The following is a 72,089-nucleotide window of genomic DNA, read 5'->3' as shown; positions in this document are numbered from 1 at the left end:
GAGACCGGCATCACTTCGGGCTTTCCTCCCACATTAAGCTGGCACGCCGCGTTATAACTGGAATACTGTAAAAAGCGGCGTTAAACCCAACTCACTCACTCATTCCAGAAGTCGAATCGTATATACCTTGATATAAAACGCCAACGCCAGAGAATAATCTGTCTGGATTATCCGCCGAAACAGATTCCATTGGGTGGAAAAGGTACAATAGTGGTGACACACAGGGCGTTGGCGGAAAGGACAACCATGCCCTGCTCTACAGGTAGAATCCACCACTCACACAATTTGCATGAAAGGTAAAGTGTTAGTTGAAACAGCAGTACTCATGTCCTAGGATGGCGCCACGTAAACAACCGAGAATTGACAAACCAATCAAGTGATTGTGGACCAGAGAATCTAGCGGCACGATAACGCGATTACCGATTGTATTGAAATTAGAAAAGAATTTGTTAATTCTGAATTACGTCCGTAGAGATTCTGCTGATTACAAGTAAAGGGGCATTAATAACACTAATAAAGTGCCCTGCAAAAGAAAGTATACACTTGAAAATTGGATTTAACCAAACAATTACAAACGTAATGAAATCGTTACAAGATTGAAAACACTGCAAACACAAGTTCCGAAATACAACTGTGATACCCCGATCAAATGCATCACCATTGAATAACTATTTCTTGTTTGTTTCATTATTAGGTTTTAGCCACCGTCAAACATAAGGGTATACTTTCTTTTGCCCGGCAGTTTACAGGTCAGGATGATCGTGACATATACCAGTAAATGAACATCTTCCCGAGGCAAGTGAGTTAACTGACTATAAAAGTCCAGTTTCCACCCTTGCCGAACTAGGCTGGTATTATGGAGTTACATTTTGGCTGGACTCACGAGTCTTTGCATAGTCCAAATCACAATCACGCAACGAAATCGAAATCCGGTTCGTAAACTGTCATGCAGATTTCGGTCGATTGCAGGATTTACAAAGCATGTGCACCGCCAAACCGGTGTCAACAGACATTTTGCAACATTTTCCATGTTGTTAATCAAGGTGCTCACGTGATTTGATGCACTTTGCGATGTAAGACCCGTTTTATCACAATATACATCTTGATTATCGATCAGATCGTCCTGACCGGGCGCCTCATTTTGTGTGAAGCAAACGCAAGTGATACGAGAGGTGGAGTCTGATTGGTCCAAAGGAGAGGCTTAGAAGGGACATAACTGGTAATAGCCACTGATGGCGCTACGATCGAGCCCAGTAATTTCAGCCTAGTTCGGCAATGGTGGAAACTGGACTTTTAAAGTCAGTTAACTCTCTTGCCTCGGGAAGATTGGCTAATGAATAACTGGTGAAGATAAACACAGTAACACAGTCAACACGTTTACATGTAACATAACACAAACGAAGAGACGCGAGAAATCTGAATCACTTATCGTGTTTCATGGGATTCTGAATGGTCTTATTTAACAGTTTGTTCAAACAATTAGAAATGAAATTTTACGAAAGCCTATTGGGGTCAAAATTGAAATATGGAAAAGACACGAAAAGAAATTCGTTATAACGGAAAAATGATTCGTATTACGGAAAAAAGATTTGTTATTACGAAAATAAATTCGTTATTACGTAAAAAGATTCGCTATTACGAATATAATGTTTTTTTTCATTAAGGGAAAAAAGATTCGTTATTACGGAAATAATTTCCTTATTATGGAATACGGAAAAAGATTCGTTATTACGAAAAACAGATTCGTTATCACGAAATTATTTCGGTAAGAACGAATCTTTTATCCGTTATAACGAATTTATTTTCATAATAACGAATCTTTTTCCGTTATTACGAAATTATTTCCGTGATAACGAATCTTTATTTCCGTTATAACGAATTTCTTTTCGTGTCTTTTACATTTTTCAATTTTGACTCCAATAGGCTTTCGTAGAATTTCACTATGGACGCGTGGTATCGTTGATTTAAAAAAATACTATAACTAAGAATGTTTGTGCCTAACTGAAAGTGAGTGAGTGAGTTTACTAGCAATATTACGGCGGGGGACACCAGAAATTGGCTTCACACATTGTACCCATGTGGGGAATCGAACCCGGAGGATGCCAGATACTTGGTGGGCGAGATGGTAATGGTCTAATACGCCGCAATTTTTCGCTGTGCAGATTTGCGTCCCCTGGACATGCCAGAAACCTGGGCTGGAATCTCGGTTCTCCACGATTATGTTTCTAGGTTTGTCAGCACCATGCATACCCGTGTTCGTGGCTTTCACCAAAGTGAACGTCTGAAACCTGCATCACTTTGGGCTTGGCTCCCACATTATACATGTATCTGGAATACTGTTCAAAGCAGCGTTAAACCCGACTCACTCACTCGCTCATTTGTTCGACAGCAGCTATATTCGAAAATAAACAAATCATGCATCCCTCGTCTTGAACATCCTCTCCTCTGGAACAACTGGACTAGAAAAGCTCAAACTTCCAAATTTTGTTCCCTCTATGATGGCACTTGAATGTGTTAAAGAGGGTCGATTGCGATTTTCAATATGGCCATTACGAGGTCATATTTGTTGAAAATGTAATAATTATTAAATTTGGTACACGTCTAGTTATAAGAGGACTCAACATATATATTCTGTTTTTGCAGTATTTTCAGTTTTATTCAGCGTTAATAAATAGTCTGTAAAATAACAGAATTGAAATCCATTTTCCTGGTTTTTAGTGTGGGAGGACCAAGTGATTACAACGAAAACCCCTTTGGTAGATGTGTGTGTGTGTAACGCGAGATAAACCCGGTCAATACAGCCATGCCAGTGTGTCCCAGCTGTATACGGAATACTTCACTGCCATGTCTACCCACAAGCCACGAGAAGCAATGAAGAAACTTGAAGCACTGAAAATGTCAATGTTTTAGGAGTGGAATATTTAACATCAAATAGGATCACTTTCAACCTTAACTCGTTGAAGACGATGGAGCAAAATGTTGTGTGTTTGTGGATCGTTCTAAATTGCAGAAAATGCATATTTGAATTAAAACTTCGTGGGGATTCCGTGTCGGAATGGATCCTCAGTTCCTAATGCTTGTTCCCCAGTGTAAAATTGATCCCCGGTGCCTTGTGCTTGTCTCCCCGAAGAGATTCCAAGGCAAACCAGATCCCCAGTGTCCCATGCTTGTCTCCCTGTAGGGATTCCGTGTCAGAATGGATGCCCACTGCCTCATGCTTGTCTCCTTGTCTGATTGGATCCCCTGTGCCTCATGCTTGTGTCCTGTCCAGAATAAATTACCTGTGCCTCATGCATGTCTCCTTGTCTAATTGGATCCCTTGTGCCTCATGCCTGTGTCCTGTCCAGAATAAATTACCTGTGCCTCATGCTTGTCTCCGTGTCCAGAATAGATCCCAGTGCCTCATGCTTGTCTCCATGTCCAGAATAGATCCCCTGTGCCTCATACTTGTCTCCATGTCCAGTATGGATTCCAAGTGCCTCATGTTTGTGTCCTGTCCAGAATAGATCCTCAGTGCCTTATGCTTGTGTCCTGTCCAGAATAGATCCACAGTGCCTTATGATTGTGCCCTGTCCAGAATAGACCCTTAGTACCTCATGTTTGTGTCCTGTCAAGAATAGATCCCCGGTGCCTCATGTTTGTGTCCTGCCCATAATGGATCCCCTGTGCCTCATGCTAGTGTCCTGTCCAGAATAGATCCACAGTGCCTTATGATTGTCTCCATGTCCAGAATAGACCCTTAGTGCCTCATGTTTGTGTCCTGTCAGGAATGGATCCCCAGTGCCTCATGTTTGTGTCCTGCCCAGAATGGATCCCCTGTGCCTCATGCTAGTGTCCTGTCCAGAATAGATCCACAGTGCCTTATGATTGTGTCCTGTCCAGAATAGACCCTTAGTGCCTCATGTTTGTGTCCTGTCAAGAATGGATCCCCAGTGCCTCATGTTTGTGTCCTGCCCATAATGGATCCCCTGTGCCTCATGCCTGTCTCCATGTCCAGAATGGATCCCCAGTGCCTCATGTTTGTGTCCTGTCCAGAATGGATCCACAGTGCCTTATGCTTGTGTCCTGTCCAGAATAGACCCTTAGTACCTCATGTTTGTGTCCTGTCAAGAATGGATCCCCAGTGCATCATGCTTGTCTCCATGTCCAGAATGGATCCCCAGTGCCTCATGCCTGTCTCCATGTCCAGAATGGATCCCAGTGCCTCATGCTTGTCTCCATGTCCAGAATGGATCCCCAGTGCCTCATGCTTGTCTCCATGTCCAGAATGGATCCCCAGTGCCTCATGCTTGTGTGTCTGTCCAGAATGGATCCCATGTGCCTCATGCTTGTCTCCATGTCCAGAATAGATCCCATGTGCCTCATGCTTGTGTGTCTGTCCAGAATGGATCCCCAGTGCCTCATGCTTGTCTCCATGTCCAGAATGGATCCCCAGTGCCTCATGCCTGTCTCCATGTCCAGAATGGATCCCCAGTGCCTCATGCTTGTCTCCATGTCCAGAATGGATCCCATGTGCCTCATGCTTGTGTGTCTGTCCAGAATGGATCCCCAGTGCCTCATGCTTGTCTCCATGTCCAGAATGGATCCCCTGTGCCTCATGCTTGTCTCCATGTCCAGAATGGATCCCCAGTGCCTCATGCTTGTGTCCATGTTCAGAATGGATCCCCTGTGCCTCATGCTTGTGTGTCTGTCAAGAATGGATCCCCAGTGCCTCATGCTTGTCTCCATGTCCAGAATGGATCCCATGTGCCTCATGCTTGTGTGTCTGTCCAGAATGGATCCCCAGTGCCTCATGCTTGTCTCCATGTCCAGAATGGATCCCCTGTGCCTCATGCTTGTCTCCATGTCCAGAATGGATCCCCAGTGCCTCATGCTTGTGTCCATGTTCAGAATGGATCCCCTGTGCCTCATGCTTGTGTGTCTGTCAAGAATGGATCCCCAGTGCCTCATGCTTGTCTCCTTGTCGAGAATGGATCCCCAGTGCCTCATGCTTGTCTCCTTGTCGAGAATGGATCCCCAGTGCCTCATGCTTGTGGCCTCTCCACAATGAATCCCAAGTGCTTCACGATAGCCGAATGTAATGGCGTTTGTATGGCAAGGCTCCATTTCTTTTTAATGTCACCTTGCTCCGACAGTGATGGACGTTGATCATACTATTAACAATTAGCTTGCCTGGCCCAGCTGTCGGTGGATTATTGCTGACTCTGGCGTACAAGGCGAACATTGTAACACTGGGAAGATTTTAACTTCATTTCATGGTTTTATGTAAAACACCCAAGCAACATCTTGTAGTGCCATTTGTGGCAGCAGAAACTGTTCAAGGGCGTTACTAAGTACTCTGCATTGATTAATCTGCGTTGAGTTCTACAGCACCATCGTGAAGCATTTTGAATCGTAACTCTTTGAAAGTTAACCAAATTTTTATGTTGCCATGTTGATTTTGGAATGGAACCACGCAGAATAAAGTCATTGTCGGTAATTGTCTGTATGTCTAAACCTCACAATAAAGCTGGAAATAGTCCATTGCATGTTTTAGATTTAGAAGCACCGATAAAGCCCTGAAGAAAGTTGAAAAACTCCGTGATGATTAGCTTTGTTAAGCACACGTGGTCACGTGCATGCAGTGGGGTATTGTCAGGAATACAGTACTCGTGCTTCTGGCTATTTAGCTGTGTAACCTTTAGCAAGCATATTGTCTCAAAACTATGCAAATAAAATTACACGCACGTGGCTTTTTTCAAGCAATACCTAATGAAGCCAAAAGTGCATTTCCGTGATTCAAAAGGTTAAGTTAATTGGCTAGACGCGACCGGAAGCGATTGCAACAATAACCAGGTCTTAGCTCTTCAGACCAGATGACACGCTACAGTGTGTTTTCGCTGTTGTAATATATGAAGTAACAAACGCACAGGGCTTTATAAGTCTTATCACGCTGCACTGCGTGTCTTTTATTGTGGTAAAGGCCAATGTATGACCTAAAATGATTGGATAGGATTATCGAGCGCTGTCCTTTGCTTTAAGGTAAAAAACAAACAGGATTAACCAAGTTTACGTGTCATAGAATAATTATAACTCTTTGTGATGATTTGTGTTTTCACCCTGGTGGTGATGTTGTTTATTAGCGTAAAGGGGCCACCGGCCCATGGACACAATGATATGAAGTAAATTAAATACAGAAATAAGATATTGCTACGAATACTTCTATCCTTAAAATATTTATTTATTTTTTTAGCTAAGAATATATGCTTTGAAAGATACTTTAGTGAGGGGTGGGGGTGGGGGGCTGGGGGGCTTGGGGTGGGTGACGTACAACATAGTAACTGTCTGAATTTATCATGGCTGGGGAATTCACAATACTACATCATATTATAATCTCTCGCTTTCACAGATATGGTTATTGAGCGTGTTCATACAATCAGCACAACCATAATAACAAAAATAATAAGTGCATTTATATTGAGCCAGATTCCGTTCACCAAGTGGATGCTCATAGCGTTACACAATTATTACCCCGGTCAATGGATCAGTGAGCGCTCGATTTTCATTCTCAGCTCCCTGGGAATTATAAAACACCAATCTTTTCAAGAAATGTATAGGTAAAGTACTGTTTGGTATTATGTTTGTGTCGAAGTAAACACATTTCCTCAGTATCTAGGATTATTGTTAAGGGTTTCAGACAATTTGTTTTTTTTTATGGCGATTCCAAAAAAACGAAAACTCAATTGTCATTGGCATTATTAGTTGTTCCCACGAGTTAAATTTGGTTGAATAGAGAATCTCACCCGAGTGTCTTTTGATATCAAATATATCAACGAGACACAAGGGAGAGATTGTATTTATCATCCAACTTCATTCTTCCAACTTTTACAGTTTGTTGACAGTAATAAGCAGTGTCTTAGTGCAAAAAGTACTGCTAACAGCTACAGCAGCAGAGCCATTAGTGATGTTATTTGATTGTGACGATGGTAATCACCCAAGCGATATCTCATGTGGGAGCCAGTTTTGGATGATGAATTAGAAATTTTGAATCAGCAAGAATGTAAACATTTTGGGGGGCTTAGAATAAATCCGGACTTCGGATTGATGTGCAATACAAGGAATAGACATGTGATGATAGTAGGGGGCAATAGAGGCAAGCGAGCATTCCATTTCCCCAGGAGTTGAACCATCTTGCAGTCACCATCAGCTGAACATATGAATGACCGTCTGCTCTTTCTTCCAGTCACTATCAGCTGAACATATGAGTGACCATCTGCTCCTTCTTGCAGTCACCATCAGCTGAACATATGAGTGACCTTCTGCTCCTTCTTGCACTCACCATCAGCTGAACATATGAGTGACCGTCTGCTCGATCTTGCAGTCACCATCAGCTGAACATATGAGTGACCGTCTGCTCTTTCTTGCAGTCACCATCAGCTGAACATATGAATGACCGTCTGCTCTTTCTTGCAGTCACCATCAGCTGAACATATGAGTGACCGTCTGCTCCTTCTTGCATTCACCATCAGCTGAACATATGAATGACCGTCTGCTCCTTCTTGTAGTCACTATCAGCTGAACATATGAATGACCGTCTGCTCTTTTCTTGCAGTCACCATCAGCTGAACATATGAGTGACCGTCTGCTCTTTTCTTGCAGTCACTATCAGCTGAACATATGAGTGACCATCTGCTCTTTCTTGCAGTCACCATCAGCTGAACATATGAGTGACCGTCTGCTCCTTCTTGCATTCACCATCAGCTGAACATATGAATGACCGTCTGCTCCTTCTTGCAGTCACTATCAGCTGAACATATGAATGACCGTCTGCTCTTTTCTTGCAGTCACCATCAGCTGAACATATGAGTGACCATCTGCTCTTTTCTTGCAGTCACCATCAGCTGAACATATGAGTGACCATCTGCTCTTTCTTGCAGTTATCATCAGCTGAACATATGAGTGACCTTCTGCTCCTTCTTGCACTCACCATCAGCTGAACATATGAGTGACCGTCTGCTCCTTCTTGCAGTCACCATCAGCTGAACATATGAGTGACCTTCTGCTCTTTCTTGCAGTTATCATCAGCTGAACATATGAATGACCGTCTGCCCTCTTGCAGTCACCATCAGCTGAACATATGAGTGACCATCTGCTCTTTTCTTGCAGTCACCATCAGCTGAACATATGAGTGACCGTCTGCTCTTTCTTGCAGTCACCATCAGCTGAACATATGAGTGACCGTCTGCTCTTTCTTGCAGTCACCATCAGCTGAACATATGAATGACCGTCTGCTCCTTCTTGCAGTCATCATCAGCTGAACATATGAATGACCGTCTGCTCTTTCTTGCAGTCACCATCAGCTGAACATATGAATGACCGTCTGCTTTTTCTTGCAGTCACCATCAGCTGAACATATGAATGACCGTCTGCTCTTTCTTGCAGTCACCATCAGCTGAACATATGAGTGACCGTCTGCTCTTTCTTGCAGTCACCATCAGCTGAACATATGCTTGACCATCTGCTCCTTCTTGCAGTCACTATCAGCTGAACATATGAGTGACCGTCTGCTCTTTCTTGCAGTCACCATCAGCTGAACATATGAGTGACCATCTGCTCCTTTTTGCAGTCATCATAAGCTGAACATATGAGTGACCGTCTGCTCCTTCTTGCAGTCACCATCAGCTGAACATATGAGTGACCTTCTGCTCCTTTTTGCAGTCATCATAAGCTGAACATATGAGTGACCGTCTGCTCTTTCTTGCAGTCACCATCAGCTGAACATATGAGTGACCATCTGCTCCTTTTTGCAGTCATCATAAGATGAACATATGAGTGACCGTCTGCTCCGTCTTGCAGTCACCAGCAGCTGAACATATGAGTGACCATCTGCTCCTTTTTGCAGTCATCATAAGCTGAACATATGAGTGACCGTCTGCTCCTTCTTGCAGTCACCATCAGCTGAACATATGAGTGACCATCTGCTCCTTTTTGCAGTCATCATAAGCTGAACATATGAGTGACCGTCTGCTCCTTCTTGCAGTCACCGGGGCCACGGGCGGCCAAGTTGTCTAATGCGCCATGATTCGCTGTGCAGAGTCGCGTCCCTTGGGCAGGCCAGAAAACTGGCACAACGTAGCTGACTGAGGGGGGCATGGGTGGCCCAGTCGTTTAAGGCGCCGCGATTCGCTGTCCCTTTGACACGCAAGAGACCTGTGATTGTGGGTTCGAATCCCGATTCGCCCCGATTATGTTTCTAGGTTTGCCAGCACCATACCCGTGCTCGTGGGTTTCACCGAAGTGGTAAACGTCTGAGACCTGCATCACTTCGGGCTTTCCTCCCACATTAAGCTGACACGCCGCGATATAATTGGAATACTGTTAAAAGCGGCGTTTAACCAAACCCACCCACTCACTCACTCTTGCAGTCACCATTAGCTGAACATATGAGTGACCGTCTGCTCTTTCTTGCAGTCACCATCAGCTGAACATATGAATGACCGTCTGCTCCTTCTTGCAGTCACCATCAGCTGAACATATGCTTGAGCATCTGCTCTTTCTTGCAGTTACCATTAGCTCCAACGAGTTATTGCTGTATGTCTATGTCGTTTCGTCCAACCTCTTGATTTCTACCACTATTGATGTCTGTCTTCAAAGGAACAAGCTAATTCCACCTTGAAACTTCCCCTACTTGCCCCACTTGCCGCTTGACTGACCTACAGTTGTAAGTGAACCATTACATGAGCACTTCAAAGACTCGACGTCGGATACAAATCTGAATCAATGTGTGAGTGTGTGAGTTGATCAGGTGTCCAGGGTTATGATCCGGCAAGTCTAGTTTCCAGATCAAGTCGATCAATAACACAACTAATCGTCATATTAATACTCTGTAAATGAACAATCTGCCTGTATGCGTCGAGGAAGATGTGCTCCAGAGCTTCTATTGCGCAGTGCGCTGATAACACAGATTATGGGTATGTGTGGTATTTCTTAAAACACTATCGGTCATCGAACTTTTGAACTGTTCCTGAACTTGCGTAGCCTACAACAATTCTCTAGTGCAAATTTCTCTGGATATGAATTCTATTGTTTCAGTGTAATATTTCCATTTAAAATGTTCATGCATATTCAGCACAGGTTATTAACGAGTCAGTGTTATGGTAGGGTGACATGGGGAGCTTTATCTCTTCTGTTCTATTCATGAAGGAGAAGTAGGCATCCCAAAAGCATATAGGATGCCTCTTCGCTTGCTGTAAAGCTCTACTCAACTTAAGTGAAGTGAATCATTTCCAAAACGAACACATTGCCAGTGAAAGGTTTCTGTAGAGAAAGGTTCACTTTCCTCCGCCAGTAATGAGTGAGTGAGTGAGTATGGTTTTACGCCGCTTTTAGCAATATTCCAACAATATCACGGCGGGGGACACCAGAAATGGGCTTCACACATTGTAACCATGTCGGGAATTGAACCCGGGTCTTCGGCGTGACGAGCGAACGCTTTAACTACTAGGCTACCCGACATCAAGAAGATGTCACGTTCCCCCACTCCCCGTTGAGTTCTAGTACAGGCTATGGACATGTTGATACCCGCATTAAAGAACACAAGACGTCATCAACAGCCAAAGCTGACAGAAAATCAGCTCTCTCAGACCACCAGCAAAAATCACTAGCCATCAGATCAGTTTGACAAAGTCCAAATCCTCTCAACAAAACATCAGGACTTCACCAAAACAAAACTCTCAGAAGCTTTTGAAATCTGCTGTCACAAACCTTTTATCAACAGAGATCAAGGGTATTATATCTCCTATTAAGATCTAATTAAGCAATAGACTATTTTCATCAGGATTCAATCAGCTTGTCACCGTATAATCCATTTAATCCTTAACTTCACTGTTTATCTGGCTTCATTACCCTTGTGGGTCATTACCTGTGTGCTATTTGTTATTCTTACTGACAGGTACATTTGGCTTTACACAATTATCTACTTGTTATCAAATATCTGTGAGTGAGTGTGAGTGAGTTGGGTTTAACGCCGCTTTTAACAGTATTACAGTTTAGCGCGGCGTGTCAGCTTAATGTGGGAGGAAAGCCCGAAGTGATGCAGGTCACAGACGTTTACCACGTCGGTGAAACCCACGAGCACGGGTATGGTGCTGACAAACCTAGAAACATAATCGGGGCGAATCGGGATTCGAACCCACACTCATAGGTCTCTGGTGTGCCCAAGGGACGCAACTCTGCACAGCGAATTGCGGCGCCTAAGAGGACTGGGCTACCCGTGTCCCCGAGGCATAATGGGCACCTAATCATGCACCTATTTTGATGTCTGCGGCGGCTAAATCTTATTGTGAGCTATACGATATTTACATAATCACTTTGATAACATATATACACGAACCATGTCTCTATTGGGATATATAGTTTTGGCTTGGAATTCGATGAGGAAAAATACTGGGTGAGATTTGTATCGGGAGAAAACAAAACAATTTTGTCTCGCCACGAGTCTCTTCCTTACATCATAAAGTAAAACCAGCTCATGAGAATGAAATGTTGAAACAAAGGCTCTCTTGAATTCTTCCTGAAATCAATGTAATCAAAATCCCAGGATTTAGATGTCTCTAAAGGAAGATTTGGTTATGAAAGTGTCTGTGATTCATGCCGTAGCCATTTTCAGCCATGACTGACTCTCAGACAGTGAGTGAGTGAGTCAGTTGGGTTAAACGCCGCTTTTAACAGTATTCGAGTTATATCACGGCGTGTCAGCTTAATGTGGCAGGAAAGCCCGAAGCGACGAAGGTCTCAGACGTTTACCACTTCCGCGAAACCCACGAGCACGGGTATGGTGCTGACAAACCTAGAAACAAACCGGGGCGGAACCCCCCCCCCCCCCCCCCCCCCCCCCCCCCATCTCTTCTTCCCCCCCCCCCGTCATCGGATTTGCCTGGATTGATATTCCACGTCACAAAACCCGATTCGAGCGCCCGATTTCAACAGTAGACATTTGTAACTGTAGGGTGTACGAAAATAAGGGAGGTAAGCAGTCACTAGTTTCCGGCACCAACTTTTCGGTGTATGACTCTCCATTATCAGACTTTGGTCAATCAAACGAATATTCCTTTCCTAAAATGTAAGTCACGATAACGGCCAAGCCGGCCTATATATCTACAGTCATCAATAACACGTGACCCCTTTATTCCCACAGTTTGACAGAAGCAGTAGTATTAGCACCAGCGTCTCCTTCCCCTCATAAATCAGTTCACTAACTACCTCGTATGTGACCGACGAAGACTTGTGACGGTTATACTGTTGATTGAAAGGGTCAGGTGGATAAATGGATGCCGTTTTGGATCTAAAGAGCTTCAGAGTTTATACCTAACTTGAATGTCTGTCATTGCGTGTTAGACAGGTCTTTGTTACTAACTAATGCCATTGTCCAGTTGGTTTTGTGCCAAGGCAATGTTTACCCTACAAATATAGGGACTGTGAAAAGAGAGTAAACCACATTACTTTTACGGACAGATATCGAGAGTCTCAATATGTGTGAGTAGATGTAGGCCAGTTAACATTTCAATTACTGGTATAGCACAGTGCTCCAGCAGAGTGTGTTAGCACGAAAGCCTATTGGGGTCAAAATTGAAATATCGAAAAGACACGAAAAGAAATTCGTTATAACGGAAAAAAGATTCGTTATTACGGAAATAATTTCGTTATAACGAATCTTTTTTTCGTAATACCGAATCTTTTTTCCGTTATAACGATATTCTTTACGTGTCTTTTCCATATTTCAATTTTGACCCCAATAGGCTTTCGTATGTTAGAAACGCTAAAAGTGTGCACGTAGATTCAGAAGAAATGGTAGAGATGACAAATACTCCTCATTGTACCCTTGTCCCAGCGTCATAGCGTCAATGGCTCAATCCAGGGCAGTAATGACACTGTCTAGATCTTCATAGGACACTGACACCTTGGTGTGAAGCTTTTGTTAACCTATCTCAGCCGACAACGGGCCGAGGAACTTCAATTAACTTCAATTACTGGCATTCATCTTCAGGATCCATATTCATTTTGTTTCGTCATTCATAAACTACTTCTGCGAACATTGTGATATTCAGTTCCTATTAACCTATTTGATATGGTATAGATGAATCCACTCAAAGGACACTTACCACATGCATACATCACCACACATGTAACACTTGCAGTTAAACCATGTGTGTTGATGACCACATCACCAGAAAGAAAATATATTAATTCTTAGTCTTTCTGACAGGTAATTTCAAGTACTGATTTGATGAAATATAGAACTTATTAATGCTATATTATTTGAAAGAAGATAGTCAATATGTGCACGATAGATATGTCAACAAAAATGACAAAGACAATGCATTGGTTAAGGCAGGAACACCGACAAGGCTAAAGTTGAACCTATTGCTGTATGTTCTGTTTTTTGTAGTATTTTTTGTTTGCTTGTTTTCCCAAGGCGGTCAACAATTGTACAACTATATCACGGCGGTCTGTAAATAATTGGGTCTGGATCAGACAACCCAATGGTTGACGGGGAACGATGATACGACGACACGATGACACACAAGCATCCAATACAAGGCGCCTCATTTCTTAATAGTCCTTTACGACTGGCACAGATTACTACAGACATATTCGGAACCTGTGAATACATAAATCTATCGATAGCCTCCATATCAATACATTTATTTGGCTACCGATAACCGATTAGAATTGTATACATTCGGAACATTATGAGACATTTTTGTCAATGACTGGTCCGCAAGCACTTGGTCACAACAGCTTACCAAACATTGTGAGATCTATTTGAGAACACGCCACACTGAGCGAAATATGCACTAGCCACTGTCTCTCATGTCGCACAATGCCGACTATCGCTATTCACCCATACATCAGATGGCTTCGTTGGCAATGAGGTTGTGCCAACAGGGTCATGTCCACCAGTAAATCATCAGATTAAAATAAAAATAATTCAACACCGGGGTTGTCTTCCGGGTTCCTCCAATTTGTAAACAGCACTGTCACCGTGAACCACTAATTTGTAAACAGTACTGTCACCGTGAACCACTAATTTGGCAGCCATGCACAGTGAGGAGTTACCGAGGTTCATTGCAAGTCATGTGTTATTTCTTCATAGATTTTCAGAAGGAAATATTTGCAAAGTGTGGAAATTGTCTAGCTTTTTCTGACTGGTGCCACCGGTGGGACAAGATACGCTCACCAATAGAAAGGGGTTGTGTCACTTTTATTTACATTACAGCCTGTCGTGAAACAAAATGCTAATCGGATTGCATAATACTATCAGAACGAGCCTAGATCACGAGCGTTAACACAAACAACCACGTGTTAACCGGGCCCATGGAACAGGAGGGAATTGAAACTAAGGTCGTGTGATATGAACAGATAATTGAGGTTTGCTTATTGAGATTCGTACCACTTTGTTTATAGAAACAACAACAACAACAACAACAACAACAACAACAACAACAACAACAACAAAATGCTCACTTCTGTCACAATATTCATTTCATAATTATTGGTGAGTCAGTGCAAGCTGATGTTTATATTAACTCTGTTTTAACCTACGAGCAATATTCCCCACATGTGGCAACAGTCCAGCCTGGTAACTCCTCGGTCCATAAATCTGCATACTATAAATATTACAAGAATTTGAATTGCCATCAAATACCAGTATTGCAGAAATTCTGGGTAGCGCTCTCAAGATAAAGTGTGAGTGAGAGAATATATTTTTAGGGCCGCACCTAATTTAGTTGCAGGTATCACTGGACAAACCAGTATGTGCTCTTAGGGTAAATAACTGAATCGCTTTGTCCTGGTATTTAAGGCGAAAGCAGGTCAATGATAACACTTTAAATGTCAGTTTTCATAACAGTATTACTGACACGTGCATACATAACAAGTATGCCAATTTCCTTCCAGACAGAGACGGCAATGTTAAAAGAATCAATCTCCTTTACATGTATGCCAATTTCCTTCCAGACAGAGACGGCATTGTTAAAAGAATCAATCTCCTTTACAAGTATGCCAATTTCCTTCCCGACAGAGCCGGCATTGTTAAAAGAATCAGTCTCCTTTACAGGTATGCCAATTTGCTTCCAGACACAGCCGGCATTGTTAAAAGGATCAGTCTCCTTTACAGGTATGCCATTTTCCTTCCAGACAGAGCCGACATTGTTAAAAGAATCAAACATCTTTACAGGTATGCCAATTTCCTTCCAGACAGAGACGGCATTGTTAAAAGAATCAATCTCCTTTACAGGTATGCCAATTTCCTTCCAGAGAGAGCCGACATTGTTAAAAGAATCAATCTCCTTTACAGGTATGCCAATTTCCTTCCAGAGAGAGACGGCAATGTTAAAAGCATCAGTCTCCTTTACAGGTATGTTAGTTACTTCACAGACAGAGCCGACATTGTTAAAAGAATCAAACTCCTTTACAGGTATGCCAATTTCCTTCCAGACAAAGCCGACATTGTTACAAAATCAGTCTCTTTTACAGGTATGTTAGTTACGTCACAGACAGAGGCGACATTGTTAAAAGAATCAGTCTCCTCTACAGGTATGTTAGTTACTTCACAGACTGAGCAGTCAGATGAGGTCAATTATTGTTGTTAAGTGAAAGCGCCCTTCCACATTCTTCACCTGCACGCACGTCCACAGTGACCCTTCCACGTCCTGATGGTGCCGATCAGCAGATACATGTGTTTGTCATCACGTCTGATTATGGAGTCTTTGATGAAGCGGTTCTGTACAAGGTCAATGGAAGCGTACGTATACCTTACTGGTTCGTGATTAACAAGGATGGTCACCACAAGTGAGTAGAAGGAACAGATGCATGCAAGGTATTGTGTGTGTGCACTCAGATGGGAGTGTTCCAGGTCTAGAATCTGTAGAAGATGATATTACCAGTACTGAATAAGAATTCCCTTCAATCTTTCTTTGAAGGACAAATCCAACCAGAGAAGCATGGAAAAAATCACTCTGTTCGTAGACACAGCAAATGAGAATATATCACATGCCTGGGTACTGGTTATTGTGGCATCAGCGCCTACAAAAGCAGCCTTCTCTACTCTTTGAAGTTGTCGTTATTGCTTGTGCCTTTGAACATATCCTGCTTATTTGGCATACACTACCTTAGGGAGAATTACAAAGAGAAAATTAACTCTGTACCAAGATGTGTGTATCCCAGTGGCTGAAACTATACACGAAGCAGTCTTAACATGTGAAACAAAGACTAACATGTTATTTTAACCCTTGACAGCTATTAGCAATTATGTTGCCTTTTAAATAAACCATGTGCATGCGTTTCTGTTGCCTGCAACAAAACTAGTTTCGAGCTTGATGTTTGATTATGCTTTCGTTTGATGTGCCACGGTCCTTCTCAAATTGGTTCATTGTTCAAACCGTTTCTTGAACTCCGTCATCTCGTGTTTCTGTTAGTGGCTTGAATCCGGAGGCGATGAGGTTCCTGAAGGCAAGTGTTAAAGCGTTGGCTCGTAACACCTTTGGCCCTGTTCGATTCCCCCATGGATACTTCAACTGACGCCGCGGCATTGTTAAATATGGCTAAAAGCCGTTCACAACTCCACTCACTGCAACCGAGAAGTATGTTGCCCCAATAGGCCTGTTTCTGTCCCAGGTGGTCAACAATTACCACAGTAATAACCTCCAAATACTTTTCACTGATTTTATGTAGAACGGGTCTGAACAAAATTGCACGGAACTAAATCAGGAGTATTTGTAAGGAGTATTTGTAAAATGTAAGTTAAATCTGCCATGAAATCCACAAGCATTTTTTGTTCTATCATATTGTTTTTGCTAATCGCATGTAAATTGTCAAGAAGGTTTCAATGATGGCGTCTAATACATGATATGTAGTGGCTCGACTGTTGATGGTTTTATATAACCTAACGAGTTGGTCTCAGTAAATAACATGTCAAAACGTATTTTCATATCACCCAAACAAGCGTATACAAACATTTTTTACAAACATTATTGAGCTGGTTTCAAATCGGGATATGAAACAGGCCAGGAACATCACAGCGGGGGATACCAAGCATGTGCTTTACGCTCTATACCCACATGGGAATCGAACCCGGTATCATATATGAATCTCAAATGCAGTTCCTGTACGTCCGTAGCGGGAAGAGGGGCGGTGGGTTAAAGCGTTCGCTTCTCACACCGAAGACCCCACATGGGTACAATGTCTGAAGTCCCTTTCTGGTGTCGCCCGCGATAATATTGCTGGAATATTGCTAAAAGCGGCGTAAAACCATACTCACTCACTCACTCACTCACTCACTCATAGCGGGTCGGGAAGAGCAACGTCATACATCAGTGCCTCTCAACTATTTATACAGATTCTATTTTTTTATTAATGTTATAATTCATAAATATGTCAGTACATACATATACAGAAAACCCGCTGACGAAATTGTAAAAGAATATCAATGAAAGGGTTATTAATGCAACATGGCCGTGTTCAATATTTTCTTCTTCATGTCGATCCATGGTGACTCCAGAAAGCTCGTGGCAAACTATAGTTCACTGACTTGCATAAACGTTTCAATTCAGAAAAAAAACACTTTGAATTTGTGATGCCTAAAATATTGTTGTGAGAAAGGGCGACGTGCTGTCTTTCAATTCCTACCGCAACTTCCTTTTCGTCATCAACGGCAGAAGATCAGACCCGATGATGATGATGATGATGATGATGATGATGACGATGTCGTGATGAAGATGATGATGATGATGATGATGATGATGATGATGATGATGATGATGATGATGCAGCCAACACAAACGGAACTACATGTAAGTCATTCCAGTACACACAACAGTTCAGCTTTCGGGGCCCACAACGTATACGTATTTCAAAGAATGTTTTATCGATCAAATCTGAAATGTTGGTGGCTTCGCGATCGTAATAGTGGCAGACATCTCTTAGGGTTCAGCATACTGGATTCAACAAGCCTATAAACGTTAACAAGCAATTCGTAAAATTATGGTGCATACCACTAAATCGGGGTTACGCTGGTTACACAACTCATGAATGTGTGTGATTTTGTGCCGCGTTAAGCAATCTATATTCCAGCAACATCACGGGTGAGGTGAAATGGGGTTTAACGTCGCGTCCAAGATTATTGCACTTATATAGCGACGTGCGTGTACGTGTGTGTTTGTTTGGCTGCTTGTACTAGCCCGGACTGATGCCGATTTATCGTGCTAGCTCACTGAGATACCATGCCGCAGTTTAACATGAATACCCCACTCAGACACAGTATACTGACTCCGAGCCGACCAGTCCTTGTTTAAGCCCCTTAATGCCGAGCGCCAGACAGGGTAACAACAAGTACCATCTTTTAACGTCTTTTGATATGACGCGATCGGGGATCGAACCCCTGACCTTCCGCTCTCCGGGCGGACGCTCTACCACTAGACCACGGAGGCGGTCCCAGCAACATCACGGCGGGGACACCGTAAATGGCCTTCACACATTGAAGCCACGCTGAGACAACGAACGCTTTAACCACCGTCCCAGCATCTCTCCAGGTCGTGTGTCAGGATGAGACGATGGCAGACGCTGAGCAGGAAGACACATACGCACACATGAATGGCCATGTTGAGCCACGTGTCTCTCCAGTTCAGGACACCACAGCGGGTAGCCCAGCGGTACAAGGTACCGAACCAGGATCCGTTTCTCACGGGTTCGAATTCCACATTCGCCTGATTATCATCCTCAGTCTGTCAGCACCACGTCCGTGCTTGTGGGCTTCGTCTACGACCAGAGTCCCTATTTCTATCTATCTATTTCTGTTTGATCCGGCACACCACGAACAACATTACAGGTACAGCTGTCACCGCTCTCACTCGTTCGTTGTGTTGCTCAAGCCGATTATGATTACGCCTTAGCGATATCGGGTACAGAGGGGTCTCTTCGCAAGAGTAGAAACAAATATGTATGTACCAACATACTATCACCAAAAGAAGCCGCATTTACAGTATGTTGTTGGAAAGAAAGGCAGCGAACCTCAATTCGTTAGCCTCTTCATGGGTTGGTTGGTGGGGGGGGTCATTGACAAAGGATGTTCTTCATCTTGCCAGATCACTGTCTTGTCTCAGTAGTACTGGGGACCTAATCTAACCAAGGCCCCAACGCTGTCTGACAATACAACAACAAAGATTACAGTGAAGTCTCAATAATCCGCTCGTCAGTCCACAGAACATGGCGCTGGCTGTCAAAATTTCATGCGGTTAAACATGGAAGTAAAATGAATAAATGACAAGCACAGTTATATGTGTAGAAATATATTTCTCACCCAGGCTAGAGGGTCATTAAGACCGTGATTCTTGATACCCTAGTAAATTCAATTACTTCAGAATGTCCATGGCGAGGCAACGGGGAGCGGGGGAACTTGACATCTTCTTGATGCTCTGGGATGTTTGTAGTTCATTACTGGCGAAGGAAAGTGAAAAGTCTTCTCAACCTTTCTCTACAGAAACCTTTCACCTGCAATGTGTTCGTCTTGGAAATTATTCACTCCACTTCTGTTGAGTAGATCTTAACAACAGTGTACTTGGAAAGGGAAAACCTCAGTTCATCAACTTCACTTAACAGAATTTTTCAATGGCAGTGTGTTCGTCTTGGAAATAATTCACTTCATTTTAGTTGAGTAGATTTTAACGAGACACAAGAAGTGTAAACACATCCTATATGCTTCAGGGGAATAACCTACTTCTCATAAATAGAACAGGAGAAGAAATACTGCTCCGCATCTCACCGTAACGTGACGCGGCCTCGTTAATTACGAGTGTTGAATCGTAGGAATATTTCATCTGAAAATATTACTCTGAAAAGTACAATTCACACCCAGGGAAATATTGCAGGCTGTGCAAATCCGGGAACAATTCAGAAGTTCGATGACCAATAGTGTTTCAGAGATACCCCCTACACACACACATGCTCTCGCGCACGCACGCTCGCACGCACGCACGCACGAACTCACGAAAATATACTATCGACCTTTCACACGCAAAAACGTACGTATTTACACACACGCACTCAGACACACTCACTCAAATACGCATGCATATACACACACGTACATACGCAATTACGCACGCACACATACTCATTCACACATACACAAACACACTCACTTACAAACGCACAAACATACACACACACACACACACACACACACACACACACACACACACACACACACACACACACACACACACACACACACACACACACATACACACACACACACACACACACACACATACACACACACACACCCTCAAACTGTTGATAAGCAAAACAGGCCAACCATAGAGACAGAGTTTAACTGTTATCAGCGCATAGCACAACAGACGTTGTGGAGTACATGTTCCTCAACGCATACAGGTTGGTTCTTAACTTCCAGAGTATCAATATGACAATTGGTTTTGTTATTGATCAACTTGAACTGGAAATGCACTTGATATTGACGGACTGAAAACTTGGACAACTGTTCAACTCACACAATGATTAAGACTTGTATCGACATCGGGCCTTTGAAGTCTTCCTGTAATGGTCTACTTACACATGTGAGTCAGTCAAGCGTGATATATGTAGAAGTAGTGATCAAATTGAGTGATTTGAGGATAATGTTGTAATTAACAGTTTTTCAGCCACAGTGTGAAGCACAGTGATCACAGGCAGGTTCTTAATTTTCACAGTATTAATATGACAATTAGCTCTGTTAGTGATAGGCTTGATCTTGACGGAGTGCAAACTTGCAGAGCTGTTTCAACTTCCACCCGCCAAGTTGATTAAGATTTGTATCGGGCGTTGAACCTTTGAAGTGTTCCTGCAATGTTGCTCTTAAACGTGTATGTCAGTCAAGAGAGATAAGTGTTGACGCTGAGGACTGATTGAGGAAGTGAGTTTGGATTAATGTAGTAAATACAGTATTTCAGTTATGTGTGTGTCAGATAAATATACATGGTGGTGTAATGTTACTTGAATCTCGCGTAGACGTGTGCCGTAAAGGTACTGGCAGCTAGATGCATGGTCGTCTTGAATCTTAAATCCCAACATTAATACGCGGATCCTGGCCGGACTAAGGGACCCAACTCTGCACTGCAAATTTCGATTTATCTGGCAACCATGTCCCTTGGAGCATGAAGTTCCGTCACGTGTGAATGTGAACTGGAAATGGAAGCTGAAAGAAGATTATTACATCAACATCAGACCTAAGAATGATAAATGAACATTGATCGCTGTCATCACTGTCACAACGTAATTGACTGACAGTGCTGAAAATGGCACAGACACGTTCATAACCAAATCTTCCTTCAGAGACATCTAAATCCTGGGATTTTGATTACATTGATTTCAGGAAGAATTCAAGATAGCCTTTGTTTCAACATTACATTCTCATGAGCTGGTTTTACTTTATGATGTAAGGAAGAGACTAGTGGCGAGACTAAATTGAATTGTTTTTTCCTGATACAAATCTCAACCAGTAATCTTCCTCATCGATTTCCAAGCCATAACTATATATCCCAATGCCTTCAAAGTTCGTGTATAAGTGATTATGTAAATATCGGATAGCTCATGATAAGATTAGCCGCCGCAGACATCAAAACAGGTGCGTGATTAGGTGCCCCATTATGCTTACCGTAATGGGCGATGAAGTATCGGGTATTCGTGCAGTTGAAATGTCTTGTGGCTATTTATTCGTTCATTAAGAGGGGAGGTTGTACCGAGAATGTTTGGTAATCTCAATACCCTTGACATGAATATTTAACTACATGTGAAGTCAGGGAAACTGTGGCGGGGTGTTTAATGTACCAGCAGCACGATAGGGTGAGTGAGTGAGTGAGTGAGTGAGTGAGTGAGTGAGTGAGTGGGTGGGTGGGTGGGTGAGTGAGTGGGTGGGTGAGTGAGTGAGTGAGTGAGTGAGTGAGTGAGTGAGTGAGTGAGTGAGTGAGTGAGTGAGTGGGTGGGTGGGTGAGTGAGTGAGTGAGTGAGTGAGTGAATGAGTGAGTGAGAGAGCGAGCGAGCGGGCGGGCGGGCGGGCGGGCGAGCGAGCGAGCGAGCGAGCGAGCGAGTGAGTGAGTGAGTGAGTGAGTGAGTGAGTGAGAGAGTGAGTTGTCACTCAAGTGCGTCAGGTAATATCACCTTATCCAAAAGCCTGTATGTCATTAGATGCCAATCGTCCTCACCTGTCCTTCTTGGTGCTGTCAATCGATGATAAATTCGAAAGAAACCGCAGTCAGATGCGAATTAATGTATACAACTTACGAAAAATATTGAAAAAAAGACATCGGTTTAATACGTTCTAATGAATATTTGAAATGTTGAACCCCGTTCGAGAATAGCAGGCCACACATGCATGAAAGACCCGGTGTGTGACTGGTGTATTAATCAAAATACGAAATGTTAGGAGATCATTGGCAGAGAGAAGAAGGCTGCAAGAAGTGTCATCATTAGAAAGCAATATTTGCAAATTTTCTAAGTAAAAAAACAGAGTCCATGTTTTCATGCACAATGTCATTGTTTTCTGAAGCATATTTGCCAATTATCTGCAATTTAAAATAAACGTAAATATTCAAAGATACTATTATTTACAGTATTTCTCTCATTCTGTACACAAAACGTCAGGGTTGATAATATTTCGGTAGTTTTGAAAACGAATACTTAACTAGATAAGAGGTGAGGGAAACTGTGCCGAGTGAGTGAGTGAGTGAGTGAGTGAGTGAGTGAGTGAGTGAGTGAGTGAGTGAGTGAGTGAGTGAGTGAGTGAGTGTTTTATTTAGTCATGGTAGAATGGAGATAAACATACTGTGTTTTCAATGGAGAGCTAGGTTACCTGTAGATTTAACCGCGCTAAGTTGGAACCGAACGCGCAGCGTGAGGTTTCAAATGTTAAAGTTAGTGCGGTTAAATCTACAGGTAACCTAGCTCTACATTGAAAACACAGTATGTTTATCATAAGTGTATGAACGACACAACTTGACGTCCATACGTTTTTTACGAGACTGTGTTCTTGAAATGACGTAAACACTGACGGACTACTTCCACATTCCTGGGGAAACCCCTGGGAATTCCCTTGCACGAAAACAAACATAAGTGTTCTTTCTGATCATTTAGAACCTTTAATCTTGGTCTCAGCGTTTCAGTATACATTGAGAAATGTCAGAGAGCGTGACTGCATGATTGCTCACGAATATCCTCGCTACAGCCTATCCTAATGAACAAACGAAGAAATGCACATCTAAACTATCGTAGTATCGACTCGATCCGTGCCTAGGCTGACATTGACCGTCTCCAGCAATCTATGAATTTACCTTAGTGTCTGTTTGACGCATCTTTATTCACCTTTCAATGATGGGCCAGTTGATCAATGATGACTAACACATGTAAACGCCACAGGTTCATTAACAACTTCGGAAATGTCTCCCGTCACGTTTATCGTGTCGGCCATTTTGACGTCTTGTACTTGATGTAAATGTATTACGACGCGCTGTCATTGTGACTGACTTACTGAGGTAGTTCTGAGGTGGTTCATCTAATGAGGATATGATTTGAACACATGTGCTGCGTAAGATGTTTCTGAAGAGCAAGTTGTGCATCCATACGCTCATGTCACCTCTCTTTTTGAGGAACTATTTTACTCCGCGAAATAGCTGGTTGTTGTATGGCTGTCAGTGTAAAGATGAAGTCACACGTACTAATAAAATTGTGTTTAGATCTTGGCCTACATCCTTTGAGGTAAGAAATTGTGATAAAAAAATTATAAGAATTGACTTTCACTTTGTGTGAGTTCATTGGAGTATGAACCTTCATAGAGTGAGGGCCAAACTGTATGAACGTCGGAGCTTGCGTTTGGCCCTCACTCTATGAAGGTTCATACTCCAATGAACTCACACAAAGTGAAGGCCAATTCTTAATTAATAGCTTCTGATTGACCAATCAGAATCGAGTAAATTCCAAATTTTAGAATTTCCCGTGACGAATTGCCGGGTTCGTATTGATCTTCAGTAATCCATGCGTATCGTAAGAGGCGACTGACGGGATCGGCTGGTCAGGTTCTCTGACTTAGTTGATGCATGTCATCGTATCCCATTGCGTAGATCAATGCTCATAACGTCAATCACAATCATTCTGTACAGACAGATAGTCTGAATATTGCTGAGTGCGGCGTTAAACAATAAACAGACAAACATTCTGTCATCTTGCTGCAAGACTGTACTGAATGATAAGGCGGTGGGTGTATAGTAATTCAATCCTTGTAATAGGCATGTCTAGATAAGCGGTCAGTACAAGGAAACCAGTTCTTGTTGGGACAATTTATTCTCATTATTCTTATAATCTAGAAATTATGATGTTAACTAATGGTGGACCAGTCGTCTTAGGCGCCGCGATTCGCTGTGCAGAGTTGCGTCCATTGGGCACGCCAGAAACCTTTTATTGTGGGTTAGAATCCCGGTTCGCCCCGATTATGTTTCTAGGTTTGTCGGCACCATACCCGTGCTCGTGGGTTTCACCGAAGTGGTAAGCGTCTGAGACCTGCATCACTTCGGGCTTTCCCCCCACATTAAGCTGACACGCCGTGATATAACTGGAATACTGTTAAAAGCGGCGTTAAACCCAACTCACTCACTGTTTCGGCGGATAACAGAGACTGATTACTCCCTGACCTCGATGTTTTATATATTTACAACAAACATGGCGTCGCCCTGGTCTATATCGGATATCGAGTCAGCATTTTGAATGTCTGGAATCTGGAAAAATTACGAGGAGAATTGAGAGCATTTATTTTATCGACATAATTGTGTGCGCTAACAAACCTCAGAGTCTCACTGGGGCCTGTTACATATGTAGGCAACTTTGGAGATATGAATTGTGAAGGAATTTTGCGAGCACGGTCGGGATATCGGGTGGTCAGGGTGGTTGACTTGGTTGGTGCATATCGTCGTATCCCAATTGGGTGGATCGATCGTTATGATGCCAATCACTGGATTGTCTGCTCCAGACTTGATTATTTACAGCCCGCCGTCGTAGAGCTGGAATATCGCTATGTGCGGAGTGAAAAGCAACAAAAACAAAAAACAATTTCTATGCCTGTGTTTGTAGACCTCTTGGATTCTTTTCTCGATTTTGAAACTTCGGATTTGGCCGAAGTATGTCTGAAGTCTTACTGTCTTTCATGTTGCTGCTGTGTGGGACTACATTTCGTGACGTTGTGACAATGTGATGTGATCAGGCGCGTAGTAAACGAACGTGACATCTAATACACCAGAGCGGCTTAAAGATTCCCTTTGATAACGGACCAATACCTTGGGGAGCGGAGCGGTGGATTGCCACGAAAGACGACCACTGTGCTATAAACAATTACACCGAACATTTATGCGTAGGCATCTTTTGTAGTTATGCCACTGTCAAGAAACAAGTTTTAGTTGCCATCTGTCATTGTCCAATTGCCTAACCACTGACCTTGGGGCGTAATATTATACTACGCATGTCCAAGAAAAACTGGCAATATATAGGTAATATTGCTGACAAATGAGAATACTATTTACAAAGATATTTAAGAATGTCATTATATGGTAAAGCGGTTACCACGCTTGAGTGTTTTGGGATGGTCAATATCCTGTATTAGGAATACACTCTCGCCAAGACTCCCCCTTGCTATGACCTTGACAGGGTGTTTTCAGACATACTTACTCACTTATTAATGGATCAAGTGGTTTCACTTAGTGACTTGGTGACTTGACGTGGATCATTCTCATGATACTGATCACTGGATTGTCTGGTTCAGATTCGCTTGTTTACAGTCTGATTGTATACAGGAGTATTGCTGGGTGCGGCGTCAGGCAAGAAACAAACAGTTCCTTTTCATGTAGATCGTGTGAGCGGCGGATGCTACCCGTAGAGCAGAACATACTTATCATCTTCGCGAATACACAAACGTCATAACCACTCTGGAACCAATATGGAAACTTCTTTTTGCATGTTTCATGTAAAGCTAGCCCCAATGATCAGTCAAGTTACCATTCATTTCCGTTTGTTTCCTGTGCTATTTGAGAGGATGCATCATTATGGAATTGCCTGTAGGATGTTAGATAAATGATTTCCTCCAGGAAATTGTTCTCACTGGAGTAATGAGGGAATGAAAAGTGGAGCAAGTGAGGGAAGTCTCAAAGTGACATTAGTTGGTTCCTTTGATGACAGAGAGTATTAGTGGTAGAAAACAAGAGAAGAGGTTGAATGAGACGACATTGGCATACAGCACTTCCCGACAGGAACTGATGGTGACTAAGAAAAAACAGATGGTCACCCAAATGTTCAGCTGATAGTGACTGCACGAAATGGTAGGTGGTCACTCAAATGTTCAGCTGATAATGACAGCAAGAAATGGTAGGTGGTCACTCAAATGTTCAGCTGATAATGACTGCAAGAAATGGTAGGTGGTCACCCAAATGTTCAGCTGATAATGACAGCAAGAAATGGTAGGTGGTCACTCAAATGTTCAGCTGATAATGACTGCAAGAAATGGTAGGTGGTCACCCAAATGTTCAGCTGATAATGACTGCAAGAAATGGTAGGTGGTCACTCAAATGTTCAGCTGATAATGACTGCAAGGAATGTTAGATGGTCACCCAAATGTTCAGCTGATAATGACTGCAAGAAATGGTAGGTGGTCACTCATATGTTCAGCTGATGATGACTGCAAGAAAAGGTAGATGATCACTCAAATGTTCAGCTGATAATGACTGCAAGAAGGAGCAGACGGTCACTCATATGTTCAGCTGATGGTTACTGCAAGAAAGAGTAGATGGTCAAGCACATGTTCAGCTGATGATGACTGCAAGAAAGAGCAGATGGTCACTCATATGTTCAGCTGATGGTAACTGCACAAAGAGCAGATGGTCAAGCATATGTTCAGCTGATAGTGTCTGCAAGAATGAGCAGATAGTCAAGCATATGTTCAACTGATGGTAATTGTAAGAAAGAGCAGATGGTCACTCATATGTTCAGCTGATGGTGACTGCAAGAAAGAGCAGATGGTCACTCAATTGTTCAGCTGATAGTGACTGCAAGAAAGAGCAGATGGTCACTCATATGTTCAGCTGATGGTGACTGCAAGAAAGAGCAGATGGTCACTCAATTGTTCAGCTGATGGTGACTGCAAGAAAGACCAGATGGTCACTCAATTGTTCAGCTGATAGTGTCTGCAAGAATGAACAGATGGTCACTCATATGTATAGCTGATGGTGACTGCAAGGAAGAGCAGATGGTCACTCAATTGTTCAGCTGATGGTGACTGCAAGAAAGAGCAGATGGTCACTCAGTTGTTCAGCTGATAGTGTCTGCAAGAAAGAGCAGATGGTCACTCATATGTTCAGCTGATGGTGACTGCAAGAAAGAGCAGATGGTCACTCAAATGTTCAGCTGATGGTGACTGCAAGAAAGAGCAGATAGTTACTTATATGTTTCGATGATGGTGACTGCAAGAAAGGGCAGATGGTCACTCATATGTTCAGCTGATGGTAACTGCAAGAAAAAGCAGATGGTCACTCATATGTTCAGTTGATAATGACTGCAAGAAAGAGCAGATGGTCACTCAAATGTTCACTTGATGATGACTGCAAGAAAAGGTAGATGAATACAATAAAAGCGACAAAACCTTTCCCATAAGCAGAGTCGAGTGAACGATTCCGACTATAGTGAGTGAGTGAGGTTTTACGCCGCTTTTAGCAATATTCCAGCAATATCACGGCGGGGGACACCAGAAATGGGCTTCACACATTGTACCCATGTCGGGAATCGAGCCCGGGTCTTCAGCGTGACGAGCTAACGCTTTAACCACTAGGCTACCCGACCGCCCCGATTCCGACTATAATCATAAGCATGTGTATATGAATAACTATCAGCTGGTGATGATACCAGGTGTTTGCGAAAAGGTGAGCGTATCCTGCCCTACCGGTGTCACCCGTCACAAACACATGCAAATACAAGTCAATTGTACAACTGAAAAACACATGCGAACATATGGTGATGTAAAAATGGGGTATTGCAACGGGGATCCACATGTCTAACATAAAACTTTTTAAAAGCTTTGACGGGGCCTTGAATGTTGTAACCTTGATCAAAACAACTCCTGAGCAAGAGTCGTATGACGATCTTTGAAATCTTGGAAGAAACAACCAGCTCAATTGTACCCCAAAATTTGTGAAAGGGCTGGATCTGCAGAAAAACTGCTCGATGCATTGAGGGAAAGTTAAATATTGGAAAGTTGAAGTCATCCCTCTTGTCATACAGTCTGGTGGAGAGTGTTTGTTACTCTGAATCTATGCACGGGTCTACATATGAAAGAGATGAGGCGGTGTCCTCTATTTCTTGTTCAGGTGGGCAAGCCAGTGGAAGCGAATTGGCTATTTTATGGTTATTGAACGATGTCAGATAATCGATATAGCTAAAGCTCAAGTTAAACTTCTTTGGCATTGTTTTTGACTTAACAAATCCGAGCAGAAATTCCGTTTGATATGCATAAAGAAACAGATGGCAAGAAAGGGAACTCTTTGGTGCCTGTGGGATTGCCTCTAAATGTCTTACCCCCATATTTTACATTGATGTTATTAATGAGGAAGTCCAGCATTTCACATATTGTTTTCTAATTAAACTTGTGATGGCAAATGCTTTCATATCTGGCATTTTTTCCTGAACCTCTGAAGTTGGATATGAAAACGCATCAATGGTTACCACGTGTTGTAACAAAAGCCCCATTGATAAAGGAATGTTACCTTGTTTGTCATGTGGGATAGTGGTGTACAAAGTTGAAAAATCAAAGTTTTGACAGAATTGAATTTGTTTCGTTTCGGAAACTTGTCTCACATACGTTCTGTGAATATATAGAGTGAGTGAGTATGGTTTTACGCCGCTTTTAGCAATATTCCAGCAATATCACGGCGGGGGACACCAGAAATGGGCTTCACACATTGTACCATGTCGGGAATCGAACCCGGGTCTTCGGCGTGACGAGCGAACGCTTTAACCACTAGGCTACCCGACCGTCCCTTGTGAATATATAGAACGTCCTTACTTGATTGTGTGAGGATTATATCTGGTGGTACATTTGCTGGACACAGCAATATATGTCTCTTGTACGGATTTTTTTTAGCTTTGGAATCCGGTACAAAAGAGTAATAGACATTTTTTCAGGGGTTTTTTTAGCCAAAAGATGATAGTACTGATGCATGGTTCGGGCCGATTTGTTCCTCACATAACATGCATTGCATTTTGAAGCACATGCTTGCCAACGTGTATTGGATCTCCATGTTGCTAGGTCCTCACCTTGATGGCTGCTACATCTGAACTATGTAAAGACGTGTGTACCTTTCCCTTTCATTGTTAGGTTTATTTGTAAATACCCTGAAATTGTGTGTGTGTGTATATATATATATATATATTTTGTGCAAACTTGTTTACTTCACACAACTGTTAAATTTGTAAATGTGTAGTTGCTAATTTTGCATAAATTAATAGTATGCAATGTATATATTGCTTCATTTAGATGACCTTATGAACGTGGTAAATACTAGGAACATTTGTAAATATTTTCTGAATTTACAAAAGGTAATTGTTATTGTATTGAACCTCATCAACTTTTCAAATCGTGAACTTGTCAACTCCTGGCCAACTCGTCCAAAAGCCATGGTTCTATAAATTATATATTTCTAACGTCAAACGTCAGTCAATAAAACCTGTTGATGCGTGTGTTAGTTTGGTGTTCTTGCATCCAGACAGATACTCTAGTTCATTACTGGGAAATAAAATAAAATACTTTGCACAACTTTTCTCTACAGAAACCTTTCGCTGGCAATGTGTACATCTTGGAAATGATTCACTTTACTTTAGTTGAGCAAAACTTAACATCAAGTGAACAAATGTTTCAGGATCATAACCTGCTTCCTAATTAGAACAGGAGAAGGAAACCGACTCGCCATCTCACCGTTACATGGCACGTTAATGACGTGTACTGAACCACATGTATATTTTGAATGAAACTAATAGACTGAAAAGTAACAATTCACACCCGAGAAGTTCCTTTTCTATATTGATTTGTGCAGGCGAATCACCATGCCTGTAAGATAAACAAATTGATTAATTTATCTACGTTCTTGGAAAAGATAGATATATTATTAGATCACGCGTCACCAGTTTGACATATCGGCGTATTGAGTACCAAGAATTGGTTTACAAAATATATCTTTACAAAGAAATGGTCGGTACAAATGGCAAGGTCTTGATATTAATACTTTCGAGATGTCAGTACGTTTGACATATTGATACACACGAGATTTAGGCACATTAGCCATAACGATACACGCGACTTATCGGTACATTCGACATATCGGTGCATACAAGTACACGTAGGTATATTCACAATAGATATCGGTACAATCGATTTAAGGGAACACACGGATACATTCGACACATAGGAACGTTCAAGCATTCGACACAACCAAAAAACTATTGGATCCGTCAGTCACTCTTCAATCCAACAAGACTTCAGTACCCTGGCACTGCATCTGAAAAATGACAATAAATCGGTGGTACATAAAGATATGATGACAGTTGTCTCTTTGTCCTTGCGTACATTCCAGCTGCCATTGTACCTGTTGGATATATTGTTTGATTTTCCTTGAAATTTCTATCGCTTCTTTTTGAATCACCACATCATACCTTTCCAGTAATGTTTATGCGAAGCACCAGAAATAGGCTTCACATATTGTACCAATGTGGAGAATCGAAGGAAAACCTTCGATGTAACACTACATTTAACCACTAGGCTACCCTACAGCTTCTTTGTGTTAAAAATACGACATGACTATCACTAATGCAATGACGTTTTGTATATGATGTTTTCTAACGTCTATAAACCAGTTAAGTCTAATGACTGGTTCATTTGGTTCAACGTCAAGAGCTACACTGAAGATGTGATACAGTATTTAAGAAATACGCTGTAACCAAGTTTCACCTTTCTCCATCATGATGTATTGCAATACATCTCAGTCATTCATCAAGTTAATCGGCTTAATGTATTTCCTTTTTACTTTTCTCAGGTTCTCAGTGTCCTTTTTAACTTTCATATCCTGTTTGGCTTGGATCCTTACTCGGGAACGTGTACGGGAATCGCAGAGAAATGTGGAAAAAACACCCTGCACGACTTGGGTTTTATCAAGTTGTATGTATGTAACATATTCAGACAAAATAAGTATTAATATCATGAGCAATGTTGCTGACTCCAAGCCAACCAGACCATGTTGTATCCCCTTGTTCCAGAGCGCCAGTCAGGTTAACCAGTAAGTACCATCGTTTAAAGTCTTTTGGCATGACATGGTCAGGAATAGAAACTCCGGGTTTCAGCTCCCCGGCAGACACTATCCAATAAATAGAGGCGGTCCAACATATGAGGTACTGAAGACCGAGAGATAAACCTTTGTTTGGTTTCATTCTTAGATGATAGATTTAGCTGTCGTCCTAATCAGTGCCATTGTGCGTTATTGTATTGGTCCTTTAAACATTCTTCATAATTATAATGTTGCTACATAATACTACATCTACTACAAGGCTCAATTGGAAATTAGTATACATGTTCAAATAACGTTCTATGATATTGAACATCACCTCTGCTGAGCGATCCAATCATAGGATGGCGTCTGAACAACTAAACGTTTTATCGCCAAGGCTCCCTGACGTTTTATCGCCCAGACTCCCTGGAGGCAAATTACTGACAATACACCTCGTCATATAAAGACTCCTTACCGGCTTGACAGTTTTCACTGAGAGGTCAGGCAGCGAAGTGGTTACAACACAAATTCGTCATTCCAAAGCAGGGGGATGAAGAACCTCATTGCAGGTCAGGGAGATGTTTCAGCCAATTTCGGGAACAAGCGGCGAAAATCCATAGTCATTTACCTCTCAATTGGATGTTTTTTTATGTAAACATTTCAACAGCTTCCAGTTTAGATTGATACAATCGATCTTATATCTTAAATTATCTTCCATGAAAAATGGCACGACTATGATACCATCGGCTTATTACAAGAAGGACTTAATATATTTCAGAACTTTCAAACTGTACAAAACTAGAAATATATTAATTTGTTTGTAACCACGAAACGTTACATAATGCGTTGAGCATTATTTCTTATTGTATCTTTGAAGTATACACAGTTTAGACGTCTCCACCTCAGACAGGTAGGACAATGTACGTCAAGACTGATCATACTCTACCTGGCAAATATATCGAACGAGAATGTGTTGTGAGTATAGCGCCTTTTTGAACAGTGGTTCAGTAGATATGACAAAACCCGTGGATGCCTATTTGACATTTGAAGTAATTGTAAGCGATATAGTGGGCCACAGAATGAGGTTTATGTGAATGTCTCGACAACATATTAGATTATAGTATTACTATTTGTCATACAATATTTATTGACGATCAAAATGTATTTCGGTATTAATTATGAACGTTCACACTCAGATAACATACGACACCTGTCTGAACTTAGTGGATTACCGATGATTCTCAGATTACCGAGTCTCAGCAGTATCGGATAAGCCTTTATCCGGGAAATGGGTCTGGATCCAGATCGATTTTGTGTGTTTGACAATATGTCAATTAAATATCGTCTATCGTCTATATCGGCTTTTGTAACAATCATATTCCGCTTCGTTATGAAGCAAAGAATGGGGTTTTAGGGGTCAGTTCTGCCTTGTAGACACTTATGTTAAGAGTACCCTGATTCTATGAGATATAAAAACTTGTATGGCATCGATATGAATCTAATTACAATGACATGATAATAATGTGTGACACGTAAGCACAGTCAGTGGTTGATTGGCAAACATGACAGAAATGAAATGAGATTGTTTCTGACATTTACAGCTGAATCAATTTCCCTTCATTTTTGTGTAATAAAACAGAAATTGCCTGGAGTGTCAGTGTATCAGATTTGATCAGGATGGATGGTTTTTTAAATGATAAATGAGAAACTGACAGTTGTAAATATGAAGTGTGCGTTTACAACAGTTGCTAGTTGCACCCAATGATACATGACAAGATACCTCTCTCAGGAAAAACAAGATGCTGTGTTACTGTCTTAAATTTTATAACTGTTAAAAAGGAAGCGTTTAGAACCTAAGTCCAACTTGCTGCCATGGAAACGTAAAAAATAAATATTTCTAAAAGTGTTAAATAGCAAGAGGCACCAGTTCAGCATGTACCTGACAAACCTGCAAAGTTTCATGAAAAAATATTGAACGGTTTATGAGTTATGGTACGGAAACGAACCCTACCCTCACAGAACCTAAGTCCATCTTGTTGCCATGGAAACGTTAAAAATATAAAAAATTTTAAATTTCTAAAAAGCAAAAGGCACCAGTTCAGCATGTACTTGACAGACCTTGAAGTTTGATGAAAAAATATTGAACGGTTTCTGAGTTATGCTCCGGAAACGAAACGTGACGGACGGACGGACGGAGCCCGTTTCTATATCCCCCGCCAACTTCGTTAATGATACATGCACGAAAGCGTATTCACCAAGCTGGGCAACAATTCCCTTAAGGACTATTAGTATAAATTTAACCCACAATGATTCCAACGGCTAGACACCACTTAAGCTTTGAGTCAAATGTACTTACACACAGAGACCTTAGCATTGATACATTTGTGACGATGTGTAGTAGAGTTTCAGCGCTGAAATTACTTTGTGCATTGTTGATTCTCATTTATAGTAACGAAACCTTAGTAACAAGACTTCATCCGATTACCGGTACAAGTTGGGTGAGCATTGAAATGGTCACAATGCTACACCTAATAACACTAATAACACTAATAACACTAATAATACTAATAATACTAATAACACTGTTTCTGTCGGCAATTATCCACAATTAAAAAACGTCAATATTGAAAGATACCATTATTAACACCATTTAACTAATTATGTGTACAAAACGTCTGTTGATAATATTCCGCTAGCTTTGACATGAATACTTAACTAGATGTGAAGTGAGGGAAACTTTGCCGAAATGTTAGGAGTGAGTGAGTGAGTGAGTGAGTGTCAAACCTTTAACTACAAGGCTATCCCAGGTCATTGTAAGAAGCGAATACTTTCTAAGTGTTACCTTCTCATTTAAGGTAAACAGAATTATGTTCATTCCCCGATTGCACCAGTGGTGCTATTAAGGTAGCTGTTGTTCTGTTGTCAGTGTTGAATGACGCTACTTTAAAGTGTCTGGGTGTATTGATGATTACTAGGTACTTAAGTGGTTAGTTTCGCTCAAAGTGAACTCGCGACATTACCTATTTCTAGACAGTCAAGCAAATGAGTCTGGGAAAGATAAAAAAGATTGATGGGACAGCAATTGTTCAATCTAATTGGTCATCAACCTCTAAAAGGAGAAAACACAGATAATTTGACCCTTGTCCATGGGATGCGTTTCATTTTAATAAGGTATTTGTTTGGTGTGGGTATTAAGTGTAGCCGAAGGTATATTTATGATATTGAGCTATTCAATGCAAGTTCTACAATAGCATTTTGATCCCCATACAAATTGATCCGCCAGCTGTATCGATTCTACCTGAGACCTGTGTTCATCACTAATAACCTGGAAGGTAAATCCAAGTACTAAGCACCACCTGATCCTGTACAAAAATGATTACAAGTCCTATATAGATCACACAACAAATGTCATTTTTAATTATGCTTTGGCAGCAAATATCAATATGTCTGGTCACAATGTTGGCTGGGTTAAATAAAACAAACTTTTGAAATAGGAAACACATAAAAATGTCATGAATCCACAGTAAATATACTTCAGTCCAAATGTAAAAATATGTTCCCTCATTCATTAAGGGATTCCCATTTATCTAACAGCAAGTTCAGAACATACAGGTTGGTAAAGTAATCAATAAATATTGAGTATTATCCTACAAATTGTAAAAAACAAAGCTCATAGGTCACATTTCTCAAAACTTAGTTTTAGTAATCACAAAGTAAAAAATGAAACCGTTGGATATACAAAAACACCAACCCCACTGGAACAACGTCTCTGTGAAACATGTGATATCTCAGAAGATGATCAACATTATGTACAAATAATCCTCAATCATAATAAGGATTTGGTACACGTTGTTAAAAGGAACAGTTCTAAAAATATTTACCACCAGTTATCAAGAAAAAAACTTCCAAGATGTGTTATTATATCAACAATTATAAACAAGAAAAGATGTTTACATTTGTATGGAAGGGAAAACCAGATAAAGTGAAAAGACAAATAATGTCTCTACCCCAAAAACATGGCAGAATTAACATGCAAATTATAAAGGATGTGACTGAAGCACTTTCATGGATCAGAAGATTATATTGTTATCACTCAAAATGGACTGATTTAGTTGCTTGCTGTATTCCAAATAGAGAGAGATTATTGTTGGCAGATGCCTCCTATGTTGATGTATTTATTGCTCCAAATACCATGAATGTATTTTGGAAGGATGTTTTAGAAGCTTGGGCAACATACTTGTTCAAAAAGAAACTGAAAACTGTTCAAGATATTATGAGACAATCTATATGGTTTAACAGCAGAATACAAATAGGAAATAGCCCAATCCTTTATAAACATTGGTCAAGCAGAGGTGTAACCTTCACTTAGGATTTAGTGGATGACAAAGGTAAATGTTATGTATTTGATGCTTTTGTGCATATGTATGGAATCCAAACATATTATATTCAATATTATGGAGTTGTAAATGCAGTCAAACAATTTTGTAAGGTAAAGGAATACAACGTTTTCAATTCTATATCTCCTCGACTAACCATGCCACTCAACATATCACATCTTCGAAACCAAAATACAGGTACTAAAGAATTCTACAATACTTAATCAGCAGGGGGGTTTGTTAAATTCAATGACATTGAAAAATGGGAAAGTATACTAAATAAGACATTTAGTGAAACAAATTGGCAATAACATATATTGATGGCAAAAAGATGCACTCAAAGTGAGGATATTAGATGGTTTCAGTTTAAGATTATTCACTACATTCTTACAACTAACAAATATTATATGAAAATGGATATGTTAATTCTCCTATGTGTAGTTTCTGTACAAATCAACCTGAAACTATAATCCATATGTTGTATGATTGTGAACATGTAAGACAGATTTGGGAGAAACTGTACATACTGTGGATAAAATCCGTCGTGGAAGGAACCATTGATTTAAACAGAGAAAATGTTTTGTTTGGATTTCAAGGCAAACACAACAACCCATTGAATATTGTACTTTTAATCACAAAACATGTAATGTACAAACAATGTAGGAAAGGATTACTGCCACATTTTGAACACATACATCATGAGATAATTAGTTATTACAATGCTACAAAGGTAATGTCACTTACAAATTGTAACTATGCAAACTTTTTTCTGGTCTTCCTTCCACACTTTGTTTAAAAACTAATTTGTAACACACACTGATACAGTACGTTGACTTTTCAGGCAAGAATTTATATGTGTGAAAAGATGTACATTTCTTGAATACCATGTACCACAATTGTATTGACATGACATGTATATATATATATAAATGCTGTACCTGATGAGATGAATGAAAAAGGGAAACACACACACACACACACACACACACACACACACACACACACACACACACACACACACACACACACACACACACACACACAAATTAAATAAATATATAAACAAATTCCTTGTATGCACAACATTACCATAGTTTTGCTCAATCTCCATATTGTGTCCATATAATTATAATACACTTTTTTTAAAATGAAATTGTTATAATGCACATCCTTTGTATGTTGAATGTACCTGTGTGTTTTAATTGCACTTATCTTGCATATATTTTGTATTTTGTGATAGTATAATGTTACGCAATACATATCTCATGTAAAACATCTTTGTTGTATGATAGTTCTTACAGTTGTGTACGGGGGCACGGTTGGCTCAATCGCCTAGACGCTGAAATTTGCTATGCAGTGTTGTGTCCCTTGGGCACGACAGAAACCTATGACAGTGTGTTTGAATCCCGGTTCGCCCCGATTATGTTGTCAGCACTATACCCGTGCTCGGGGGTTTCACCAAAGTGGTGAACATCTAAGACCTCACTTCAGGCTTTACTCACACATCAAGCTGACACGCCGTGCTATAAGTGGAATACTATTCAAAGCGGTGTTAAGCCCAACTCCCCCAGTCTCGGTTCCGTTTGGCTAACTGGGTTTGTATTATTACTTCCGGTTTAGAGTTGAAGTATGTTTAGAAGAATGGTACTATGTTCACCCCAAACGTCGTGAATATATCATGTACCCGTATTATGTTTTAGAAAAGTAGTGAGTGAGTGAGTTAATGCTTTACGTCACATCGGCAATATTCCAGCCATATCGTGACGAGAAATTATACATTTTTAATACACATATTTCAACTAACTAAAAACCTGTCATCGATGGACAGTAAAATTACTAGAATATCACAGATTAATATTTAAAACTAGCATACAACTATAAAAAGATATCACTATAAATAACGGTACAATATAAAAAAGGGCTATGGATCGCCAGCAGCTGAAGGTAGATCACCATGCTAGAGTCCATGGGGAATCGCAAACTACAGACCAACCTCTTGATTTCCTATGTATCCAGAAGCAAAGTACATATACGGGTGTATAATCTCTTCCGGAAGTTAAAAAACTGTCAAAGCAACAAACCATGCAGAAAAGTAAACCGCCGCATGAAACGGATTGAAACATACATTACATACATTGAACTGCTTGAAACAATACTATGCTCAACTATGCACAGCAATCATCATATATGTGATTATGAAGACAACTAATTACAAATTTCTCACATCATTTTACATTGTTTATTGAACAAAGTCATACTTTATAGAAGCCTATTATGTAATCGTGTTGAACAATAAGTTGCAATAGCAGTATGAAAGGACAAAGATTGAGTGCGCGTTACAGGCTTGACCTGAATTCCTCCCTGGAACCTTTCTCGCTGGCTGCCTGAATAACATTCGATACACTGTAAAGGCAGTGCGCAATAGAGCTGTTCGGGTAAGGGGAATAATAACTCACTCTCAGTGATACAACTTGAATAAGATACGATGTACAATAGTGCAAGGTCAGCACGCGATAAAGCTCTATACTACGCCTATAGCTAAAGAAGATAATCGCTCAATGCGCAATAGTTTATTCTTACAAAATATAGACCAATTAACTTTAGCGAAAGGAGGCATATATTTCCCCTAAATGTTTTTAGCTCTTTTAAAAACAAAATGAACAAATTGCATGGGTTATCTACATTACGACACATGACTAAGTCACAGAATGTGACAGGCCATTGGTTTAAACATGTCCAGATTAATTCACTCTCGTTTCATTTTAAAAACTCCAACATTTTCAGAGAAACCAAAATGGCGCTCTCCTTCAGTCAAAAATATACTTATCCTAACTAACGTTACTTTGAGCTTCCACACACTTTAAACGCCCCGTTGGGGCACGGGTGGCCCAGTCAACTAAGGCGCCGGATTCGCTGTGCAGAGTTGCGTTCCTTGGGCACGCCAGAAACCTATGATTGTGATTTCGAATTCCGGTTCGCCCCGATTATGTTTCTAGGTTTGTCAGCACCATAGCCGTGCTCGTGGGTTTCACCGAAGTAGTAAACGTCTGAGAGCTGCATCACTTCGGGCTTTCCACCCACATTAAGCTGACACGCCGCGATATAACTGGAATACTGTTAAAAGCGGCGTTTAACCCAACTCGCTCATTTAAACGCCCCAAACCCTCACGTTACATGTACTTACTGCTTGTGAGATTGTTTGATGTATTGTTGGGTTTAGATCCTCACATTTGTAATGAACAGTGGCATATCAGATGAAGCTATTATTAACCTGGTTTCCTTCATCTTCCACTCGTGAGTTTAATAGGGGAAACATTAATCATTTCCCAGAGTTCCTTTCGGTATTAACTCACCAGCTTGGAATATAACGATTAACAAACTCACGGTTGATATTTAAATCTCCCATGGTGAAACCTATGTAAACTGATTGCCGATCGCTGATCCATTCCTTTGTTTACCATTTAATTCCAAAACAAACAGTGTCTTCGAGAGTTTAATGCATAATGATTACTAAAATTCTTTTGTGGAGGCGCATTGTATTCAAACAATGTTTAATTCAATTGTTCTCATACAAACCATATTCAAATCAGTGACAAATGTCATGTTAAGAGAAAATGGCACAATAGCACAATGGTTTTATCCATGGCCTTCTACCAAGTAATATTTTAAATTCTCCAGAAGTAAGTAAGGATAACATATGTGGATGAACAACTTCTTTATTTACAATAAGGTGTAGGAGTAGGTGTAGGTTCTAAAACCGTTATCAAGCAAGTGATGTACAGAGTTTGGTTGACAAGTATATTTACAGGATAGGAGGCAGTGTTTATACAGTTGAGTAAGTTTAAGATGCAGTTCCACGTAAACCTATTCAGCTGTATAAACACTGCCTCCTGTCTTGTATATGCGCTTGTCAACCATACTCTGTACATCACTTGCTTGATAACGGTGTTGTAGCGTCGCTCATAATTGTGATAAAGAAGTTGTTCATCCATATATCATATCCTTACTTACATAGACTCCAACTTCTAAATGCCTCTCAAAGAGGAAATTCTCCAGAAACCACATCACTCCGAAAACTGAAACTTCAGGAAGACATGAAGCATTGTGATGGGCCTATTAAATGCTTGAACATCATCTGACAATACTGTCTGAGGTAAGTGTAGTCGTGCATGGCAGCGGGGTAATAGACGATGTTGCGAATCAGATATTTTTTTATGTGGTCTCAGTCAGCATAAGTAACAAGTGTTTGAGCCAACAAACACAGAGAAACACCAACGCTTCACGCAGCCAGTGGATGGTGACAGGTACAATCAGGGTGAACTCACAATGTAACTATCCGATCTCCGTTTTAGTTAACTCCTGCAAGAAGTACAGGATGAAGGCCCAAATGGTCACATACATTTGCGTGAACACGGATGTTTCAGTCTGGAAGTTGGTTGGTTGGTTGTTGTTTAACGCCGCACTCAGCAATATTCCAGGCTATATGACGGGGGTCTGTAAATAATCGAGTCTGGACCAGACAATCCAGTGATTGACATCATGAGCATCGATACACGCAATTGGGATCGATGACATGCATTAACCAAGTCCGCGAGCATGACCACCCGATCCCGTTATTCGCCTTTTACGACAAGCATAGTCGCCTTTTACGGCAAGCATGGGTCACTGAAGACCTGTTCTACCCCGGATCTTCACGGGTCCAGTCTGAAAGTACCCGGCGTGTGACAGTTGTACTGTAGAGCCTTACAGTGACGGACACCCGGATCGGGACAGGACCCCGTGTCATCGCATCCAGGCAGTTTTGGACTTTCCTCAAAATATCAACCATTTGTTTGCCTGGTCCAGGTTCCATTATAAAATGGGATCTAGGGTGAATATTGCTGACCGCGGCGTTAGACAAATAAACAAACAGTGAAGGACAACGCAAATCAAGGAGGACACCAATCCAAAGTGGCTTTCGATCTTTATGTTTGATAATTGGTTCCAAAAGATTTACTGTTAATCAAATGTTATGAGTATGTAGGTTTCAACCAGTCTGTTACAATGGCCAATGTTTTGCCGAGATAAAATATAAGGGGTCAGGTGTTAAGGTGATGTATCGAGGACAGAACACTGTCACTGCAGATTTACAATAACAGATGAAACATCAGATTATGAATAATAATCACATTAGCACTACATCATACCCCTAACTGTCCAGCAGATTTACAATAACAGATGAAACATCAGATTATGAATAATAATCACATTAGCACTACATCATACCCCCAACTGTCCAACTCCTACAACCATCGAGACAACCCTCTCGTGCTGGACTGACATTATCATTGACAGATGTCTGAGACATTACACCAAATGTCAATCAAATCTTCTGAGATTCCCAATAGGGCAGCTTTCACAAGGATGCTTGGACGTCTGGATCGGCACAAAACACAACAACAGGGATACGAGTTACTCTTTTGCCACTTACATACAATATTAACCACAACCACTCTCTAGGGTTCTGATATATTGATATAACTAACTACGACATAATGACACTTGTCCCTGAGATATTGACGAAGCGACGTTGAATTGTTATTGACCTCATTTATGTTATCAAATGTACATTGAACATGCAAACCGTAAAGGTGACTCACTCACTCATAATGCCGACATAAACAGTGTTATTAGTATTATTAGTGTTATTAGTGTTATGAGTGTTATTAGTGTAACTGTGATAACATTGTGACCATTTCAATGTTCACTCTGCTTGTACTGGTAATCGGATGAAGTCTCGTAAGTGTATGGTTTCGTTATATGAGAACCAACGATGCACAAAGTCATTTCAGTGCTGAAACTTTACTACACATCGTCACAAACGTATTAATGCTAAGGTCTCTGTGTGTAAGTATATTTGACACAATGCTTAAGTGGTGTCTATCTGTTGGAATCATTGTGGGTTAAATTTAATACTTATAGTCCTTAAGGGAATTGTTGCCCAGCTTGGTGAATACGCTTTCGTGCATGTATCATTAAACTACTGTTTTACCCTGGAAAGTTGGCCTCATGTATAGCCTATATCAGCCACTGGCGTGCCGCGATACCGTACCTCTGACTTGACGCGCACAAATGACCTTGGATGTCCAACAGCACGCTTCACATAAAACACGTTCATAATTTACTATTAACATTCCTGATTTTTTAACAGTTACAAATTTAAGATAGCATCTTGTTTTTCCTGAGAGAGGTATCTTGTCATGTATCATTGGATGCAACTAGCTATATAGCAACTGTTGTAAACGCACACATATTTACAACTGTCAGAGTCTCCTTCATCATTTAATTAACTGTACATCCAATTGAAATCGGATACACTGACACTCCATGCAATTGCTGATTTATTACTGATTCAGCTGTAAATGTCAGAAAACAATTTCATTTCTGTCATGTTTGCCAACCAACCACTGACTGTGCTTCCGTGTCACACATTATTATCATGTCAATGTAATTAGATTTATGTCGATGACATAGAATAACATATATCTCATTGGATCAGTGTACTTTCAAATTTTCACAATCAGCTAATTTCCTTATTTGCTTCAAATCCAGACTAATAATAATCTGGACTAAGCTTTACAAATAATTCCGTGATGGCATTCCACAATCAATAATCATTTTGTATCACGGAACAGATATTAAGTACGTTGACAATGCTTCAAGTTCACCACGGGGATATAATTTACGCCCTGTCTTCGAGGCTATAATGTTGTGAAGTGACAATGACTTCGCCACTCACATTACAATGTACGAGCATCGCACAATCAAAGTGTTCAATACACTATCCGTATTTCACATTTCGGTCTCACATTCCCCAGCTCTACAGTTCAGAGTCTTGTAATGACCCAACCCTCTTAACCGACATATCATTGAGTTCAAAGGATATTGAGTATTATTAAGGATTTTAAGTATGTCAATTCTCAGGAAATGCGGTTAATAACCCCATGTCACAATGCGGAAGAAACCCAAATTGGGAAATAACCAACAGAAACTTAATGTGAAACCAGTTGAAATATACCCGAAATTAATTCATTCGTTCCAACCACACATCTAGCAAGATCCATCAGAGAGGTGTAATTGAATCGATTTCACTTAAGCAAAAACATGTAGTTGCATGGTCGGTCCGAAAGACTTTCAGTTGTCCTTGAAATGTCAGGACGATGTTGCAAACTACGCCACGTGTTGTTAATCATACGAACGATTTTAATACAGTGTAAACGGTTGGCATGAGTGATGAACAGTGACAACGTAAGTGTGAATATGTTCCACCTGTAAATTTGTCACGGGGGAATTGATACATCAAAGTATGTTTCCCGTGGAACAATATACCTGGGAAAGATATCCCATGACAGGCAAACTTGTTTCGGAAATGGTTTCCTGAACTAGTTTTCTACCATCCCCCAGACAAACCTCCAACCCCACACTCGGGTATTATTGTCTCCACATCCCACACTACAACATAATAACTTCTAAGTTTCCTTGGGTTAGATATTCTGGCTTCTTAATTACCTAGGAACTTGAATAAGTCTCACATTAGATGAAAAGAAAAAGGTCACTTCACTGCTTCACTAATACCTTGTATGATGCCTAAATATGTTTTCTCTCTCAAAACTCGGGAAGATCGCCAGAGAATCCATACTAGTAGCTACACCATGTCTTAGGTCCATCTCCAGAGGTGGTTGACGTTTCTGCTTTCGTCTCTTTGAGTTGATTCTTCATTCCAATAAATATGAGGTGCACTCCAAGACTCAGGGGACACATCCTTAAGAGTTTGGTTGGTTGGTTTGTTGTTTAACGCCGCACTCAGCAATATTCAAGCTATATGAGTGCGGTCTGTACATAATCGAGTCTGGAGCAGACAATCCAGGGATTGACATTATGAGCATCGATCCATGGAATTGGGATCGATGACTTGCATCAACCAAGTCAGCGAGCCTGACCACCCGATTCCGTTAGTCGCCTTTTACGACAAGCATAGTTGCCCTTTACGGCAAGCATGGGTTGCTGAAGACCTATTCTACCCCGGATCTTCACGGGTCTCCTTAAGAGGATTTTGGATGTTTATCTATTGAAGGCAACTGGTAGTTAGACTGTCAAGACAGAAATTGCACATGGCACGTTAAAACGTAAGTCCGTGTGAATCTATTACGGTCTTGTTTGTATTTAAAAGATTTTATTGCAAAGATTCTTTAATCTAGACTATTATAGTGGGGACGGTTGCGTGTTGATAAACGTGGATTCACCGTCAACACAATAGATGATACCATATATGGAACTGACATTCTATGTCTTCCGCTGTCACAGTTCTGACTGTTCCTGGCGGATGATGTCTATAAGGCTACTGGCGTGTGTAGTTGAACGTTATCATGCCACAGCCTTCATATCCATGGCCCCTGCCTTGTCGCAACATTCTTTCCTCGTCAACGTCTAAAGCAACGTTTCAGAGAAAGTATATTCAAAAGTTGCGTGATGTTGCTTCTCACCCATCGTCCACATAATGAAGTATTCCTAAATATCCTCACCAACTCAGCTGCGCCCATTATTAATAACAGCATCTAACTTATTTGTACTCGCTGAGCGTGTGGAAAAAAGAGATTGTGCGAAAAACATCAACATGAGATACATGATATGTGTCTTGTCAAATAGCATCTGTTTCCAATGGAGTGATCTGGCAAAGTCATATAACCATGCGACTCGAGGTCTCAGGCACGGTTGGATATGACAACTTTGACAGGTCACGAAACAAAATCTATTTTCATGAATTTTCTTACTGATAGATATTCTCACTAAATACAGTATAAAACTATTTTCGGTCTATATTGACACTTGTCATCTAATACGCCAATTCACTACAACTGTAATATGAAGCTAGTTTACAAACAGAAATAACCCGTGAAGCTCCGGGGTAGAATAGGTCTTCAGCAACCCATGCTTGCCGTAAAAGGCGACTATGCTTGTCGGAAGAGGCGACTAACGGGATCGGGTGGTCATGCTCGCTGACTTGGTTGATGAATGTCATCGTATCTCAATTGCGTTGATCGATGCTCATAATGTCAATCACCGGAATGTCTGGTCCAGACTCGATTATTTACAGACAGCCGTCAAATAATTAGAATATTGCTGCGTGTGGCGTTAAACAACAAACAAACAAACAAACAAAGGGAAAGGACCCTCTCCAGCTACAACGACTCCAGATATATGTCCGCTTTAATGACGCCAATGTCGCAAATCATATCCTAAAAGACTTGGTAAAAAGGTATTAACATCCTTCATCACACAGCGAATGACAAGACGGAGCAGGATCTTTTACTCGACCTTAACTCTATCTGAGGAACCTGTCTTACTCAACAGACTGACGCACAAATGATGTGTATTTATAAAGTCGCGATGACCAGCCTCAATGATAATGAGTTATGGGGTTCTTGAGGATCGCTAGTGGATCGGGGACATCCATTATTTAATGTAATTATATCAGCTGTCGAAACCGATATCGATTCAAATTAGTGTCATAGCTGTAGCCGCATTACTTTGAACTGTGTAGATACATTTGACTTGTAGATTCGTATCACTGTACATCATAAATCACGATTTCCTTTCTTGGCATGATTACAGTCACGCAAACAAGTACTTGATGCCAGTATTAGTTAAGTACTGTCCAAGTATCTAAAAGGCAGAGGTTCTGATGTTTGTTCGTTTGTTGTTTAACGCCGCTCTCAGCAATATTCCAGCTATATGAAGGCGGTCTGTAAATAATCGAGTCTGGACAAGACAATCCAGTGATTGACATCATGAACATCGATACACGCAATTGGGATCGATGACATGCATCAACCAAATCAGCAAGCCTGACAACCCGATCCCGTTAGTCGCCTCTTACGACAAGCATAGTCGCCTTTTACGGCAAGCATGTGTTGCTGAAGACCTATTCTACCCCGGATCTGCACGGGCAAGAGGTGATGACAGAGGATGACAAAGCTACTGAACTGGTCATAACTAGGCACAAACACTAAAAATGTAAAAAATGCGAACCTCCCCAGATTACTATACATAATGAATGTAAAAACAAAAATAAGATTAATTATTTGTTTTCTTGACAATATTTTGCCCAAAGATAGACTGTATTATAAATGTACACAGCACAAATACAGCGAAAGTTTCCAGTGTTTAATACTCCGCACAACAATGAAAAATTATATTTATATGATATAATGTTTATGATTACAGATTTCTCAGCGCCATGTATGTGTATATTCAACCCTGCGACACTTTGAACAGATAATACCTGATGAGGCTTTTTCTTTGGGTACACATGATCCGTTTAGACAACATTTTTCTTCACAACAAACCCCTGAAAAATTGAAACCTGTATGTTATGGGAGATCTCTATTTTTGTAAATATATACGAAATCGAATATGGATGCCTTTTTCAAAACAACATTTTGATTCCAACGTAAACTCTTACTCCTTGTTTGGACATGCTATAATTATAAGCAAACAGATCCGTCAAAACTTTTTGTCTCAAATTACACCTCGTGTTAAGGATCAAGAAAACAAATAAGGAAGTGTTACTAGGCCACAATGACGGCCAGGAAAAGACGGCTACGGAGCCTAACGAGCCATTTCAAACAAGGCGGCGAGATGGTCGTGAACAGAGGTACTTCTTACACGCTTTGCTGACCTAGTGGCGTTATCATGATTTGTGTCAGGCACACTATTGGAATTTTGTTTTGGTGAAGGATCCAATGCTGAAATACTTCATTACGCTTCCAAATATCGCATTCAACCATAATCACCTCTACAAACAACATCCAGTCATGTCCAGGCTTTCTAGATTAGGTAGAAACCCTTTGATATTTGGAATACAAGACCGCTGATGTTTACTCCGAGTGGCAATTTGCCATTCCTCCGATGAGTCGATTTCCGTGAGATTATATGTACACGTGGATACAAAAAGTTCATATGAATAGTCTTTGTGATATTGTCTTATCTGCATGATAGAACTGTTATTCATTTCCGCAGAGGCGGGCAGGTGGCTCTTATCTTTGGCATACTGTGATATTATCTGCCTGTTCACTATTTATTCATATTATTAGTACATAGTAGCATTTCCCAAGGGCAGGGAATGTTTATGGTAATATAAAATATCGAGAGCATAAATGAATGTTTCTCGACTGTATCTATTTGACGAATGGTAATACTATTCATTTCACTAAGCATCGCAACATATTGATAACATCATGAGGGAAAATAGTGGATAAATGCTTTTTTGTTGTCCCTAAGGTAACGTGATGTCTCTCCCAATAGGAAAATACATGTCATGCATTTCCACGGACTTTTCAAGAATCAAAGCAAATATGTGACGTCACTGTATTATTTAACGATCCATTATTTTTCTCGAATGGACAACTGAATGTCGGTTACTCGAGCTCATGCTGACATTAACTCACAGCCACATTTCAATTAATGTCCACTTTTTACAATTTGTGGACTACTCAACTGAATGATTTTCAATTTTGTGGGAAAAGATATGTCGCCAGCAGGGCTTTAACCCGCACTGTATGATCTGTGGACGCGTAATAGTCAACCTTGGCTACGGCGACACGAGACAAGACGGTCTGAAAATAAATGTTAAATCTTTTCATATTATATCCCTAAAATCTTAGAAAATATTAAGTGTGATGTTGTGTTACATTATGTTACCTTTAACGTGTTCACGTTGAAGTAATCACTAAGTCCTTTTTTAGAAAACCTAAGAAACAGATCAACATAATTATCCATCATTGTGCAGGTTTCTAGATGGCCTGTAATCCCCGTCAGTATGTATTCAAAACGTGCAAGCAATAAACAAGATACCCGTTAATGATGACTACCCGACGGAGTTGTGTCCAAGACCACAATGGTTAAGATCAACTGGTGAAGGAGCTTGGTGAATGTGCAAAAGCTACAGAGAAAATGTTCCACGTGCATCACATAAAGAATACTCACACAATACAGATACAGACTACAAAGCGTTTATGTTGAATTAAAATACTGTTTTGTGAAAGTCCAAAAGTAGGAATGCATATAGACTCACATGTAGTCTATGAAAACTTATATTACACAATACTCTTCTCGCCTCTAAAATTAAACAAATTATTTTCCTGATGTTGTGGATTAGAGCTAACTAGAGCTGGCTAGATTTGCTTTTGTATACATATCTAGATGTTTTCTCTCTCATAAAATAGATATAATCCTCAGTCATGGTACAGGGCTAGTATGCATAATACGTTGGTTGAAGTAGACTCGATATTCTTTCACGAACCGACAGCTACTCAAGTGTTCTTATGGTAACCCGGACGTTTTACATCGCAGTCTGAAATTCAGATTTCAATCAGTCTCGAAACGAACAACGTAGGTGTATGAATGACTTATAAAATAGACAGGGTGTTGTGTTTTCTTAATACTTTATCTGGTCGCTATATGGCCGAAATAATGCCGATGCGACGTTAAATTTGAACTCCGTAACGCTTGATACGTTAACAACAAACGGCATCCATGTTTATTACCTTCCTGAAAACTGACCCAAGGCTCTATTTTCATGTTAGTCATTCAGTAACCCTGATTCACTCCATAGCACGAATATTAAACAAAACCTTCAATAAACGTTTACACACATGTTTATCAAGAAGACAAAAAATAAACATATCTTCAATAATGAACTTTGTAACTTTAAAATAAATATAAAATAGGAAAGTAAAGTTATTTCCTTGTTGGGGGGCTCCCAGCGAAGTAATGCTAAACGTGGCCCATTTGCATCTGAAGTCGTACGCACGCCTTGTTTTACCAAACTTTAGAATTAGTCAGTGAATGTATCTGGAGAGAAAAATAACCCTAAAAGTTCAGACATGTCTACAGGGACTCCTGGGCCCACTTGCACAAAGCGATGTTAGCACTAAGATGATCGTCACTCCAATACTTTAACATAGGCTTAAGATAGTCTCAGCACTAAGATCGCTTTGTGCAAGTGACCCCAGAAACAAACCATTTACCTAAGTAGAAACAAACTCAGTATAAACAGCCATGTTAATACGTTCATTGGAGTTTATCTGGTTCTGATCACCACATCGTGAATGCTCCTTGTATTTCCTCGAGTCAAATGGCCCGTTATGGCAGGCGTATTACCTTTAGCTTATAAAAAAGGTGAGATGCAACAGTAAACAAATAGCGACAAAACCCGTTCCATAATCAAAAGAAATTTCTGCTTAAGGAAGGATGTCGACTATAGCATAAGCATACGCCTATTAATCACTATTAAATCATGATGTTGCCAGGTGTTTGCGAAAAGGTGAACGTGTTATGCCCCACCGGTGGCACCCGTCACAAACACATGCAAAGGTAAGTCAATTGTTCAGCTGAAAAAATACGACAACATGTGGTACAGGTCAAAATTGTGAACACCCAATGAATGCTGCCTTGCTTTATTCAGTCAAGTAGTTAATCCGATCTTCTGTTCTGGCATGACTGTTTCCTTTAGATGTCGCTGCCCAATGATTTCCGGTCCATGTCAAGATTTCGCTGATGAGGATCTTACAGTCTGTCAAAGGCATAAAAACTACCCTGAAACTACTCTTGAAGATGAGTAACCTACTGTGTGACCTTATGCCAGGCTCTGTACCCTTGTATCAGGCAGGCTGGGAAGCGTAATCAGATCGCAGTTACAACTAATCACTGGTATCATCTCATTTCAACCGTGAAACCGAAGAGCAGGTGTTCCAAGAGTCGTGCTAAAATATTGCCGGTGTGACGTTAAATACTAACTCACTTAACTCACTCCAAGAGTCCTTGTCTTATTGCATTCAACTTTGTAGACGAACTGTTTTTGCTTTAACTCTGAATCACTTACAAATCGGAAACCGAAACACATACACTGTCGTCTTTAATCTGATTACATGATTCAAATGTAGGCCACTTTTCACACTGCAATGTTAGAGGTAAAATTGCCATGGACCACTGGTCGGTTTCACATTGGACGAGTGACCGAGGTATGGTTTTACGCAGCTGTTAAATGGTAGCAATAGCACGACGGGGACGCCAACTGGGTTTCACACATTGCGGGGTATGGAACTCGCGCCTACGATGTGACGAGTGAACACATTGCCCACAATTGCCTCACCAACCCCACATTGGATGATGGACATTGTACTCCTTAATGATTGTGTTGTGCTTACTTTTTTGTCTTTCAGCAGCTTGTGAAATGATAATTTATTTTTTTCATAAAAAATAGATGTTGGCAATAAATACATACAATAGATACTTAGATTAATATAACTCCCATTTTGGATTTCCAAGAAGACTCAGTTGGAAGAAGAATGGCAAAGCAGTCTACTGCGGATTGGGGATGAAGTTAGTTTTATTCACAACTCTGATTTGTTTTGAAGTCTTCCGTTCTCTTTGCTTTACTTGCAATCGATACTGGACCTTTCTTGAGTTTAATGCAAAGAGCAGGACTAAGTCACTTGTTTACCCTCTCAGCAAACATCTGGTGTCATCACTGATATTCAGTGGTCCATTCATACAATTTTCATCACTACTTTGGATTTTACGCCCAATAGAATCTGTATCGGCAGGTCATCAATACTGACTATTCCCTGGCGATGACGTTTTAAATTTGAATTAGTAACAGAGGGAAGAGCAAGGGTGGTGGGATCTATTGTGTGACTCGACATGTGAAAACTGTCAATAACTCCACCCAAAATAAACTGACCGATCCTCTGTCCTTTACCTTGCCACGTTTCAGATGAAGAATATTTTGTTGTTGAGCTCAAATGACATGCCAATATCATTAGAAAATGACTCGACAAGTAGAATCTGTTGCCCGCATGACGTTTTAGATTCCAATTAGTATTGATAGTGTAGCCCTTTAATGAGAATTTCCTGTCGTCCTTATCCCTGCTATCTGTTAGATATCATACAGAAGCTAAACATTCCAGCCGCGTTTATCATCACGATTTGATGTTTGTTACATATATGATTTCAAATGTTAGGCCCCTGTGAGCTATATTAGGAGAAGGTTAAAGCTTTATGCTCATATAACTTCAGTTTTAACTGGAGGTACCAGATAAAATTCAATTCATGTCTGTCTCTTGAAAAGTACAACATTTGAGATGGCTTAATCATCAGAGAGGCATGCAGCTTTGTATTATCTTTAATGTACATGCCGCTAGAATGATAGTGTTTTCATCCACTTACTTATTGGAAGATGTCAGATGAGCGTACCTGATGGTGTCTTAATCTGTAGTTATGGTAAAAGTAAAACGTTTACACATAGACAACATAAAACAAAATGTCTGCATTGACAGATTCCGATTTCGCTGTTCATTTCCCGACTTTTCCTCAAACAAGATGAAGCTAAAAAACCCTGAATGAATACTTTACTTTATTGCAGCCAACAATTAGTAGTTAACACGACCTTCTGTTCCTCGTGACCCCACAAGATTGAGCTGTTCATTGTACTTTTAAATCTTCATCTCACAGCACCCCAATTATGTTTCTAGGTTTGCCAGCTACATACCCGTGCTCGTGGGTTTCACCGAAGTGGTAAACGTCTAAAACCTGCATCACTTCGGGCTTTCCTCCCACATTAACTTGACACGCCGCGATATGACTGGAATACTGTTAAAGGCGGCGTTAAACCTAACTCACTCACTCACTCACTCATCTCACAGCATAACACAACCTACACAGAGACAACCCTGAACATGTTTACTGTTTCATCAAGTTGGGTGGTCTATCGTTTGCTATTGTCGTTCAGCCACGACGTGTATGCCCTTGTGCCACCTTTGCGTTTTGCGGATGTCAATGCCATTGGTTTTGGCCCGTTTGGTTAACGCTGCCTGTGGCATTCTGTCATATCAAGGCAAGGAAGACCAATAACGATGGTCATACGAGGAGGCCAAATTGATCGGGTGGTCAGGCTTGTTGACCCTAATAGCATGGATCGCGTGGATCTTTGCTCACAAGATTGGCTAGACAAGACTTGACTATTTACACGCCGTCGTCATATATTTTTCAATATTGTGTGGAAACGTTTTGATTTTTCTTGACGAGACTTCAATGGTCTTTACTTTGCTTCAATTCGAGGGACAAAGATAATCCTTGAATACAAGGTTGGACAGTAAATATTGTTGTTCATGTACGCTTCAAGTTAATGCAATTTAATCAGAGAACGTCAATCTCGAAGTTTAATCCTGAGCAATGAACATGCCAGGGAAGACTTATTTGTAGCATTGGATAACTTTTGTGCGACCAAAGCTCGACCCTTTTCTTTCTACAGAGAGAAATGTGTGGAGTTCAATCACCTAACAAACATCATTTCCGAAATCACAGGCTGGTGGCATTGTTTCCCTGAGTGTTTGTTTCCGGATTAGACAAGAATAGATAGGGCCGACATCACTGATGCGGGGTTTGCATGAGAGAGAGTCTCTCTAAGTGGACATGTGATGTGAAACAAAGATGTCTGATTAACCTCGTGGGGACGTGGTTGACTTCAAGTGCTGGGTATCATGTAGCCAATGGGTGCAGTGGTTGACTTCCAGTGCTGAGAATCATGTAGCTAATAGGGGTACAGTGGTTGACTTCAAGTGCTGGTTATCATGTAGCTAATGGGGGTACATTGGTTGACTTCAAGTGCTGAGAATCATGTAGCCAATGGGTGCAGTGGTTGACTTCCAGTGCTGAGAATCATGTAGCTATTGGGTGTACAGTGGTTGACTCCAAGTGCTGTGTATCATGTAGCCAATGGGGGTACAGTGGTTGACTCCAAGTCCTGAGAATCATGTAGCCAATTGGTGTACAGACAGATAATTCCCAAGCATGACCTAGTGTAGTTATTGCACAGCAACAGCGTCATGTATGATGAAACATGTAAGTGAGAGTATGGTAGTATTCGAGAACTTCAAGCGAGATTGAATTCGCACTGATACGGTAGCAAAAAGGGTTGTTTCTAATTGTAAAAATCAGCAGAGAGCGTGAGACTCGAATCCACTCACATTGGATACTGATAGTAATGGGATAGGAGGCCTTCCTCAGAGACATGTGGCCGAGAACACCAACAAACAATATCGTTCAGGTCCTGAAGACCAAAACAAAAGTTGGAAGATAATCACTGTTTGGTATATTTCTGGACGTCAACCAAAATAGACCAATAAATGCAGTCAAGTGTCTAAAGATGTCTGATCTTATGAAAATTTGTTTCTGAAAACATTTCTAAAACCCCAAACTTCGTCATTGTCTTTGTTTTATAATCAAATGCAGAAGTTGGACCTATTCTTATTTGAATGTTTCGGTTGATATTACAAACTACGATTTGTTTACGATAAAAAGGATGATGAAAAAAACAACACATTTTCCACATGAATTAACGTGACCATTACAGACCATTACTGGTGACAATTGGCTACTAGTGTGACAGAGAATCATGTTCAAGGTGCTGGCATCTATCTACAAATCGCTTCATGGTCTGGCTCCTGTGTATTTACAAGGACCCACAAAGGTTTATTAAACTGAGCGGGCATTACCATCTCCATGCCACCAACAGATGGTGATGCCATCCCGGACAACAATGTATGGAAACAGAACCTTCATCAGAACTGGTGCTGCTCTGTGGAATGAGCTTCCAGTTGATGTCAAGAGATCCAAACATGTCAGCAGCTTCCGGTCAGCACTCAAGAGTGAGTGAGTGAGTTGGGTTTAACGCCGCTTTTAACAGAATTCCAGTTATAGCGCGGCGTGTCAGCTTAATGTGGGAGGAAAGCCCGACGTGATGCAGGTCTCAGACGTTTACCACTTCGGTGAAACCCACGAGCACGGGTATGGTGCTGACAAACCTAGAAATATAATCATCGATTCGAACCCACAATAATAGGTTTCTGGCGTGCCAAAGGGACACAACTCTGCACAGCGAATCGCGGCGCCCTCGACGGCTGGGCCGCCCGTCCCCCCTCAACACTCAAGAAAAACTATGGCCTATGGCCAACCAACCATTTTCAAGGATGATAGTGGCATTTTGTTTGCCATTACCCTCGCGATAGGCCATATTCTTGTTAAGTGAATATAAAAGCTGATACCAAGCTGACACCAAGGAGCATTATATCCTGTCACATGTTATATTTAGCATATGCCACCTGTCCTACTCTGACTCGACATAGAGGGTGGATAGACGGATGAAGTGTTTGACTTTGGTTTTGAATTAGATATCACCTCTGTGACAAGCTTACTGTTGGAGTTGTGTGGAATAGTTCAAACTCTACCAAATTTGTGATCCCATGATCACTGATTTATTTAAAATCCACAAGGATCACAATGAATAATCTGTGATTCGAACCCATAACTTTCGGTTCCTGAGATGGATAAGGGAAGCAACTCTGCATTGTGCGTTACAGCAATCTACAAGAGTTCCTCGTGAAAAGAATCCAATCTTAATATTCATGACACTTTTCAAATTGAAGGAAAAATGAAGCAATTTGTATAGTTACAAGAGCATACGACTACTTTGTAGTCCTTAAATTGAACAATGAATTGAGTAAAGGATTTATTAATGCAGACACGGGATTCATAAACCGTCCACCACGGACACGATATCACATTATTAGTGACGACAGACTCGTATTAGGCTTCACATTACGTGTAGTGCCTTGTGTAGTGCCTTGTGTAGTGTTGGCCGTTATATCCAATGCACTGCATGAACTCTGCTCACAATCATCGCCTCTTATGTCCCTCTGATGGTGACCGGATTAAAAATATTCCGGCGTTAATGGAATTTGATCCGGTGGCTCGAGTTAATTTGCACAGTCCAAAAGACGGGATACAAATGCGAAGCTCAAATTTACAAGCATGAATATCGATTTTTAATTCTCAATTCATTCAGGAAGAACGATATTTTCAAAGAAAGGATATTACTCTTGGTCTTTAAATGACGACATCACACCCATATCTGAACATAATATAAGTATATATTTATGATCGTTTCACACGATATTTTCACAAGGTCCAATACAACTGAAATAAGTCTTAATTTATCGAATGATGAACGATTTGAGTTGGTTAACCGTTGATCTGTTATTCCGAATTTGACGAATAAGCAATCTGGAAAGCGCAGATGAAAAGTTTTTCTTATCAATATGTGTATGATGTTATATTCTACTAAAAGAGGAAATGCACAGCTGGAATCAGCGGTATGTTTATATAAAGGGTTGTTCACTTTGTCACAACGACATTACGATGTTTTGATTGTCAATGTTTGAAGAAAGCATTTAACGATATAAAACAAGCAATGTAAATAGGTTACAAAGGTGAAGAATACATCACTTGAATATCGTGTATGACCATCTTTAGAATCAATGGCAGCCTGACAGCCGACCCATGGAATCAACACCAGTCCGCATGAACCGACTGGGGATATACATCCCTCTTGTTGCATTGGCTGGGGATATCCATCCACCCTGATTGCACTGACTGGGGATATACATCCACCCTGGTTGCACTGACTGGGGATATACATCCACCCTGGTTGCACTGACTGGGGATATACATCCACCCTGGTTGCACTGGCTGGGGATATCCATCCACCCTGGTGGCACTGACTGGGGATATCCATCCACCTTTGTTGAACCGACAGGGGATATTCATTAATTTTACTCTTGTTGAACCGACAGGGGATATTCATTAATTTTACTCTTGTGAACCGACCGGGGATATCCATCCACCCTTGTTGAACCGACTGGGGAAATCCATCCACCCTTGTGAACCGACTGGGGAAATCCACCCACCTTTGTTGCACTGACTGGGGATATCCACCCACTCTTGTTGAACCGACTGGGGAAATCCATCTACCCTTGTGAACCGACTGGGGATATCCACCCACCCTTGTTGAACCGACAGGGGATATTCATTAATTTTACTCTTGTGAACCGACTTGGGAAATCCATCTACCCTTGTGAACCGAGGTTCTTCAGCCTCCAGGTATTATTTCGTTGAGCTCCAGTAGGCATAACTTTCACTTTGTTTGTTTTGTTTGTTGTTTAACGCCGCACTCAGCAATACTCCAGCTATATGACGGCGGTCTGTAAAAAAATCGAGTCTGAACCAGACAATCCAGTGTTTGACATCATGAGCATCGTTCCACGCAATTGGGATACGATGACATGCATCAACCAAGTCAGCACGTCTTACCACCCGATCCCGTTTGTCGCCTCTTACGACAAGCATAGTAGCCTTTACGGCAAGCATGGGTTGCTGAAGACCTATTTTACCCCGGATCTTCACGGGTCTCATACTTTTCACTGCTCCTTGGAAATGTGATGAAACTAATCGAGGACCTTGCATCTCTTTAACAACCAGGGTACGTGCTCCCCGTGCATGAACATTGTTGGGGCTTCCATTGTTATGCCGTTTCTGTAAAATTTGATTTGGATTGCGTTCCTTCGCAAACGCAGTGTATGAAACTTAAAGCAGAATGTGTGAAACTCACACTATGCACATTATTAAACAATTGATTCGTCATTTTTGCCATCTCCGAATCACTTATAAATTTGATTTAAACAACTCGTTTCTGTTTTTGAGTAGTATAATTTAAAACTGCATTCCTTTTCTTTCCTTGGGATACTGTCATTATCCCATCATGATTAGACCGCCTCCGTAATCTAGTGGTAAAGCGTTTGCCCGGAGAGCGGAAGGTCCGGGGTTCGATCCCCGGCCGCGTCATACCAAAAGACGTTAAAAGATGGTACTTGTTGTTACCCTGTCTGGCGCTCGGCATTAAGGGGCTAAAACAAAGACTGGTCGGCTCGGAGTAAGTATACTGTGTCTGAGTGGGGTATTCATGTTAAACTGCGGCATGGTACTCAGTGAGCTACAAGCAGCCACACACACACACGTACATGCACGTCACTATATAAGTGCAATAATCTTGGACGCGACGTTAAACCCCATTTCACCTCACCTCACCATCATTATTAAAGTCAGTACTCTTTTGATAAAGTAAATATCATTACAAATGTGACTATTTTGTCAAGGATATACGGAATTATACAACACCATGTGCATCTATGTGTATGTACAAAGCTGTATTTAGATACATACATAGATCCGCAATGAATAGCAACGTCTAATTGGAGCAGATGTATTTCTGACATAAATATTCGTTTCCAGTTCAGTGTGGAAAGAAAGTTGGATAGGCGTTACCTCACGCCAGAACCTTTAAGCTTCTCAATTTCAGGCCAGAAAAAGTCGAATCGGTTTCTCGTTGCCGGAATGTAAATTCCACAGCCGGTGCAAATAGCGCCCGAAAAACAGTAATATCACCGGGAACTAAGTTTTTTTAATATTTTTATGTAATATAAATTAATGTTGTTTTTCCCAAACCACGATCCTGTTCAAAGTGAGGTGAGGCGAAATGGGGTTTAATGGTGTCGCGTCAAAGATTATTGAGACTAATTATATAGCGACGTGAATGCACGTGTGTGTGTGTGTGTGTGTGTGTGTGTGTGTGTGTGCGTGCGTGCGTGCGTGCGTGCGTGCGTGCGTGCGTGCGTGTGCGCGCTAGTCCGGACTGATGCCGATTTATAGTGCCAGCCCACTGTGATAGCCTGCCGCAGTTGAATATGAATACCACTCTTATGCATTATACTGACTCCAAGCCGACCAGGCCTTGTTTTAGCCCCTTAATGCCGAGCGCTAGACAGGGTAACAACAAGTACCATCTTTTAACGTCTTTTGGTATGACGCGGCCGGGGATCAAACCCCGGACCTTCCGCTCTACCACGAGACCACAGCACACCCTATCGGGGTGCAGCACAGTTTCCCTGACTTCACATCTAGTTAAGTTTTCATGTCACAGCTATTGAGATTCCCAGAGTAAACAAAACTCAGTAATACTATTGGATCTGTTCGAATGTTAGTTTGAAAACTTGTCACGTGTCTGTGGTTTGTTTGATTGTTGTTTAATGCCGCCTTAGCAATATTCCAGCAATCTGGCGGTCTGTAAATAATCGAGTCTGGATTAGAAAATCCAGTGATTGATGTAATGAACATCGATCTACGCAACTGGGATACGAAGACATGCATCATCCAAGTCAGCGAGCCTGACCACCCAATCCCGTTAGCGCCTCATACGACAAGCTCCTCTTCTGAAGACCAATTCTAACCCGGATCTTCACGGATAACGTGTCATTGTAGCATGCCGTACCCATCTTCAGCAGCTTTCATCAGTTGTGTGTGTGTGTGTGTGTGTGTGCGCGCGCGTGCGTGCGTGCGTGCGTGCGTGCGTGCGTGCGTGCGTGTGTGCGTGCGTGTGTGTCTGTGTGTGCGTGCGTGTGTGTGTGTGTGTGTGTGTGTGTGTGTGTGTGTGTGTGTGTGTGTGTGTGTGTGTGTGTGTGTGTGTGTGTGTGCGTGTGTGTGTGCGTGTGTGTGTGCCCGTCTGTGGGAGAGTGTATGAGTGTTTGCGTAAATGTGTGTTTGTGTATGTGCGTTTGCGTTTGTGTGAAGGGATATTTCTGAAAACAGAACTTTTGAATTATTACCTAACATGCATAGCCTGCAATCCCATTATGCAAATTCTCCTGTGTGTGAATTGTGTTTTTCAGAGAAACATTTTCATTTCACATGTACACGTGATTCAGTTCATGTTTTTAACGAGGCCGTGTCACGTTACGGTGAGATGCGGAACGGTATTTCTTCTCCTGTTCTATTTATGAGAAGTCGGTTATTCCCCTGCAGCATATAGGGTGCCTCCTACACAACTTGTTAAGCTCTACTCAACTGAAATGAAGTGAATAATTTCCAAGACGAACACATTGCAGGTGACAGGTTTCTGTAGAGTAAAGTTCGTGAACTGAGTTTTTCCAGTAATGAGCATCCAAGAGTATCTGCATCAAGAACATGTCAAGTTAACCCGCTCCTCGTTGACTCATGGTACAGGCCATGGACATATTGAAGTAAATGTATTGACAATGGGAACTAATACGGTAACGAATGAAATTTGATGATGAGTGAGTGAGTGAGTTGGTTTTAACGCCGCTTTTATATCACGGCGTGTCACCTTAACGTGGGAAAAAAGCACGAAGTGATGCAGGTCTCAGACGTTTACCACTTCGGTGAAAACCACGAGCACGGGTATGGTGCTGACAAACCTGGAAACATAATCGGATCGAGCCGGGATTCGAACCCACAATCATAGGTTTCTGGCGTGTCCAAAGGACGCAACTCTGCACAGCGAATCGCGGCGCCTTAGACGACTGGGCCACCTGTGCCCCCGAGACGAGACGAGACGAGACATTTCAACTTTTTAAACAATATATGGACTGTAAGTTGAAAATTTTCAAAAGAGAAATAATCGATGAAACTGAGCAGAGGTCGTTCTCTGTTATTCAGAGAGCTAGAAAAGACTTTGACTCTCCACAGTTCAGATTCAAAGGGAATCAGTTGCAATACAAGTTCAACTTGTTGTCGGTGTTTGACATGGAATATAACATTACAGTCGCGTGTCTACATGGATGATTCTGTAAATAAACCCGCTCGCCTGTCAGCAGCGGTAGGCATTACCCATGAATGGAGTATGTTGTCATCGTAAATGTTTTATGTTCGTTTGAGCATAGTGAGTAAGAGCATACTTGAATTTACCAGAGTATCAAGAATCACGGTCTAAACGTAGAGTTAAGTTACCAGAGTATCCTTTTTCGTCTGGGTGAGAAGTATATTTCTACACAAATGATTGTGCGTATCATTTATTCATTTGACTTCCATGTTCATCCTATTTGAAGGCTACATACTAACACTGGTTTTGTTGTCAGTCGATGCCATGTTCAGTGATCTGACGAGAGGGCTGGTGAGTATTGAGACCAGACAGTGATCTGTGTTGTCATCATCATCATCATCATCATCATCATCGTCGTCGTCATCGTCATCGTCATCGTCATCATCAATCATCATCATCATAATCATAATCATCATCATCAGCAATCATCATCATCATCTTGTAATATCCCGTTTGGACCCGGGTTAGATTAGGTCCCAGTACCACTGAGACTAGACCGTAATCTGTAAATCTAGCAGTGTGAGAAGGTGAGGCACAGGAGAAAACAGGCTAAACATGAACGCGACTTCTTAGGCAAGTCCTTTGTCAATCAGAAAGCGGGCTTAACTTAAGGCTTAAAACATTGCACAACAAGCACATAACGATATGTCACTCGCCACCAAGAGGCTAACGAATCGAGACTCGCTGCTATGGTGTCTGACTTTGTTTGCTCCCACCTTATGTGAATGTGGCTTGTTTTGGTGGTAGTAGTTTGTTACATAAATATATGCTGATATCCATACGGGGAGACTCTTCTATATCCGATATGTCTAGTTTGTACACTTAAACTTTTACTGATAGCATGTCATGCAACACCACGGACGAGTGAGTGAGTCCATTCCTTAAAACAGTTTGTTCACGGTGTGTCGGATCAATGAGACAGGATAGGGACACTGGTCGTAGACGAAGTCCACAAGCACGGACGTGGTGCTGACAGTCTGAGGATGATAACCAGGCGAATGTGGAATTGGAACCCGTGAGAAACGGATCCAGGTTTCGGAACCTTGTACCGCTGGGCTACCCACGTCCTCTGTGGTGTTAGGAACTGGAGAGACACGTGGCTCAGCATGGCCTTGCTCGTTTGAGTATTTGTCTTCCTGCCCACGATCTGGAGAGCTGCTGGTAGGTGGGGCAGCACGGCTACAATATGTGAAGCTCATTTATGGTTACCCCGCCGTCGTATTGCTGGATCATCATCAGCATCATCAGCATCTTCATCAATCATCATCATCATCATCATCATCGATCATCAATAATCATCATCATCATCATCATCAATCGTCAATCATCATCGCCATCAATCATCATCATCTTCATCAATCATCATCATCACCAATCATCATCATCAACAACAACAACAACAATCATCATCATCACCATCACCATCACCATCACATCACCATCACCATCACATCACCATCACCATCACCATCACCATCATCATCAATCATCAATCATCATCATCGTCATCGTCATCGATCGTCATCCATCATCCATCATCTTCATCCATCATCATCTTCATCAATATCACCCATCATTTATCATCATCATCATCATCCATCATCCATCATCATCATCATCATCATCATCATCAATCACCATCATCAATCATCAATCATCGGGTCTAATCTGCCGTTGATGAAAGTGAAGGAAGGTGCGGCATCAAACAAAAGACATCACATAACCGTCTTTAACAATTTTACTATTTTTAGGCATCACAAATCATTACGATTTCTTTAGCTGGTTTTATGCATGGTCTATTTAAAAGACAATAACATGATAAATAACAGCTGTTAACGGAAATAACATCATGTTTTTCGAAAAAAAAAAAAATACTGAGATTGATTTGCTTCTATTTCCAGCCACTGAGACACAAAGTTTAGTCGATTTTCAATTTGTAATTCTGTCTAATATAAGGTAGCGTCTGAAAAATGAGGATATGTTCAAAGGCACCCATCAATAACGATAACTTCAAAGAGTAGAGAAGGCTGATTTTGTAGGCGCTCATACCACAATAACCAGCACACAGCCATGTAAATATATCATCTGGTAGGATTTGTCGTTCCAAGAAAGATGGAAGGAAATTCCATCGTCTACAACTTCTAGACTAGGAACACTGCCATCTGAGTGCAAACCCACTATATACTGCATGCATCTGTACCTTCTACTCACTCGTGGTGACCATCCTTGTTAATCACGAACCAGCAAGATACTCTTCCGTTGACCTTGTACAGAACCGCTTCATCAAAGACTCCATAATCAGACGTGATGACAAACACATGTATCTGCTGATCGGCACCATTAAGTCGTGGAAGACTCGCTGAAGAATGTGGAAGAGAGTATTCATTTAACAACATTATTGACCTGACCTTGCTGTGCTCTGTATGTGAGGTAACTGGCATACCTGTAAAGGAGACTGATTCTTTCAACAATGGCGGCTCTGTCTGGAAGGAAAGAGGCTGATCGGTACCATCAAGGGTCACTGTAAACATGTGTGTTGGCGAAAAATTAATGTAAGAATGCTTTCATGTAACAACCTTGATTGACCTCACCATGCGTGCTGTGTCTTGGGGGTAATTGGCATACCTGTAAAGAGTGATCATCATCAGTCATCATCATCATCATCATCATCATCATCAATATCCTCAACATCATCATCATCATCATCATCAGTCATCATCATCAGTCATCATCATCATCATCATCGTCGTCTTAACACTACCTGTTATGTGTGCTTGTATGTCAGTGCAACTGTTATGAAGAATTTGAATGTGGTAATTGACCTGCTTTACCTAATGTACCAGGCCAAAGCGAATCAGTTATTTACCCTAAGGGCACATTATAGTCTTCCAGTGATACATGCAATTAAATCAGGTTCGGCTATAAACACTTACTTACTCACGCTAGGTCGTGAGGTCACCACCCAGAATTTCTGCAATACTGGTTTCTGACAGCAATTCTTGTAACATATATAGCATAAAGATTTGCCAGATAATTATCAACCTATGCTTGCCGTAAAAGGCGATTACGGGATCGGGTGGTCAGGCTCACTGACTTGGTTGAAGCATGTCAATTGAAGTATCCCAATTGCGAGGACCGATGCTCATTATGTCAATCACTGGACTGTCAGGTCCAGACTCGATTATTTACAGACCTCCGTCATATTGCTGGAATATTGCGTAGGGTGACGCTAAACAGCAAACAAACAAACAAAAAGAAAAGTATGCGCCATCTTGTTCATATTCCCTTAATCGTGCCATTATAACGCGAGTTCCAATCTAAGACAGCTAACTATTTTAGCTTTTAAATAATACGGACCGTATAGCGTAAGTATAGGAACAAGTGCATGAAATTTGCATACATCTTCTCAACTAATGAAAAACGATGTGGTAGCCTTGTGGTTAAAGTGTTCGTTTTTCACACCGTAGACCCGGGTTCGATCCTCAACATTGGTACATGAGTAAAACCCATTTCTCCCCGTTCGAAACGCTGGTGGAATATTTTCTGAACGTCAAAACATTCTCACTCACTCACACACACAGCCAACAACTGACAATCATCTATAGTACAAATGGTCATATGTGTACCATGCAACGATCCGAGTTGACATTTTGTTTCGTGATAGACTGTAATTAACGCTTAACCGAGACGCTATCAGGCTGGGCTACGATCACACTTTGGGAATATTACTCGTATGTTAAAACGGAAGGAATTTAAACATCAGGTTGCAAGGACTCAATTTTGACGAGAATAGTGTAGAAGACATTTGTGAAAATACACAAACCTCAATTATCTATTCATATCTCAACGCCCTCCCTCCTGTTCCATGGGCCCGGTTAACACGAGGCCGTTTGTGTTAATCTCTTGATTGGTTACTCGAGGCTCGTTCTGATATTAGTATGCAATCCGATAAGCATTTAGTTTCATGACAGGCTTTAATGTATACTGTCTTGTCAAGGTCCCTGCCTTAACCAATGCACTTGTTTAAGTCAGTGTTTGTTGAAATTTCTATCGTGCACATATTGACAGACTTGCGTCAAATAACATAGGATAATTTATTTCTATATTTCGTCAAATCAGTACTTAAAATTAGAAAGACTAAGGAAATAATACATTTTCGCTCTGGTGATGTGGTCATCAACACCCAGGGTCTAAGTAAGTGTCCTTTGAATGGATTCAACCATATCATATAATTTAAAGGTGAGGTGAAATGGGGTTTAACGTCGCGTCCAAGATTATTGCACTTATATAGCGATGTGCATGCGCGCTTGCTTGCTTGTTTGCTAGCTTGCGTGCGTGCGTGCGTGCGTGCGTGCCTGCGTGTGTGTGCTTGTACTAGTCCGGACTGATGCCGATATACAGTGCTAGCCCACTGAGATACCATGCCGCAGTTTAACATGAATACTCCACTCAGACACAGTATACTGACCCCGAACCGACCAGTCCTTGTTTTAGCCCCTTAATGCCGAGCGCCAGGCAGGGTAACAACAAGTACCCTCTTTTAACGTCTTTTGGTATGACGCGGCCGGGGATCGAACCCCGGACCTTCCTCTCTCCGGACGGACGCTCTACCACTAGACCACGGAGGGGGTCCAAATAATTTAAAGGTCATTGATGTTCGCAATAGTAGTTTGTGAATGACCTCAAGGATAAATATAGACCTTGAGGCTGAATGACATTAATTGAAGTAAACGTCGTGATCCGTTCCGGCTGATATATGTTATTAAGAGCTTCACAGTCTGGTGCCAAGTTCCTATGAAGATCTAGACATTGTCATTACTGCCCTGGAGTGAGGCAGTGACACTATGACGCTGGGGCAAGGATACAATTAGGAGTATTTCTTCAGCAAATTAATCCCTATATCTGTCAGGTTAGAATTGTCTTCGCACAATGAAAACTCGACAGTGACAGTTATGAGACACAAAGACCTGTCTAACACATTCAAGTTATAGGTATAAACTCTGAAGCTCTTTAGATCCAAAACGGCATCCATTTATCCACCAGACCCTTTCAATCAACAGTAAAACCGTCACCAAGTCTTTGGTGGTCACATTCGAGGTAGTTAGTGAACTGATTTATGAGGGGAAGGAGACGCTGGTGCTAATACTACTGCTTCTGTCAAACTGTGGAAATAACGGGGTCTCGTGTTATTGATGACTGTAGATAGATAGGCCGGCTTGGCCGTTATCTTGACTTACATTTCAGGAAAGGAATATTCGTTTAATTGATCAAAGTCTGATAATGGAGCTGCATACACCGAAAAGTTGGTGCCGGAAACTAGTGACTGCTTACCTCCCTTGGTTTTGTACACCCTACAGTTACAAATGTCTACTGTTGAAATCGGGCACCGAATCGGGTTTGGAGACTGGGAATTTCTGTATAATCTCATCTCGTGAAATGCATTAAGTAATGACAGAATGTGGGTATTTTCATTGCAATCTATGAACAAACAAAAGTCAAAGTTTGTTTGTTCTTAACGCCGCCAGACATCAGGAACATCAATCCACGCAATTGGGATCCGATGAAAGGCAGAAAGAAGGTTTAATGCTCAGTTATATCTAACAACATTGAATGCGATATAAACATACTTTTGAACTTGAGACAGTAACAATGTGAAAAAAAATATTTACAATGAGAATGTATGTGGAGTATTACCTTGGCTGTTTTTTCTGTTATCGTTCCCCGTCGGAGTATTGCTCTCAGTCACTGGTTTTACTGACCCAAACTCGATTATTGAGATGAAACAGTGATACGCCTGGGATTTTGCTGACTGGGGGCTGATCAACAAAGAAACAGACAAATAACACACCATGTTTTAGCTTTGAGTAATAAACGACCCTCCATGTAGCTCAAGGGGGTTCGCGGCGATACGTTTTCTAATTAGTTCCTTGAGGAATCTGCCGACAAAAATCTACACAAGTGTGGTATATAGTATTCGGTCTGCCATGTGTGGTAAGTAATTAACCGCCAAAGAAGATCAATATGGGAACATAGCAAACCCTTTCACTCGTCTTTTGAAGACATTCCAATCAACACGTTCCACTTATTCCCATTAGTGTGTGCACCAGAATCACCGTGCTTTTAAGAGACAACATATCGATTGTACAACAATCAAGGTACTTTACAAGGTACTTTATTAGATCATGCCTCACGTTTCCGACATACCGACATTTTCAGTACCAGAAGTTCGTCTACCAACTATATCCTAGTCGGTACTAGGTTGGTTGGTTGGTTTGTTGTATAACGCCGCACTCAGCAATGTTCCAGCTATGTGACGGCGGTCTGTAAATAATCGAGTCTGGCCCAGACAATCCAGTGATTGATATCATGAGCATCGATCCTCGCAATTGGGATCGATGACATGCATCAACCAAGTCAGCGAGCCTGACCACCCGATCCCGTTAGTCGCCTTTTACGACGTTTCGTTTATGTCTAGTGTCTTATTTCACAATATTACTAACAGAGCATGCTCTTTCTACCAAGATCTCAAATAGCGTCATACTTTGCTAAGAAGTACTTTGATGAAGATAACAACATTCAAAGCCTCAGTAAAGCTTTTAAAGCAAATTATGGTAGACATGTGGAGGGTATTTCCAAATTTAACAAATCAGTTCACTATTTTGACTTGTACCATATGTTCCTCTGTTTCTTTCAGGTGAACAATTGACTTGCCTTTGCATGTGTTTGTGACTGGTGCCACCTGTGAGACAGGATACACTCACCTTGTCCTGGACACCTGTTATCATCACTGTTTAACGGCAATTCATAAACACATGCTCAAGGTATAGTCGCAATCGTACAATCGACTCTGCTTTTGGCAGAGATTTCTGATGAATATGGAAAGGATTTTGCAGCTTTTATTTATTCACAGGCTCACTTAACAACGTCACACTTGCCTTCGAAAGTTTATAAACACGTTTAACTCTAATGACTGGTTACAATTGAACCTATACTTCAATTCCAACAAATTCATGTGTTTCAATGTCAAGCGCGACACCGATGATAGGATCCAGGACTTTGGGTAACATTGTGTAACCAAGTTTCACATTTGTCAGTGCGACGGAATATATCTCAGTCAATGGCCAAGTTATTCTGCTTAATGTATTTACGTCTTACTTTTCTCAAGTTCTCAGTGTCCATTATAACTTTCAAAGTATTTAATCCCATTTTGTTTGGATCCTTCCCGTGGAACATGTATTGGGAATCGTAGAGATCTTGCAGGACTAGGGTTTGGCATAGAGTTGCTGTATCATGGTGGCCTGTATATAATATCCGACAAATCAGTGGGTTGATATTATGAGCAACGTGAAGCCCATTTCTGGTATCCCCCGCCGTGATATTGCTGAAATATTGCTAAAAGCGGCGTAAAATCAAACTAACTCACCCCTGACACCGAGCCAACCAGTCCTGGTGGTATCCCCTTCTTCAAGAGCGCCGGTCAGGGTAACACCGAAGTCTTTTGGTATGACGACACTTTCGGGGATAGAGCCCCCAACGTTCTGCTCTCAGGGCAAACACTCTATCTATTACACCACGGAGGCAATCCAACATCTTTGGTACCGAGGAGCTAGAGATAAGCCTTTGATAAACCGTATGTCGGCCTAATCAGTCGCCTCACTGTAAAATCTGATTAGTAAACGTGGAACTAAAAATAAGGTTACTCTGTTGCAACTTACGTTAAGTTAAATGTTGAGTGAGTGAGTGAGTTGGGTTTAACGCTGCTTTTAACAGTATTCCAGTTATATCACGGCGTGTCAGCTTGATGTGGGAGGAAAGCCCCGATGTAATGCAGGTCTCAGACGTTTACCACTTCGGTGAAACCCACAAGCACAGGTATGGTCCTGACAAACCTAGAAACATAATTGGGGCGAACTGGGATTCGAACCCACAATCATAGGTTTTGGGCGTGCCCAAGGGACGCAACTCTGCACAGCGAATCGCGGCGCCTTAGACGACTGGGCCACCCGTGCCCCAAGTTAAATGTTGAACCAATAACTGGTTGAACTGTGGGGAAAAAGCAGCACTCCATGTTGGCCCAACGTGAAAAGGTTCAATCTTAAACTTATAATCAGTCATAGCAAAGTTAGACATAATAATAATTTCAAGGATGAACTATCCAAAATGGTTACAGCTGCCACTTCATGGCCACATTTCAATCCTTACCAAATTGATCACAAGTGGCTACAGATCTATTAACTGATACTTTTCAAGGGATCGATCCGAAGGTGTGCCATTACACAAAATGCTGAAGCGAAAACCAAACACAGCTGCAATTTACCAATCAAAGGAACACATGTCAAACATTCCTTACAAAGATAAAAATTAATAAAGGACTCTTGTTTTGTCGCATCCTTTTGATGTTCATTCTAATACATGTAATTAAATTGGTCTGGCTTAAAACGAAAAGAATAGGACATCAAATGTCAAGAATAAACATTTCTTGAACAACATATCAAGGAATGGAAATATTACTATCAGTTTGACATGGTCATGCGCACATTAAATGTAACAGTTTGTCATATTACAAGGGCACAAGCATGTAACCATGGTGACGCCTAGAAATTATCAAGTCAACATTTCAAGAAATAAAATGACATAATGCAGCGGAACAAGTAAAACATCACAAATAAACTGAACATATCTGACTACAATCTGATAATTTGAGCGTAATAGTCACTCTCATGGCAAAATACTACCAATAACCAGTATGTTTGCTTAAAAGTAATACCACTAGACCATACATGTATGCTGTCGTTGCAACTTATATAGGGCGGACAAGATGATGGCTCTGAGTATCGACAGTCTTCTAATTATTACATCCAAGATCCAATGCTCTCTAATAACATCTGGGCGGTTGGGTAACCTAGTGGTTAAAGCGTTCGCTCGTCACGCCGAAGATTCGATTCCCGACATGGGTACAATGTGTGAAGCCCATTTCTGGTGTCCCCCGCCGTGATATTGCTGGAATATTGCTAAAAGCGGCGTAAAACCATACTCACTCACTCACTCACTACCCAAACAGGTTCAATGTGTCAAGCCCATTTCGGAAACATTGCTACAAGCAACGTAAAGCCACAGTCATGATCATTCCCTTCTCAGTTTGAAGGTTATTAATGTAAACATGTTTAACTGCTTCCAGAATAGTTTGGAACAATAGTTCTTATGCCTTGAAATATCTTATGTTACAAATTAATAACAAGAATTGTCACGTTTATGGTGCCATTGTCATTTTACATTTATTTCAGAACCTTGAAGCAGTACAAAAACGGGAAGAAAATAAGTAGGCACCAGTTGTTTTTATCCTGGTAGAATAGGTTACAGGATGCAATGAATATTATTTCTTATTAAAGCTATAGAGTGTTAAGTGTGAGGATATATGTATGTCTCTAACCGAGATGGGAAGAAAAATGTAATTCAAGCCAGATCATCACAAATAATTGTCTTAACATATCTGGCAAATATATCTAACGGGTTCAAATGTAATCTAGTCAGTGTGTTGTGAGTGAGTTGGATTGAACAACACTTTGACATTTTAAAGCTGGTGAATGATAATTTGAGTGAGTGAGTGAGTGAGTGAGTATGGTTTTATGCCGCTTTTAGCAATATTCCAACAATATCACGGCGGGGGACACCAGAAATGGGCTTTACACATCGTACCCAAGTCGGGAATCGAACCCGGGTCTTCGGCGTGACGAGCGAACCCTTTAACCACTAGGCTACCCGACCGCCCGAAGATCTTTTGAAAGCTATAGTAACATTAATATTCCGCTCTCTAATCGAAATATATATGTGTAATTTGAAACTTGAAATGATTTGAAAAACAAGGAGAGAATGAAGTTTCAGAGATCTATTCTGCCTCGAGCTCGTAATTAAAAGTACACTGATCCTTGAGATACTTCTATGTCATCAATATTGATTACAATAAATGAGGGGGCACGGATGGCCCAGTCGTCTAAGGCGCCGCGATTCGCTGTGCAGAGTTGCGTCCCTTGGGCTAGCCAAAAACCTATGAATGTGGGTTCGAATCCCAGTTCGCCCCAATTATGTTTCTAGGTTTGTCAGCACCATACCCGTGCTCGTGGGTTTCACCGAAATGGTAAACGTCTGAGACCTGCATCACTTCGGGCTTTCCTCCCACATTAAGCTGACACGCCGTGATATAACTGGAATACTGTTAAAAGCGGCGTTAAACCCAACTCACTCACTACAATGAAATGATAGTTATGTGTGACACGCAAACATTGTCAGTGTATGCTTGGCAAACATGACAGAAATAAAGTGAAAATGTTTCTGACATTTACAGCTGAATTAAATTTTCTTTCACGCGTGTGTCATTTATCAAATATTGTATGGAGTGTCAGTGTTATTTCTACTGTTCAGCTAATTAAGTGAATTATAAATGACAGTTTGCGTCTAAATAAGTTTTTAGTTGCACTTGATGATACACGACAAATACCTCTCTCAGGAACAAAAAGAAGGTATTGTGTAACTGTCTTAAATGTGTAACTGTTAGAAATCAGGAATGGTTAAAAATATATCACGAACATGACATTTGAAAACTGCTGTAGAACACCCTATGCCATGTACGCATTTCAAGTCACACCTCCCCAGTGAGTGAGTGAGTGAGTGAGTGAGTGAGTGGGTGGGTGGGTGAGTGAGTGAGTGAGTGAGTGAGTGAGTGAGTGAGTGAGTGAGTGAGTGAGTGAGTGAGTGAGTGAGTGAGTGAGGTTTTACACCGCTTTTAGCAATATTCCAGCAATATCACGGCGGGGGACACCAGAAATGGGCTTCACATGTACACATTGTACCCATGTCGGGAATCGAACCGGCGTGACGAGCGAACGCTTTAACCACTAGGCTACCCGACCGCCCCCACACACCCCCAATGACCACCATAGGTTTTATATAGCAGATCAACTAAACAAGGTAAAAGAGAAGTTTCATGACACATGCAAGAAAGCGTATACACCAAGCTGGGCGGCAATTCCCGCCAGGGCCATCAGAATAAAGTTATATCCAAATTGATTCCAACAGCTTGACGCCACTTAAGCACAGCGTCAAATACACTTACACAAAGATACCTCAGCAATAAGAAATATGTGATAACGTGAGAGTTTCAGCGCTAAAAGCACTTTGTGCAAGTACATTGTAGGGCCTTATTTAAAAATAGTAATACAATGAGACTAAATCTGATTACCAATACAGTTGCACTGATGATGATGATGATGATGATGATGATGATAGCCACGATGCTAGCCAAGTTACACGTGTTAGATACTAATAACACTGTTTCTGGTGGCAAGGTTAGAGTGAGTGAGTGAGTGAGATTTTACACCGCTTTTAGCAATATTCCAGCAATATCACGGCGGGGGAGACCAGAAATGGGCTTCACACTCCCCATGTCGGGAATGGAACCCGGGTCTTCGGCGTGACGAGCGAACGCTTTAACCAGAGTGAGTGAGTGAGTGAGTGAGTGAGTGAGTGAGTGAGTGAGTGAGTGAGTGGGTGGGTGAGTGAGTGAGTGAGTGAGTGAGTGAGTGAGTGAGTGAGTGAGTGAGTGAGTGAGTGAGTGAGTGAGTGAGTGAGTGAGTGAGTGAGTGACATTATTCCAGTTCTATCACAACGAGGGGACACAACAAAAGTATGTTGTATCCCTTTCGAAAATCGAAGGCTAGGCAACGCTTTTTCGACTCGGCCGCCCTTCCCCACTTTCACTGTAAAGAGCGATAGTTGTACATGCTGGGAACTATATATCCCTTTGTGGTAATTAAAGTGGTGTTGCATCTCACACGTGGAGCAGAATAGGGCCCTGGCAACGTTGCTTCAGGATCTAGTTGTCACAGTGTGGATTGTGCCTCAACGTAGCCCGAAGTAGCACATAGTGTCAATCAGGATCTGGTCGTCACAAGGTGGATTGTGCCTCAACGTAGCCCGAAGAAGCACATAGTGTCAATCAGGATCTGGTTGTCACAATGTGGATTGTGCCTCAACGTAGCCCGAAGGAGCACATAGTGTCAATCAGGATCTGGTTGTCACAATGTGGATTGTGCCTCAACGTAGCCCGAGGTAGCACATAGTGTCAATCAGGATCTGGTTGTCACAATGTGGATTGTGCCTCAACGTAACCAGAAGGAGCACATAGTGTCAATCAGGATCTGGTTGTCACAAGGTGGATTGTGCCTCAACGTGGCCCGAGGTAGCACATAGTGATCTGGTTGTCACAATGTGGATTGTGCCTCAACGTAGCCCGAAGAAGCACATAGTGATCTGGTTGTCACAATGTGGATTGTGCCTCAACGTAGCCCGAGGTAGCACATAGTGTCAATCAGGATCTGGTTGTCACAAGGTGGATTGTGCCTCAACGTAGCCCGAAGGAGCACATAGTATCAATCAGGATCTGGTTGTCACAATGTGGATTGTGCCTCAACGTAACCCGAGGTAGCACATAGTGTCAATCAGGATCTGGTCGTCACAAGGTGGATTGTGCCTCAACGTAGCCCGAGGTAGCACATAGTGATCTAGTTGTCACAATGTGGATTGTGCCTCAACGTAGCCCGAGGTAGCACATAGTGTCAATCAGGATTTGGTTGTCACAATGTGGATTGTGCCTCAACGTAGCCCGAGGTAGCACATAGTGTCAATCAGGATTTGGTTGTCACAATGTGGATTGTGCCTCAACGTAGCCCAAGGTAGCAC

This window comes from Haliotis rufescens, unplaced genomic scaffold, assembly GCF_023055435.1.
Source record: "Haliotis rufescens isolate VD_foot unplaced genomic scaffold, xgHalRufe1.0.p SCAF_9, whole genome shotgun sequence".
Lineage (NCBI taxonomy): Eukaryota > Metazoa > Mollusca > Gastropoda > Lepetellida > Haliotidae > Haliotis > Haliotis rufescens.
Note: the sequence above shows the minus strand (reverse complement) of the source record.